Here is a 72,089-nt window from a genome sequence, read left to right as displayed (position 1 = left end):
TAAACTCGGTAAGACCAAGTATCGTTCTCCCAAAGGACTCACGGCCTAGTTTAGTTATGTGATTCGTTGATTATTTAAGACTTAAGAACGAAATAAGTGGAGTTTAATATGCAAAACAGAAAATAAACACGTATGCATAAATTTGATCAATGGCTAAAACAAAATACAAACACTTCAATGGAATATATGGATGAGTATGTTGTTGGGGTTATCAATTTCATCTTATCCACTCTCATATACTTTAGGAATTCAACATTCTTTTCATCATTGTTAATGCCACTCTCTAAATTACCTTGCAAGAAGGCCTATCCCTAATTACGAGTTCATACGATTCCTAGCATGCCTAATAATTAGTTCTTTTAGTGTAGGAGCTTAACGGCAACCAATATACTATTGGGAGAAATTCCCCGGATCTAGACTTCCCCGTACGTTCCCGTATCGACAAAATCACTAATCATGCATTGAATGAGTTAAACAAAGCAAGCATTGAGCAAAGAGGAAAAACCCTAACTAATGATGAAAGAAAGCATAGGTCTTAAATATAAGATGTAAAAACAAATTCCATATATGAGAGTTTCACAAGACTACATTGATTCCCCAACAACAATACAAGGTTTAGTTCACCATATTCATGGTGAAACTAGATGAATAATAATGAAAGAATGAAAGATAAAACCCTAGAAAGGTGAAGAGGTAGCCTGAGCATCCAAGATCCTCCTTCAAAGGGGTGGAAGAGAGAGTGTTTGCTTCGTTTCTGCCAAAGATACAAACCCTAGGACGTCCTAAAGCTTATATACTATTCTAAAATTACAGAAAATTTAGGCCCAAGCCCATAAGTGTGCCGCTCAGCAGTAAAGTACCGCTCAGCGGTAAGTGCGTGAGTTGGTTTCTTCCCCTCAGCAGCCATTTTGCCCCTCAGCGGATCCCCCGTGAGCTCCTAAGTGCCGCTCAGCGGTAAACTGCCGCTAAGCGGTAGTTGTGGCTTCTCCTTTTGCACTTTTTGATGTCTTTTCTGATTCCATCTCTCTCCTTCTTCACTTCTTTCACCAAATTCACCTTAAAACCTACACAAAAACACTGAAATCAAGCATAAACCTGTCCAGCTCTTTTATTTCGAAAAATATGAACAAAAGCATGATTTCAAGCTAGTTTCTAAGGGTTAAAGGTTGCTTTTAGTATCAATTTCAAGCATAAAAATAATAGTTTTTCAACTGTTATCAATGAACTACTGGAGATACAACTTAAATGAAAAGCAATGAAGTCGATTGCAATAGTGGATCCATCAATTGGTGTTTAGCAGGGGTTAAAAATTCCAGATTTGGAATTCTGTTATCTTTTCTATATGTTGTTAACCTTTTACTTTTCAATATATCTCTGTTCTATAATTGATTGAAATTACTTGAGATAATATTGAGATTGTTGATTGATATTGTATCTATGCTGCATTGATATGTTTGCACAATATCTGTCTTGATACAATACTGTCACATGCTTATACATCCTATGAAATGTTCTATGAAAACTGCATTGTGCATTTGGGTTTTGATTACAAAGCATGCATAATGGTAGGGGGAGCACTGCATAGGATCTTAGATAATTTCACATGCCTACACTTTAGGGGGAGATTATATCTTTATCATGTGATTATCTGTGACACAGGAAGCATCATTGTTTGATTAATATGATTTACTGATGCATTTCTGACTAACTATTTATCAGCATATCAGTATCATCAGGCATACCGTTTTTGCTAATGCACAAAGGAGGAGAATGCTAGAGAATTGCTAGAGAATGCTAGAGAATTGCTCTGATTTTTGTTTTCTCTGAATCAAAATGAGATATTTCAATGTTTGCTCTGATACATTTTGACATGATATGATTTGATTTGTACAACATGGTTGTTTATTAATCATGGTTGTGCATCATAAAAAAAGGGGTAGATTGTTGAGATTGTTGATAGGGGAGCACTAATCCACCCAACATAGTGACAAGAAAAGTAATAACTAAATATTTGTATATAAAAAATGAATAATTTATTAAGTACAGTTGCTAATATGGGAGCTTAAAACGAAAAGAAAAAAACATGATATATATCTACATGTCATAATTGTATCTAACTCGTCAAATAATAAGGCCAAACTCAGATGCATTGGCCTTTAAAAAAGTATCGACAAAGATACTAATTCCTTCTCAGATTTCAAAATTGTAGGCTCATTGCCCTTACTTCCTTTCAGTATCTGTCACACACCAGTAAAAGTGGCCGCATTTGTTTTGTCACGACAAGCAAAACCATTGAGTAAATATTATCAACATTGAAGCAGAAACTAGAAACAATGAAAAAAACGTGTGAAGAGCAATGCTTACAATTAGAAGCAAAAGCCAAGGAGGGAAAGATAGATAAAAAAGATGTAATTAAAGTGCTAGAGAACAAAAACATGGAAATTTCAATGTTGAGGAAAAAACTAGAAAAACTAGAAACGATGCCAAAAACATATGAAGTACAGTGTTTACAGTTGAAAGCAAAAGTTGAAGAAACATTCCTAAAATTCCTTTGTATTTCTCAACTTCATTAGCACAAAACATTTGAATAAAATATTTGTCCTTGAAGGATATGCACAAATAAAGAGAGACTACACAACTGACAAAAGTATTATTCATACATTGCATTTAAAATGTTAGACTCTTATCATAGCATTTAGCATAGTCCAGTTTCTGTTCTTAATTTGTGTATTATTCTTATTGTATTTTGAAACTTATTTATAGTGAAAAAGGTTAATCACTCTTTATAGTTATTAACGACTGAACATAGAATCTGCCAGGATAAAATTTCTTGTGTGATTTTCTTTATCCCTATAACTCTAGGTTATAAACTGTTTGATAAAAGTTGCGAAAGGAAATCATATTTTTAAAAGAACCAATTCACCCCTCCCTTTTGGTTATTGACCGTTTATTACGCTCTTTAAAACGTTTCGCTGCACAATACCAATCTCAACATTTTGCTCATAACACTTTTTGTGTTGTAAATTCTGAAGAGAATTAAAACACTTGTCTAGACGTGTTGTGTTGATGGATTGGCAAGTGTACCAAATCGCACAAGTAATATAAAATGGTAAGACCAAGTATCGTATCCCAGAAGCCTCTCGGCACTAAACAGTTGTGTGATAACTCGATTAATTAAGACTTCAATAAAAAGAGATCATTGGTTTCAAATGCAAAGATAGAAAATTAAATATGAATGCAATTGATCAATAGCAAAGAACACAACGATGAACGGAGGTTGTTTATAAAATGAGATGATTATGTTGTTAGGGTTTGATTTCACCAAGTTTACTCTCATATATATAAGAATTCTTCTTTTTACATTAATGTTAACGTCACTCACTAAATTACTTAGAACCTGATCCCTCGGTGCAATAAGCCTGCCTTAATTCCTAGTTCGTGCAATTCCTAGCGTTCCTAAAAAATTAAGTCTGAAGATCAAGAGCTTAAGATGACCAAGTAGTCATACCCTCATCCCTGAGAAATATTACCCTTGGGAGAATTCAACAAGAACCTGAATTGTAAGGAACCTCCTGACACTCATGCAATTCATAAATCATGCTACTAAATGAGTTAAATAGAGCAAGCATTGAAACAGATGAATTCCCTAACAATTAATGAAAAAAGCATATATGATTAATAATCAATTCAAATACATGAGAGTTCACAAGGTTACATCATTCCCCAACAACAAATAGAGTTTAGTTCCCCATAGACATGGAGAAACTAGATGAACAATGGAAAAACATGAGATAGTGAAACCCTAAAAGTAGAAGAGGAAGCTCTCGCCTCCAGATCCGCCTTCATAGAGTAGAAGAGTGTGTTGTTGTGTTCCTCTAGCTAGAGCTGCCAAACCTAGGACGCTAGGGTCCTTTAAATAGAACAGAAGTAGAACAGAAACAAAGTCCAAGCCTGAGTCGCCGGCGCTCAAGTGCCCCACTTAGGGCGCCCGGGCGGCGAGCGGTGGTCTTCCACGCTCAAGCCTTGTAGAGGTCGCCCAAAGCTTCTACATTCGGCGCTCAAGCGCCCCCAAAAGGGGCGCCCGGGCGGTGAGCGGCACTTCCTGCGCTTAAGCCTTCCAGAGTACGCCCAAGATTTCTTCATCCGGCGCTCAAGCGCCCCAAAAACGGGCGCACAGGCGGTGAGCGACACTTGTTGTACTTAAGCCTCAAAAAGGGCGCCCAAGCCTCGAGCTTCTTTCCTTTTGGTGCTTTTTCTGGACCTTTCTGAGCTTTATCTCCTTAGCACTCTATCCCTGCTTTCCATATTAACTCATTTTCTATCAAAACAAAGGGAATTAGTCATAAAATCATCAAATTCAACCTTGACTCTCTTATTCACACAACTTAACAGAAAAACATGATTCCAAGCAAGTTTCTAAGCAGAAAGAGTGCATTTAGTATTAAAATTACATCACAGATAACGGTATTTTCAACCGTTATCATGTTGTGATAGGAGTTGGAAAGTTTATGAGAGAAGAAGGAAACGAACGGCTAAGGGCGACGGGGAAGGGACCAATCGGTCACATGCAAGGGGAGCAGCAAGTACCGAGCGGTCAAATGCAGGGGGAGCAGCAGGGACCGAGCGGCTACAAGAAGTTAGACCATAAGGAGAATGCCGAACGATTGAGGGAGAGGGTGAAGTAGTCGTTCGGTTGAACAAGAGACGATCGGCTGAACAATGGAAAGCATAACTATATTAACAGTTTTGGGTGGAGAGAACCTATTATAAATAGAATAATCGTCAGTCTGTGGGGATTAGGTTATATTTTACTCGTATAGTCAAGGCATTGGCCTGAGGAGGGGGATTAGGCTCCCGTAGTTACCCATACTTACGTCCATACTTACATCCATACTTGTACATTGACTTTCGATACTGTTAATGTGCAAATAAATCAGTATGTTTCATTCATTCTTCTGTGTTTTGTGTTCTTGTTGTGATTCGCGAGAGAATGGAATTAGGTTTTCGATTACAGAAACCTAACAGTTGGTCCGACCTGCCGGATCCAATTCAGTGAGACAAGACCAATGGAGGGTAGATTTGATGGAAGATTGAATTTAGTGGAGAACCAGTTGGAAAACATGGAGATAGCAGTCGACAAAATAAAGGAGGAAAACACAGCGCTGCGCCAAGATACGACGGCGATTCGGCAAGACTTGCAAGAGGTCATGCGAATTCTTGGAGCAAGGGCGCGTGACCAGGAGGCATGGTCGGACGGTAGTCAAGCGTCAGTAAACAACAATCGAGGGACGAGGCACGACGAGATGGGAGGAAGAGAGGGGGAGCGCGGCGAAGGTAATGGCAGGTGGCGAAAACGGGTAGAGTTGCCCTTTTTTCGAAAAACTTGATCCGCTCAACTAGATCAATCGCGCATAGAAATTCTTTGAATTACAAGGCGTTTCGGAGGAAGAGAAGATTCTTTTGACTTACATTAGTATGGAAGGGAGTGCGGGGTAATGGTTTCAGTTTTGGAGGACAAAGGCGAGAAACCAATCGTAGGAAGGATTGAAGGACGCACTGGTAATGCGATTCGGGGGACGAAACAGGGGTACTGTTTTCGAGCGGCTGGCAGCGACCAAGCAAATTGGAACTGTGGACGAATTCGTTTAGGAATTTGAGGTACTGGTGGGCCAAACGAGTAGGTTACCGGAGAAGCAGTTGTTAGGGTATTTCCTTGCGGGGTTACAGGGGGAGATTCGAGATCAGGTTCGAATACTAGACCCTAGCGAATTGATGACGGCCATGCGCATTGCTAGAGATGTCGAAGAAGCTCGCTGGAGTAACAAGACGGGAGGTTGGACCGGAAGTAAGAACCCATCATCGTGGGGACGCGGCACAGTTAGAGGAGGGATGGGTGGCCGAATAGAACCTAATCATAGAGGAATGGGTAGGTCAGGAGGAACCGAGAGTGTCGGCTCGATAAAAAGAGAGGGAGCACCTGGGGGAGTGGCGGGCAAGACAGGGGCGACAGAAGGAAGTGATAATAGGGGAAAAGGGGTGAGAAACCTGCCTTACCAGGAGTATCTGAAGTGACGAGAGGAGGGTCAATGTTTTCTTTGTGGCGGGCCTTTCGGCCCTGGCCATAGATGCCCTGAACGAAGCCCAAGGGTGGCTATATTGGGGAAAGATGAGGTCGAAGAGGAGGGAGGAACGGAGGATGAGGTGGAACAGCGGCAGATGGAACTTTCGGCTTTCTCTACAGGACGATGAAGCTTTAGGGGAAGATAAAGGGGAGGTCGGCGCTACTTCTGATTGATAGTGGCACCAGCCACAACTTCATATCTTAGAGGTTGGTAGAGGAGTTGGCCTTAGAGGTGGAGGAAACCAAGTAGTATAAGGTGAGCTTCGGAGATGGGCAGAAGAAAAGGACCCAAGGGCTTTGTAGGAATGTAATACTGGAGATAAGAGAAGTGGAGATAGAGGAACAGTTTTACTTGTTCGAGTTAGGAGGGGTAGACGTGATATTGGGAGTAGATTAGTTGGCGAAATATGGAGAAGTGACTACTAACTAGGGAAGACTAACTATGGTCTTCAGGCAAGGAGGGAAGCAGGTAACAATCCAGGGGGATCCCACATTGGCCAAAGAAGTGGTAGCGCCAGAAGCCCTGTCCAAAATGACAGAAATAGAAGAGGTGACAGTAGTATGGAGCTTAGGACGTATGGAGGGAAAAGAAACCAGAGAATTAACTCAAGGATTGACAATAACACAAGGAGAAGAATTGGAGAGCATACTGGAACGATATAAAGTGGTGTTCCAAGAGCCTAGAGGACTACCCCCAGATAGGGAAATGGTGCATAAAATACCATTGAAAGAAGGAGAAGATCCCATTAATGTAAGACCCTATAGATGTCCACATATGATGAAAGGAGAAATTGAAAAACAGGTGGAGGAGATGCTTAAGACGGGAATAATAAGGCCTAGCACAAGCCCTTATTCAAGCCCGGTTATTCTAGTCAAGAAAAAGGATGGAAGTTGGAGATTCTGTATAGATTATAGGGCTCTTAATAGATCCACCATTCCTGACAAGTTTCCCATACCGGTCATAGAGGAGCTTCTGGATGAACTAAGAGGGGCAAAATACTTTTCAAAGGTGGATTTAAAGGCGGGTTACAACCAGATTAAAATGGGAGCAGAGGACATCCAAAAGACAGCCTTTTGGACGCATCAAGGACGCTATGAGTTCCTTGTGATGCCATTCAGCCTTACTAATGCCCCAGCCACATTCAGAGTGCTATGAATAGCTTGTTGAAGCCATATCTGAGGAGATTTGTACTAGTTTTCTTTGATGATATACTAGTCTACAGCAGGACTTGGGAAGAACATAGGGAGCATGTGGGGCAAGTTTTGAGCACCTTGAGGCAGCATGGATGGGTGGAAAATAGAAAGAAGAGTGAATTTGGCAAAGTGCAAATAAAGTATTTGGGACATAGCATTTCTGAGAAGGGAGTAGAAATGGATTCGGATAAGGTGAAAGCTGTGAGGGGGTGGCCTGAACCCAGAACCCTTAAAGCCTTGAGAGGATTTCTAGGCTTGATAGGGTACTATAGAAGATTTGTATGGAACTATGGGAAGATTGCATGTCCATTGACTAACATGTTGAAGAAGGGAAATTTCAGATGGACAGAAACAGCCAGGACAGTCATGGAGTAATTGAAGACAGCGGTGACTATTGTACCAATTTTGGCCTTGCCTGATTTTACTTAACAGTTGCATATTGAGTGTGATGCTTCCGGTGGTGGAGTGGGGGCTGTTCTCACCCAGAACAAAAGGCTCATTGCTTATTTTAGCAAGGCGTTATCAGAAAGAACACTAAGCAAGTCCATTTATGAGAAGGAGCTCATGGCCTTGGTGTTGGCTATCTAGCATTGGAGACCCTATCTCCTTGGACAGAAGTTTGTGGTACATACAGACCAGAGGAGTCTGAAATATCTACTAGAGCAGAAGATTACTACGTAGAACCAACAGAATTGGATAGCAAAACTTCTTGGATACGATTTCGAAATAATGTATAAGGCAGGGCGGCAAACCGGGTGGCAGACGCCTTATCCAGGAAGGAGGAAGAAGCAGAGGAGGAGAAGGAGTTGCGAATAGTGGCTCGGCCATATTGGCAGGATTTTCAGGAGGTCTTGGGGAAACTAGAGGAGGACGAACAATTGAGGAAGATAATGGAAAACTTGAAGGAGGATCCGGAGTCTAATTTCGCTTATACCATGGAAAGAGGCAGGCTCCACTATAAGGGTAGATTGGTTATCTCAGCAAAGTTAGCATGGATACCTAAAATATTAACTGAGTTCCATACGTCTGCTACTGGGGGTCATTCTGAAGTATATCGAACGTCCCGCCGGGTGGCCCAGTCGTTATACTGGGTAGGGATGAAGAAGGTGGTTACAGACTTCGTGGCCCACTGTCTAATCTGCCAACAACAGAAATATCTAGCCTCCTCGCCTCAAGGATTTTTGCAGCCCTTACCGATTCCCCAAGCAATTTGGGAAGAGATTAGTATGGATTTCATAGTAAAGCTTCCCAAATCGGAGGGCCATAATGTTGTGCTGGTTATGGTAGATCGATTGAGTAAGTACGAGCATTTTATTCCCCAGAAACACCCCTACAAAGCTCGCATAGTGGCCGAAATCTTCATGAAGGAAGTGGTGAGGTTGCATGGGGTGTGATAATGCTAATTCTTACCATTATCTAAGCATCATTTTAGTAGCAAAATCAACTCTTCTTTAGTTTATTACTTGCTTAAATCCTCTCTTTTATTTAGTTTTAGTATTTATCTATATTTTGGGCTACATTACGTAAATAATACTCTAATCCCTTGTTTTTTTATCTATTTCGATGTTAGGAAGATCCTGCATTACATTGAAGAGCCTCGGTGATCCAAGAAGTCATTGTTGAAAAAGTCATTTTCGCTTAAGCGAGAATAATTTAGCTTAAGCGAGAATGACTATCTTCTCCAACAAGTTCATTTTCGCTTAAGCGAGAATAATTTAGCTTAAGCGAGAATTCGGGCAGTATATATACTCACGAGGCAGAAAGAAAAAAGGGTCTTTGGTTCTTTGGAGGCGCGATTTCACGTCTAGAGCTCATGGAGGGCGCGAGGAGCTTGTGGGAACATCTCCTCCTCTTCCTTTGGGTCTCCTTCTCCTTCCATCTTCCATGTTTGTAAGCTTTAGGGTTCTCCATGGAAATGGAGAACCAGATTCATCTTGTTAGGGTTAGATGTAGCCTATGAACTCTTGTGTAATGAATGATTGTTTCGTATTTATAAATGCCTTTTCTATCTATTACTAGTATTCTTGTTTCCGATCTTAAAGCTTGCATGTAATGGGGACGTTCATTACTTGATTTTGGGGTTTCATTGAGCCAGGGATGGGATATGAAATCTTGAACTGAAACAAGAGTCCTTGTGGGTCATTGAGCCAGGGATGGGATATGATTCACATGTTGTCTTAGATCCTAGTTCTTAATGCGGGTTTGCTTGTTAGATTGTCCAAGGGATTGGAGTTTGATAAGGAAAACCTAGGCTCTTTCACCTAAGGGATTAGGGCTAGAGTGTTTTAGTGGATTGACTTTAGTAAATTGATAGAGAGAGATGAAATTGGTTAAACACAAGAGTGCATTGGTGAAAACTAACCTTAACAGTGTCATTTCATACCATTTCTAGTCTTTTCCATTTCCAAGTGCCTTCAATACCAAAGTCCAACCTTGTAATTACTTGTGAATTTATCTTTTTGCACATATTCTTAAATGATGAGTTGTTCTTGAGTCTAGATGAGTTGTTAATCGCACAATTTTCTAGTATTACGAGTCTCTTGGGAAAACGATACCTGGTCATACCACGGTTTATTACTTGAACGATTTGGTGCACTTGCCAAAGAGATTAACAAGTTTTTGGCGCCGTTGCCGGGGACTCGTGTCAATACTAGACTTTTGTGAGGTTTCTAACTTATGTAGACTTGATTTTGTATATAGAACTAACTCTTTTGTTGTAAATAGATTTTCACTTTTATTTGGGCTAATTTGTGGCTTTAGCCTAGTTGTTTCTAAGTGTATGCAGGGAGATGTTCACATAAGGAGGACTGCAGCCTCAAAAGCATCATGAAGACCCTGAGATTGAAGGAATTATAGGACACAAGGAGACAACTATGTTGAGCATCACAAGCTGCCCCAAATTCTTGTTCCCTTGAAGATGCTCCAAGTGCTAAGTAAAAGATAAACAAGAAAGGGAGAAGAAAAAGAGAAAGACTAGTCACCACCACCCTTTGATGAGAGGCAAGGAACTCAAGCCTAGCAAGCCAAAGTTGATCAAGAGGATTGAGTGTTTTAAGATTTCAAGGTAGTGGAAGGGCAAAAATGAAGATTCTTATGCTATGAGAATTGATTTGGTGACTAGAAAGTGATTCAAGAAGAGTTGGTGAAAGGAGCACACCAACAACAACATTTGCACTTCATTGAGTAAACCGTCAAGCTAATGACGTTAAACAAGCGCTTTTGGGAGGCAACCCAATTTTCTTACCCTTTTTACTTATGTTTGTGTCATTTTTGTGTCATTTGCATTATTGGTTTATGTTATGTATGTTGTGTTTGGTTGCATTTTCGTGATTTTTGAGTTGTAATGTTGTTTTTGTGGTTTGTATAAGTGTATTATGTTAGTTTTAGCTTGGTTTGTGTGTAAGTGCATTGAATGAAGGTGTAGAAAAAAAAAATCATAGGGTGAGTGGCCAATCTCGCAAGAATCTGCATTATTTTCGCTTAGGCTAAACTTTCTCGCTTGGGCGAGATATGCAGAAAACTGAAAAATAAGTTTTGCTGATATTTTCGCTTAAGCTAAAACTAAGTCGCTTGGGCGAGATTTAGACTGAAAGTTGGGGTGTCACTGGAATATTTTCGCTTAAGCTAAAACTGAGTCGCTTGGGCGAGATTTAGGCTGAAAGTTGGGGTGCTACTGGAACATTTTCGCTTAAGCTAAAACTTTCTAGCCTGGGCGAAAAATTCTTCTGTAAATTTAGCTTAAGCTAAAAGTTTTTAGCTTAAGCGAAAAACTGATATGACGCCCAACACCTTAAAAAAACTGGTTCTGCACCTAATTTTTGTTGTTGATTCTAAGTTTTTCTTTTCTTTGCACTCTTTCACACATTCCTTTTAGTGTGTTTTTGGATCTTTCTATCCAGTTGTTGACTATGAGATACTAATTTTACTTTGAGCTTTCTTGTTACAGGATAAGATCTTCCTTAGGAATTAAAGAGTTCAAAACCACCATTGGTCAACCTTTGAGGCATGCCTGAGCTGAGAAACATATGACTTGAAGATTTTGCTGCTCGTGCAGCATGGCCTGGGGGCCAGGCCCCTACTGATGGGGGAGGTGGAGCAGTTGCGGAGTATAAGCTACTGGAGGAGGAAGATGTTACATATGAAAAGTGAAGCTAGTGTTCTACACTGTTGGAGCTGCAAAGAGTCCATTTTAATCGGTTTTTCAGTTTTAATTTCCAGTTCTTATTTACTTTTAGTTTTTGTGTTTTTGATTTCTTTTTGACTTGCCTAGTGGATAGTTCTTTTGCAATTGGTTTGGTGATTCGAGTGAATCATATGTTATGCTTGAATTGAATACAAATCTTTTGTGCTTGCTCTTTATCTACGAAAATTTCTTTGAAAATTTAATTGAGATTATGTGGTTAAGTTTGTTGAATAGAGGTTGTGGTTGCTTGTATATGTTTAGATGGATGCTTGGTTTTAATTGTGATCAATATTCTTGGCATGATGTTTATCAAACTTTGGAACCCTGAGTAAACCTGTGAGATGTTGTGCCTAGAGTTTATTGTTGAGTGCTATCACTTTGAAATCACAGTTGATTTTGCCTGAGTTTCTCTATTTGAACTATTTGCTTGCTTGTTACAAATGATCAAGGCCATCTTGTTCTTCAACCTCTTCTACATTTTTTAGCCTAAAAGCCAATGCAAAACACTTGAACCTTGAAGAAAAACTTTCTCACCCCTGGAACCTTAAGCTTATTGAAAAATCCTTAACCTCCTTACCTTGAGTTGAGATGAACATATATGTTAGGATGAGGAGAATGGTTTAAGTTTGGGGGAGTTTTTGAAATAAGGGAGCATTGAGAAAATAGCAAAATGACTCAAAAAGAAAGAAAAAGAAGAAAGAAGAAGAAGAGAAAGAAAAATGAATTCATTGAAAAAGAATTGGGAAATAAGTTGAGAAGTGGTTTATCCAATTGTGAAGCAAAGAGAGAGATTAATGTTATATCATGAAGTAAATTGTTTTATCTCTTAGCTCAAGGTGCTTTGTTGTCCAGAAAAACTAATTTTCTTCTTAGCCCAGCCACATTACAAGCCTTAAAAAGTCCTTGTGATGCTAACTTGCTTGTGAATGTGTTTGATATTGTGAAACGAACGACAAATTTAATTTGTATAACACTGTGATAGTTGAGAGTTAGACACACATCCTTATACACCATTGTGCTTGAGTGAAACACTTTCCTTGGTGAAGGATGGTTCCATGCATTCAATGAAAACATCTTGCCATGTTTATTGATCTATCAATTACATCTATCTTGTGATTTTAAATTGTGAGCACCATGATTGAAGTTTAGCTTGCTAAGGCCATTTTATCTCTTGAATGTAATTTCCAAGTTGAGCAAGCATGATTGATTTTGTTTATTTGATTGAAACTATGCTTGAGTTGCTAGACTGTCGTGATTGAATTGTTTACTACGTGAAGTACTTTTACTTGAGGACAAGCAAAGTTGTAAGTTTGGGGGAGTTTGATAATGCTAATTCTTACCATTATCTAAGCATCATTTTAGTAGCAAAATCAACTCTTCTTTAGCTTATTACTTGCTTAAATCCTCTCTTTTATTTAGTTTTAGTATTTATCTATATTTTGGGCTACATTACGTAAATAATACTTGATGAATCATTATTTTCTTCACTTCACTTAGTTTATTGTACCAGAAATAATCAGGGAACTGTGCTTAAATGTCTAATATTTCCCCATTTTCTCTAATTGTGCTTATTTTGATCAGAAATTCTTATTTTAATTAATTTGAATTATTTGAGCCTATTTTTTTATTATTGATTGTAGGGAAATTTTTGATAAAATTTTGGGACTTAGAGAAATGCCACATCAACTTTATTTTAAGCTAAAATAAGAAAAGAGGTGTGAAATTCAGTTATGGGAGTGCACACGGATAAGACCTTGATTAGAAATGTTTAAGAAGAAGTGGTGCTGCAATCAGTTGTTGTAGAGCACGAGGATCACGATCTAGCAATGAAAGAGGAAGCCACGTATGTGGCTGAATTAAAAAAAAAGAAATTGGCTAAATCCAAGTGTTTGTGGGCTGTACTTGAATCATCCAGACAAGGAAATACAATATTAGGTGCTAGCTGCCACTATAACATTTATCACAAAAAAAAAAATGGATAAAAGGAGATACATGGGCTGCACACGTGAAAGTGAGAGCCACCATATAGTCTTGGAGAATTTTGTCTTTGGCTTATGAAATCTAAACCCGTGAAGCTGGATGGAGAAGGGGCCACCTCACAGCTTTCTTTATTTTGTGGCTGCAAATCACGTAAAGAAAGAAGAGGGAAATGGAGTTGATGGCTTGGCATGCAAAGCAAAGTGCTGAATTTTATTAAATTAAGGTTTGGGAGCAGCCACATGCATAGAGCACAGAGGGTGCAGCAGCTGGTCCATCTTAGAGAAGTGCAGCTCATAGAAGGTCACGATCCAGCAAGCACAGCAGAGGAAGCTACCTTCACAGTCCAGCCACATACAGTAGCCGTGAGCAAGGTGTTGACGTGTTGGAGCAGCTGAGCTTGAAGAAGAAGGAGCTGGTCCAGCAGCTTCATGGTATTCCAGCAACGTCCTCCGATCCAGAAGCAGCTGCACGGTATTTGATCCAGAAGAAAGCAAGCAGCTGAACTTTGCTTGCCCACGCTGATTTCAACGTGGAGCTAGTGGAAGAAACACACGGATGTTGAGAAGAGTTGGTGTGCACGGTGAAGTAAGGAGCATCCACGTCCAGTTAGGAAAGAATGAAAAGGAGCTGCCACCTTAGAGCACGGAACGACCATCAGCACCTTGATCAAGCAGCTTGGGAAGAACATCACCTTCCAGCTATCTCCACGCTGCAGCATCCAGGAAGCTCACGGTTGAAGGAAGGCACACACCACGGTTACAGCTTGGTGGCAGAGCACAGAAGCAGTCCAGAACCTTGAAGCATCTTCCAACCACCACTACACGCTCTTTTGAAGTTTTATTGAAGATTATTTTGGAAGACCAGCAGCAGAAAACTCACGTCCAGCACAACAGCAGATGTCCATAGGAATCAACTTTGCAAAGCAAGGTCTTGAATTTTTTAATCACCATTATTTGCTACAGCCACCTTCAAGAGAGCATTTTCATTATGTGGGGCTGGACGTGTGAATTATTCACGTCACTAAAAAGTGGAGGGCCCTTGGTTTAATTATGCATCATCCAAGAATCATGAACAGAGCAGTTACTTCCAAAATAAAAGGATATAACCGTGAGTCAGAAGGAGAGCTGGGGGGAGGTAGAGAGTTCAGAAGGGGATCAGATTTTAGGAATTAGGAGTAGTTTAGGACAGCCATGGAAGAGGCTCTCACCTCTTCCTCTTCTTCTTCCTCCTTCAATCAACTCTCTCTGTTTTCATTTCCAAACAGTGCACAAATGTAAAATTTTATTTCTGAAGTCTGTAGTTCAATTGTTTCACAGTTTGTTCATTTTCATTTTCATTTTATTTTAAGTGTTGAATTTCAATTTAAGTGTTGAATCCTTGATGAATTTGATTTTCAGTTAAATGTTTTTATCTGTTAAAATTACCGTTCATGATTTTCTGCACCGTTAAATTCTGTCAATTTATTTTTCTGTTCATTTTATTTTCAGACGTTGTTTTTACCATTGCGTAATTTTCCATTTTCCATTTTTACCATCTTTTACCGCTTGTTTTTACCGTCATTAAAATTTATTTCAGTGTTTTTTTAAATTCAGTTGTCTTATTTAAATTCCAGTCAATTTTAATTTTATTTTTATTTTTTTTCTCGCAAAACCAAATACAAACCCCCCCCACTACGTGTTTGATCTGAAACTGAACCATAAATTGGTCCTCGAGAGACGACCTAGGAGTCAAATCCTAGACTATACTGCATTAATTTCGTGTATCAAATTTGTATGACCGCGACAGTCGTATCAAATTTTGGCGCCGCTGCCGGGGACCAATGACGGTTTGGTTTTAGATTTTTGTTGTGTAAATTTTTGTTCTGTTAATATGTTTGTTTTGTGTGTTTTGTCTTGTATATTTTTGTAGGCGACAACGACACCTTCAGCAAATTTTGGCGGCGTTGTCACTTCAGTCCAGGTTCTTGTTTTAGATTTTTACTGTTTTTGTTTTATTACGTTGTTGTAATCTATGTTTTGTCTTTTATATTTTTATTGTGCTATGTTGTGTATTTAGTTGTTAGATAATAATAATAAAAATTGTTATGTCTTGTTTGTGCCTGCAGCATGTTAATTGTGTTGTATTTTATTTTATTTTATTTTATTTTGTTGTGATGTGATATTCTATTTTCTGTATGTGTGTCGTGTGTGTTTTATCTGTTAAATAAAAAAATTAAAAAAAAAAAAAATTTATGTTCTGTCTTTTGTGTGCGTGTAACATGTATAAATGTGTTGTGTTTAGTGGTTGTTTTTGAAAATTTCAATTGATGTAAATATTGGTTTTCCCCATGTTATGTTTCTATATGTTTGGCTTAATCTTTGTTGATGAGGAAGTCCAAGTCTGAGACATGTTTTGCACTACAATAGAGGAGATGACAGATTCTCAAGACTGGATGTATGATTTAGTCAAGTGTCTTCCCAAATTCCTTGGGTTGGCACATGAAGATCCATACAGGCACCTCAAGGAGTTTAGCTTGGTGTGTTTGTCTATGAGGCCTGCTGGTGTTTCAAAGGAAACAGTGTTGATAAAAATGTTTCCCATGTCCCTTCAAGATGAAGCAAGAGACTGGTTCATATACCAGTATCCTTTTAATAGTTGGCAGGAAACACAACAAAAATTCTTCGACAAGTTCTTTCCAGCAGCAAAGGTGACCAGTATTAGGATGAAGATCACTGCCATTGAGCAGTTTCAAGAAGAAAGCCTGGCAGATTATTGGGAGAGGTTTAACAGGCTCTGCACAACTTGTCCAAACCACCAAATTCCAGAGCATTTGCTCTTGACTTATTTTTATGAAGGGCTCCTGGACAATGAAAGGATACTTGTGGATGCAGCTATTGGTGGATGTTGGATGGATATAACCCCAACAGAAGCGAGGAAGTTGCTCTGCAAGCTGGCTGGTGAAAGTCCAATTGAGGTAGCAAAGGAAGAACCTGAGCAGCTTGTTCTGGATTCTGACACTGATAGCCCTGAGGATGCAGCTGATAACTTGGAGTTTGGTAAGAAACTTCTCAGTGAGCAAAAACAGGTTTATTCTGAACCTGAGATTCCAATTTTACCTGATTTGCCTACACATTCAAATGCATGTGATTTGACGCACATTGATTCTATAGGGTTTATGACTCATACTGATACAAATTCGATTGATCATTCTAAAATTTTTAATTCAGTGTCAGCCATTGAACCCATTGGTCAAAGTCACGTCAATATTGATTTTGAAAGAGAAATTGTGCAATCTGATGATTTTATAGAGTTAGGACTAAACTTTGATTTAACACAGTTTTCTGAAAATTTTGAATGTGATTGCGAATCTGGTTCTTGCTCCATTTGTGCTGAAATTGATTATGCATTACAGCCAAAATCTAAGTTTATTACCGATGCTATTAATTGTGAGTTTAAGGACAAGGATGCAGAGTTCAAAAAGAATGCAGGTGATGACATTAAGGAATGCATGATTAATGAAGAAGAGATATTCCTGCAACAGTTTGCTGTGAGAAGAAAGAAGAAAGATCTTGCTATGGATGATAAAGCTATACTGATGAAGCAGTTCCTCTTAACATTTTCTCTGCTGAATCATGTGATGGAAAGCATATCCCTGATTGTCCAAATTTGGCAACTGCCACCATAACCAGGGAAGTTTTCCTATTCCTTCTTCCCTTAATTTTCTTAGTTTATGAATTAGGGGAGAATTCTGATTTTCTTAGTTTACGACTTGTTATTTTTTTTTATTTAAAAAAAAAAAAACAAAATTAAAAAAAAAAATGTATGTTCTCTTTCACGTGTGTTATTTTCTTAATGTATGTATTGTAAATATGTGTTTTGTCTGTTGTTTTTACATTTGCGTTTTATGTGTTTTAATTTTTTGTGTTCGATATTAGGTCTTTTGTTTTGTTAAATTATGTGTTCTGTTTTTATTTATTTATTTAGTTTTTTTTTTGTTATAATAAAAAAAAAAAATCGGAGAGTAATTGCAGTAAAAGGCAGAGAGGTGTAGTTTGAGCAAATTTACTCTGAGTGCATTTATTGAAAATAACCAAATACGCCGATAACATTCTGTCTTACACTACTAATATTAAAAATAAAATGCATAAAAACATAATAAAAAGATGTTCGGGGTTCGATCATTTCTGATCGTTAAATATTACAGACCATATAAAAACATAAAAAATAAAAACAACAAAAATATAAGTGTTCATATTACAGCCCTTATTCTGGCCACACTCGGCCAGCAAAAACATATATAAAAAAAAACATAAAAAAAAAACATAAAACACTAAAACTGGAAGAATTCTCGAGCTGGTTGTGGTGGTCTAAGGGAGAGCTCCGTTGAGGGAGCTCTGGTTCGGAATGTGAGAAGCATGGGTGGAGGGATTTGTCTCTCATCTCTATCATCGTCAATGATGATCGGAACGGGAAACAGATTCAGCAGCCTCGGTGCCCTCATAATCACCCAGTCATAATCTTTCGGCCAAAAAAAAAATAAAAAAAAAAATTGTGTGTTAATAATAGAAGAGGAAAGGAAAAAAATCAATAAAAGTGAGATTTAATCAGAGTCTTACCGTACATATATAGCGGCAGTTGTGAAAACTGTGTGCCAGTGGGGTCTATCTCCGCTTGCCAGCGCCTGACCCGATTGCCGTGGTTGTTGAACCAGCAGTGCACGTTGTATTCGCTGGCATCTCCAAAGATCCTTAGTCGAGACGTGATCTCGACAACTTGCGCTCTGCTTGGGTGTGTGACCCCAAAGTTGTAGATTCTGGTCATCATCTGGGTCTGATTTTCGGTTGGACGCCACCGCTGACTGGTGTATCTCTCTGATTCCATCTCACTCGTCATCTTTCCTCTACTAGTATTCTAAAACATAAAAATAAAATAATAATAATAACAAAAAAATATAAAAAGAAAAAAAAAAAAAGCAAGAAGCATAAAAAATTAGATTAGTTCTGTGTTTTCTTTATTTGTTCTTGTTTCCTTTTAGATTTATTTTGTCCAGTCTGTATTTGATGTTTCTGTGTCTTGTCTTTGATCTGTTTCACGGTCCTTGCAAAGGGGTCCTAAACGGATCTACGTCCTGTTGTCCGGTTGTTCTTGTCCATATTGTTCTTGTATATTATGTTTATGTGTTTATTTAGTTTTCAGTGGGGTACGTGGCGTTGTTCTACCCGATTGTCTCTGCCATACCTTCAAACGAAGGGAGATTAACGTCTGGTTTCCAGCCGATATACCCCTTAAATTTTAAGACAATTGTGTTTTTTGTGTTTTAAGTGTTTTTTTTGTTTAGGAAAAAATTGAAAAGGAGAAGAAGGAAAGCAGGAAATGGAAAATAAAAGGCAGAAAGAAAAGAAGAACGAAGTGCATAAAGGAAAGGAATAACGGAAAGCTTAAAGGGGAGAGCAAGAAAGAGGAAAGCAGAAAAGAAGAAAAGTGTAAAGCAAGCAGGAAATGGAAAATAGTCGGCAGGAAAAGTAAAGAAATTACATGAAAGAAGAAAGAAAGGCAGATCCAGGAGCAGAGGACTTACCTGGAGTAGGAGGCTGGCAGAGAAGCTCCTCGGGGTTCTCACACTCTTCAGATGGCACCAGGGCAGAGGCTCCGCAGAGGTTCCAGATGCTCAGGTTGAGAGTGAGGAGAGCGGAGAGAGAAGAGAGAAGTGAGAAGTAGAGAGAGAGAGCAGGGCAGTCAGAAATGCCGCTCGGGAGCCGAAGTTGGCCTATTAATAGCCAAAATTCTGCCACTGTAGCAACAGTTCCGGTCTTTGCCACCGAGACTGTTGTCACAGTACCGGTATCCTTTTTCAAAAAAAAAATAATAATAATAAAAAAAAATTATTAGCATCTACTGATGGGTGCTAGGTGTTTTAGACATCTGCTGATGGATGTCCCTGATAACATCTACTGATGGATGTTACTGAAAAATTTCTTCCCATTTTTCCTAACTTTTTATTGCACTGATCTATATTATTTGACTGCTCTGAAATTGATAATCTGATGATTGTAACACACTGAGGACATTGTGTGATTTAAGTGTGGTCTACTGGGGAGAAATTCTGTTTTTTCTGTTAGTTTCTATTAGTATGTATTTTGTGTGTTAAATTTTTTGTTTTTGAGTGTTAAAATTTATTCTGTAAAGTTATTTTTATCGAGTTTTGTGTGCAATAAATTTTACATTTTTCTCTTGATTTCTGGATGATGTCTAAAGTTGTAGATTTTTTCCTTCACTTCATTAATACTTATGGTTTGACATCCTTGCTTTTCTTTGCCTGGAAAGATGATTATACGTTTAAGAGGTTGATTTGATTGTGACGAATACCCTGTGTGAGATTTGAGCCACTTAATTTTCTTTCTTGTGTGTGATATGTATCTTGAATGCTTGCACATATGCCTTGGCTTGATTCTTTTTTATATACTTGATTGATATGCATGTTCAGACGTGATAAAGGCATTTTTGTTCTTGAGCCTCTTTAGTCAAATAAGCCTACCTTGTTATTATCCTTTGATAACCCCTTTGAGCCTATACTATATATATTTCTTTGTGTTGAAGCTCATACACTGATCCTAAGCGAAAAAATAAATGATTACCTTAACCTTAGGAAAGTCTGGAGCTATAGAAGTATTTAGTGAATAAGTGTGGTCTCCTTGGGAATTTTGATGAATTGGCTAGTTGGTTCCTCATTATGTTTTGAAATGATAATTTATATCCTGTTGTGTGATAAAAAAAAAATAAATAAAAAAAGAAGACAGGATAAAAAAATAAAAAATTGATGAGAAAAAGAGAAAAATTGAAAAATAATCGTGTGAATAATGGAGTCGAGAAGAGGATTGAATTAGAGGTTTGGGTGAGATTTCACTGTGTTTACACTTGTTCCCCAGTGCTCCTCTATTTCTTCTGAGCTGTAGCTACTTATCCATATTTATCCTCCCCTGTCCTTGGCCTCATTACAACCCTGAAAGACCTTTAGATCTGAACATGCATATGTTTTAAGTGTTGATATTAGAAGCTTGCCAAGTCTACTTGTGTTTGTTTTCTTGAGTACATTGAGTTGAAATTATTTACCTTAAACACTTGAGAGAAACACTATTAGTGCATCTGTGAGGTTATGTTATTTTTGAATCACCTCTTGAACTGATTAATCATTTTGCTATGTATTGAATTGCTTGGATGATTTCTGTAAGTATCTGTTTTTCTTGATTTTGTGTTGGATATTTTCTACTTCTTTTATCTGTACAGAATTCTTGAGAACTGTGTAAATTTTGTTTATTTTTCTTGTGAGTCTTTATTTTCTGTGTGCTCAGTTTGTGTCGTACATCTGAAGTCCTTTGAACTATTCCCTGATTTGCGTCTTAATTTTGCCCAGGAGTGCAAAAGACTAAGTGTGGTCTATTTTGATGAATCATTATTTTCTTCACTTCACTTAGTTTATTGTACCAGAAATAATCAGGGAACTGTGCTTAAATGTCTAATATTTCCCCATTTTCTCTAATTGTGCTTATTTTGATCAGAAATTCTTATTTTAATTAATTTGAATTATTTGAGCCTATTTTTTTATTATTGATTGTAGGGAAATTTTTGATAAAATTTTGGGACTTAGAGAAATGCCACATCAACTTTATTTTAAGCTAAAATAAGAAAAGAGGTGTGAAATTCAGTTATGGGAGTGCACACGGATAAGACCTTGATTAGAAATGTTTAAGAAGAAGTGGTGCTGCAATCAGTTGTTGTAGAGCACGAGGATCACGATCTAGCAATGAAAGAGGAAGCCACGTATGTGGCTGAATTAAAAAAAAAGAAATTTGCTAAATCCAAGTGTTTGTGGGCTGTACTTGAATCATCCAGACAAGGAAATACAATATTAGGTGCTAGCTGCCACTATAACATTTATCACAAAAAAAAAATGGATAAAAGGAGATACATGGGTTGCACACGTGAAAGTGAGAGCCACCATATAGTCTTGGAGAATTTTGTCTTTGGCTTATGAAATCTAAACCCGTGAAGCTGGATGGAGAAGGGGCCACCTCACAGCTTTCTTTATTTTGTGGCTGCAAATCACGTAAAGAAAGAAGAGGGAAATGGAGTTGATGGCTTGGCATGCAAAGCAAAGTGCTGAATTTTATTAAATTAAGGTTTGGGAGCAGCCACATGCATAGAGCACAGAGGGTGCAGCAGCTGGTCCATCTTAGAGAAGTGCAGCTCATAGAAGGTCACGATCCAGCAAGCACAGCAGAGGAAGCTACCTTCACAGTCCAGCCACATATAGTAGCCGTGAGCAAGGTGTTGACGTGTTGGAGCAGCTGAGCTTGAAGAAGAAGGAGCTGGTCCAGCAGCTTCATGGTATTCCAGCAACGTCCTCCGATCCAGAAGCAGCTGCACGGTATTTGATCCAGAAGAAAGCAAGCAGCTGAACTTTGCTTGCCCACGCTGATTTCAACGTGGAGCTAGTGGAAGAAACACACGGATGTTGAGAAGAGTTGGTGTGCACGGTGAAGTAAGGAGCATCCACGTCCAGTTAGGAAAGAATGAAAAGGAGCTGCCACCTTAGAGCACGGAACGACCATCAGCACCTTGATCAAGCAGCTTGGGAAGAACATCACCTTCCAGCTATCTCCACGCTGCAGCATCCAGGAAGCTCACGGTTGAAGGAAGGCACACACCACGGTTACAGCTTGGTGGCAGAGCACAGAAGCAGTCCAGAACCTTGAAGCATCTTCCAACCACCACTACACGCTCTTTTGAAGTTTTATTGAAGATTATTTTGGAAGACCAGCAGCAGAAAACTCACGTCCAGCACAACAGCAGATGTCCATAGGAATCAACTTTGCAAAGCAAGGTCTTGAATTTTTTAATCACCATTATTTGCTACAGCCACCTTCAAGAGAGCATTTTCATTATGTGGGGCTGGACGTGTGAATTATTCACGTCACTAAAAAGTGGAGGGCCCTTGGTTTAATTATGCACCATCCAAGAATCATGAACAGAGCAGTTACTTCCAAAATAAAAGGATATAACCGTGAGTCAGAAGGAGAGCTGGGGGGAGGTAGAGAGTTCAGAAGGGGATCAGATTTTAGGAATTAGGAGTAGTTTAGGACAGCCATGGAAGAGGCTCTCGCCTCTTCCTCTTCTTCTTCCTCCTTCAATCAACTCTCTCTGTTTTCATTTCCAAACAGTGCACAAATGTAAAATTTTATTTCTGAAGTCTGTAGTTCAATTGTTTCACAGTTTGTTCATTTTCATTTTCATTTTATTTTAAGTGTTGAATTTCAATTTAAGTGTTGAATCCTTGATGAATTTGATTTTCAGTTAAATGTTTTTATCTGTTAAAATTACCGTTCATGATTTTCTGCACCGTTAAATTCTGTCAATTTATTTTTCTGTTCATTTTATTTTCAGACGTTGTTTTTACCATTGCGTAATTTTCCATTTTCCATTTTTACCATCTTTTACCGCTTGTTTTTACCGTCATTAAAATTTATTTCAGTGTTTTTTTAAATTCAGTTGTCTTATTTAAATTCCAGTCAATTTTAATTTTATTTTTATTTTTTTTCTCGCAAAACCAAATACAAACCCCCCCACTACGTGTTTGATCTGAAACTGAACCATAAATTGGTCCTCGAGAGACGACCTAGGAGTCAAATCCTAGACTATACTGCATTAATTTCGTGTATCAAATTTGTATGACCGCGACAGTCGTATCAATACTCTAATCCCTTGTTTTTTTATCTATTTCGATGTTAGGAAGATCCTGCATTACATTGAAGAGCCTCGGTGATCCAAGAAGTCATTGTTGAAAAAGTCATTTTCGCTTAAGCGAGAATAATTTAGCTTAAGCGAGAATGACTATCTTCTCCAACAAGTTCATTTTCGCTTAAGCGAGAATAATTTAGCTTAAGCGAGAATTCGGGCAGTATATATACTCACGAGGCAGAAAGAAAAAAGGGTCTTTGGTTCTTTGGAGGCGCGATTTCACGTCTAGAGCTCATGGAGGGCGCGAGGAGCTTGTGGGAACATCTCCTCCTCTTCCTTTGGGTCTCCTTCTCCTTCCATCTTTCATGTTTGTAAGCTTTAGGGTTCTCCATGGAAATGGAGAACCAGATTCATCTTGTTAGGGTTAGATGTAGCCTATGAACTCTTGTGTAATGAATGATTGTTTCGTATTTATAAATGCCTTTTCTATCTATTACTAGTATTCTTGTTTCCGATCTTAAAGCTTGCATGTAATGGGGACGTTCATTACTTGATTTTGGGGTTTCATTGAGCCAGGGATGGGATATGAAATCTTGAACTGAAACAAGAGTCCTTGTGGGTCATTGAGCCAGGGATGGGATATGATTCACATGTTGTCTTAGATCCTAGTTCTTAATGCGGGTTTGCTTGTTAGATTGTCCAAGGGATTGGAGTTTGATAAGGAAAACCTAGGCTCTTTCACCTAAGGGATTAGGGCTAGAGTGTTTTAGTGGATTGACTTTAGTAAATTGATAGAGAGAGATGAAATTGGTTAAACACAAGAGTGCATTGGTGAAAACTAACCTTAACAGTGTCATTTCATACCATTTCTAGTCTTTTCCATTTCCAAGTGCCTTCAATACCAAAGTCCAACCTTGTAATTACTTGTGAATTTATCTTTTTGCACATATTCTTAAATGATGAGTTGTTCTTGAGTCTAGATGAGTTGTTAATCGCACAATTTTCTAGTATTACGAGTCTCTTGGGAAAATGATACCTGGTCTTACCACGGTTTATTACTTGAACGATTTGGTGCACTTGCCAAAGAGATTAACAGGGTGCCGATGACGATTGTAAGTGATAGAGACTCTCTATTTTTGAGCCTGTTTTGGAAGGAGTTGTTCAAAATACAAGGCGCCCAACTCCAGATGAGTACAACATATCATTCAGAGTCGGATGGTCAAACGGAGGTCTTAAACAGGGTTCTAGAAGGATAATTGAGATGTTTCTATTCTGAGCAGCCAAGGAGTTGGTGTTCCATTCTCCCCTGGGCGGAATACTAGTACAATACTAGTTATTAGAGGGTAGCTAGGTGTACACCATTTGAGATTGTGTATAGAAGAGCCCCCCCAACATTGACAAGGTTTATTCCAGGAGAAACATTAGTGGAGATCGAAGCGTAGGAATTACAAACTAAGGATGAGGCGTTGCAGCAGCTCCGGTTTCATTTGATGAGACCGCAAGATTTGATGGCCAAACATGCTAATCGCAAGAGGAAACTAGCAGAGATCAAGGTTGATGACTGGGTCTACTTGAAGATCAGGCCCCATAGGCAATCTTCTATGGCGGTAAGGCTACATCCAAAGCTTTCGGCCAGGTATTTCGGGCCATTTAAGGTGGTGCAACAAGTGGGACAGGTGGCTTACAGGCTGCTATTACCACACACAGCAAGGATACACCCTGTATTCCACGTGTCGCAATTAAAGATGGTGGTAGGTACAAAGAGGGTGGAAAAGGAGTTACGAGAGGGCTTGTAGGCAGAGGGTCCCTCATTTTGGCCACTACGTGTATTGGGCCGAAGACAGAAGCAATAGGGCGAGGATCTGGTTGAACAAATATTGATTGAGTGGAAGCAAGGTGGAGTTGATGGGGCCACTTAGGAGGACTCGGTGGCAATACATCAATTTCCAGAGTTTAACCTTGGGGAAAAGGTTAATTTTCAGGCAGAGGGTAATGATAGGAGCTAGAAAGTTTATCAGAGAAGAAAGAAACGAACGGCTAAGGGCGACGGGGAAGGGACCGATCATTCACATGCAGGGGGAGCAGCAGGGACCGAGCGGCCACAGGGAGTTAGAGCATAAGGAGAATATCGAACGGTTGAGGGAGAGGGTGAAGTAGTTGTTCGATTGAACAAGAGACGGTCGGTTGAACAATGGAAAGCATAATTGTATTAAGGGTTTTGGGTGGAGAGAACCTATTATAAATAGAATAATCGTCAGTCTGTGGGGATTAGGTTATATTTTACTCGTATAGTCAGGGCATTGGCCTGAGGAGGGGGATTAGGCTCCCGTAGTTACCCATACTTACGTCCATACTTACATCCATACTTGTACATTGACTTTCGATACTGTTAATGTGCAAATAAATCAATATGTTTCATTCATTCTTCTGTGTTTTGTGTTCTTGTTGTGATTCGCGAGAGAAGGGAATTAGGTTTTCGATTACAGAAACCTAACATGTTGTCTAAGGTTTAGACCATAAATGGTTGGAATACTTGAGACCATTAGTAGTTAGAATAATTGAGACCAGAAGTAGTTAGAATACTTGTAAACCAGAAGTGATTAAACTCAAATTAGTCGTGTTGACAATGTGAACCAAGAGTGGTGAGAATACTTGTTGTAAAGAGAGGTAAAACTCATGTAATCTCGTTAAAGATTACTGAAACCCCTTAAGAGTTCTTAAGGAGAACTAGACGTAGTTGAGGTTGAGTGAACCAGTATAAAATCTATGTTTTATTGCTTTACTTCTTCAAACATTTTCATAAAGCTCATTTGAAACATCATCGTATAAACATACATTTAATTATAAACCTTTTGAAAATCCGTCAAACACCATTTGCAAAAGGTTTTAAAGACATTATTCACCCCTACCACCCCCTATAGTGTTTCCCATTGTCTTTTGGTGAATAGTGTTTAAGAAATCCTTTCACAAAAGCAGTGCCTAAAGATTTGTGAAGCATATATATAAATTGTAAGATGATTAGACGTTGATTTTAATGAGATGTGTAAATGGAAAATGTTTTAAACAATAATGTAATTAACAACAAATTTTGTACTGGTTCATTCAACCTAAGCTATGTCCAATTCTCCATTAAAAACTCTTAAGCGGTTCCACTAACTTTGACAATATTACACGAGTTTTCCCTTCCTAAGTTTACAAGAAGTATTTTCACCACTTATGGTTCCCTAGTCAACACGACTAGTCTGAGTTTAACCACTCCTAGTTTACAAGTATTTTTACCACTTCTAGTCTCAAGTATTATAACAACTTCTGGTCTCAAGTATTCTAAACATGTTTGGTCTAAATCCTAGACAACACGTCTAGACAAGTGTTTTAGTTCTCTTCATAATTTACAACACAAAAAGTGTTATGAACAAAACATACCGATAATAACTCTTAAGGAGAGGATATATTTTGAACGTTCGTAAGAGTTAAACTGTATTGCATGTTCAAAACTTTTTATCATTTGTCATGTCATTCATAAATGCATTGTTTGGTAAAACATCATTAGATGGTATAAATATTATATGCTTCTTTAAAGGCTATTTGTGAAAGTAACGTTTAGCTGTCATGCTTTAGACGGTGCATTCTTAAGACGCTTTGCTTGAGATAACACTTTTATTGAACAAAACTTTCTTTCAACTTTAGTGTTATAAAAGAGACAAACTTTCTCGTTCATAAAACGCTAGCTTGTTATTAATATAGTCTATTTAAAGAGAAACGCTTCATTATCTTAGACGGTGTTCCTAACTTAGTTCATCAAACAGTTCACTCTAGAAAACGTTATTCATAAGCTTTACAAAATACTTCTTTCTTAGACCTTATTTCTTTAAAACAATTTTTCATGCATAATAACATTTCATTTAATGCTTTTTGTTAAACTTCCAAACTCGAGTTGCTTAAACCGTCTATTCTCTAAACAATCTTGTCTTAACAATCTCCCTCTTTTTATTTTTAACAAATATACATGCTAAACGAAATATTCTTAAAAAGATTTCCAAAACATCGTATCAAAGAATGAGTATATTTTGTAAAAGTTATTTGAACAAATATGAAGTTTTCAAGAATAACTATTTTTCTTTTTACTATTTTTAAAGCATTTGTATGTTAATATTTACATAAGAGCTTTAAGGAGTAAATATTATGCACTTATATTAAAGTGTGATGTAAAGTAGAGTAGAGAAGTATCAAAGCGAAACATGATTATTAGATATTTCTCAAAGCAAATGAACATGTCATCAAATTAAATTATTTGTGGTGTTAGAGCATCACACGATTAACATTTCATTCAAGATCAATAGTATGCATCAGAGTAAATAACACATTTTTGCATAATGTATGCATCAAAGAAAAACATAACTCTTTTATCCAAAACAGATTTATTAGATCATAAACACATAAATAGCTTTGTACAAGAGCGTGAGCGATAACTTATTAGAGCGTAGATAATCACTTATATGTATCAGAGCAAAAATAAGCCTAGATAATCACAAATATTCATATTTATATCATAGCATAAACAAAAAAAAAAGTGGATATTGTTGTTACTAATGAGGAGCATTGGTGTCTTGAAGATATTACAATTTTGATGATGCCACAAGAAGGAGAACTTGAAGAACTCATGTTGTATTTATTTAAAAGCATTTATGTAGAATCAATTGTAATAGGAATAACTTTATGTAAAAACTTAGAAATTTTCCTGTCTTTAGAAACTTTGCGCAGATAATCAATTATTTGGTGGAATAATTGACTATCACGAGCTCATTTCAAAAAGCTTTGCTCGCCCAAATAATCGATTATTGCTCAGAATAATCGATTATTCCAGTCTGAGTCAGTACTGCTCAAGTTGCGCAAATAATCAATTATTCCTCCGGATAATTGATTATCACATTTTGAAAACCCCATAACGGACATGAATAATCGATGATCACTTGGGATAATCGATTATCACTGGCAGTTGGGAGTTGTCTTTTCAGTTTCAGACCTCTGGGCTATATATATTCTTTACCAAACCTCTTAGAAAAACATCTAAGCCACTTGAGAATACAGATAGGTTCTGAGGAAGTTTTCAAGCGTTAGAGTTTCTCAAATCAAGTCTTGTGAATAGGACAAGCTTGTGCTTAGTGTGTCTAAGGTCGAAGCGGTTCTCTTCAAGTTGATTAAGTAGGTTTTTCCGTTCGTTTGTCGAAGGAAGGTGTTTTTTGTTCTTATCTTTTTATTCATCTTATTGTAATTGTAACAAGATATTTTTAGTGAAAAAGTTAATCACTATTTATAGTGATTAACGACTGGATGTAGAATCTTTTGATTCGAACCAGGATAAAATTCCTTGTGTTGATTTTCTTTAACTCTATCTCTTTAGAATTCAAATTGTTTGATAAAAGTCTTTAAAGAAATTCAATACTTTAAAAAGAACCATTTCATCTTGGCTCTTGACTGTAACACACTTTTCGCTCTTAAAAACATTTCGTTGTGCGAGACGCTGATACCCATAATTGGTATCAGAGCTTGCTTTGATAGTTCTTCAAATTTTTTGAAAATGGCCGATCATAACCAAGTATATGCTGAGGGTGCTTCCATCAACAGACCACTACTTTTTACTGGTGATAACTATGTATTCTCTAAAGTCAGAATGAAAATTTTCATGGGTGTGTTGACAGAGGCCTCTGGGAAGCCGTTCAAAATGGTCCTTATATTCTTAAAAGTATTGTTGATGGTGTAGAAGTAGAAAAACCTTATTTTAATTGGACTGTTGAGGAAAATAGGAGAGCCCAATTTGATATTAAGGCTCATAACATTATATCTTTTTTTGTGGTGCTTGATGAGTTCTTTAGAATTTTTGCGTGTAAGATAGCGTAAGAGATGTGGGAAGTGCTCAAAGTCACACATTAAGTTATTGATGATGTGAAACGCGCAAGGAAGAACACACTTATCGAGGAGTATTGAATGTTCAGGATGCAGCCTAGAGAAATAATTTATGATGTTTAGAAGGGCTTCACTCACATTGTTAACCATCTAACAAGGTTGGGTAAGACGTTTGATATTGATGAGCTAAATGTCAAAATTTTGAAATCATTGGACAGGTCTTGGCAACCAAAGGTGACAACCATCTTAGAATCCCAAAACCTCTCACAAATGTTAATGGCAATTCTCTTTGGAAAGCTCTGTGAGCACGAGCTTGAGCTGAATAGATTGACTGCATAAGAAGATTAGGGAAGGAAGAAGACCTTGGCCTTTAAATCTGAAACTTGCAAAGGGAAAAACTCAAAGAGGCATAATGATGATTCTGATGATGAGGAAAATATGAGCCTCATGATAAAGAAGTTTTCCAAATTCATGAGAGCAAAAGGTAAGGCCAAGTTTAGAAATGAAAAGAAGGACAATGGGGGTTCTCCATCAAGTATCAAGTGCTACGGATGTGGAGAAAGAGGACATGTTAAATCAGATTGTCCCAAGAACAAGAAAATTGAAGAAAGAAAAGAAAATAAATTCCCCAAGAACAAGAAGGCTTACATAGCCTAGGAAGAGAGTGATTATAGTTCTTCAAATTCAAGTGACTCAGATGAGGAAGCAAATCTTTGCTTAATGGCCGACTTTGATGATGCTGAAAGTCAAGTAAGTGATTCTAGTTTTGAATCTAGTGAATTAGATTTACAAAAAGCTTTCTTTGAGTTAATGAATGAGTCTGAAAAATTAGATGTTGCACATAAAAAGATAAAAAAGGAATTTCATTAATTGAACTTGAAATATGAAAAAGCTTTAAGAAATCATATTAGTAATCTTGAAATGAAAGAGTATGATTCTGATGTGATTATAAATCCTATTGAATGCTTGTCTTGTAAGAGTCATATGTTTGACATTGATATAATTGAAAACTTACTTGCTAAAGCAACCAAATCCACCTCACATGCTCAAGATGGCTTTGAAAAGAGCAATTTTAAAAACAAGAACATGCATCAACATAAGAAACCTCAAAGTAAAAGAACTCGTAGAGTTTGGGTTGACAAAGGTACTTTTGTAAAAAATAAACTACATAATGTTTGTTGCTTTTATTGCATGAAGCATGGTACCACATCTAACAAATGCAACATTAAACATTTTGGAGTGCCAAATGGAAAGTATGCATGGGTTAAAATTGTAAAATGATGATTGTTTGTTTGTACTAAACCCTAGGACCCATAATGAGATTGGGGACCTAATATTCTTGGTCAACTTGTTTTGTAGGAACCTTCTAAGTCAAAGAAGTCATTGTGGTACCTTGACAGTGGTTGTTCAAGACACATGACTGGTGATAAGAAGAGGTTCATATCCTTTGAGAAAAAGAAGCAAGGATTTGTTACTTATGGGGATAACAACAAAGGAAGAATAATTGGAACCAGAGACATTGGACGAGGAAATACTTTAACCATCAAAGATTTGTTGTATGTTGAAGTACTCAAGCAGAACCTCATAAGCATAAGTCAACTATGCGACAAAGGTAGAGCTGTCAAAACGGGTAACCCGGCCCGACCCGACCCGACCCACCACGGGTTGACCACTTAGTGAGTCAACCCAACCCGACTCATTTATTAGTGAGCCAAAAAAATTCGAACCCGACCCGACCCACCACGGGTTGGTAGGTTAAACGGGTTGGCTCATTGGCTCACTTAATTAACCTTTTTTTAACCTTCTTCTTCTCAGATTCTTATAATATGTTACTTTGATCGATCAAATTGAAACAATAATAATTGAACCAATTGATATAAAAGAAAATGAAACAAAAGAAATATATTGTTATATATATTCTAAGCTATCAAGCGTAAAATTTTGCCAATTTAATTTAGTGAGACATACAAGAAACTACATATAGACGTTAACAAAAATATATAGCACAAGATAAAATTGTCATGCTTGTAGATAGGTCTAAAAACAAGATAAAACAAATGATATATTCCCGAATTATCCAATCTATAATATTATCCATCTATTAAATTGGAGTCCTGAATGGATAAATCCATAGCTCTTGAAACATCTTCTTCTTTATCTCCATCTATAATATTATCCAATCTATAATCTTAGGGTTTTATTTGCGAAGGGGAACTTTTGGAAAGACAGCAACGCGAAAGTAAAGGTTGTGCATTTTTAATAATTAATTTAATTAATTTGATTTCAATAAAAAAATAGGATTTGAATAATTAATTTAATTAATTTAATTTAATTAAAAAATAGGTGGGTTGGTGAGCCAAACCCGACCCACCACGAGTTCAACCCGTGTGAGCCGAGTTCTTAGTGAGTCGGGTCAAAATTGGCTCGCATAAAAAATTTTGCATTTTTTTCCAACCCAACCCGGCTCAAACCCGTGGTGAGCCGGGTTGGCTCACGGGTTTCAACCCATTTTGACGGCACTAGACAAAGGTCTCAAGGTAACATTTGAAAGTGATAAATGTACTGTTTATTTTAAGAACTCTTCTGATATTGTTTTACAAGGTGTTAGACATAATAACATATATTTGATTGACACGAAAGTGCATCTAGTCATAGCATATCATGTTTAGTTGCAAAAGAGGAAAATCCCTGGCTGTGGCATAAAAAGGCTGCACCCATTCATATGCAACATTTAAATAAACTGATTTCCAAAGATTTTGTGATTGGTTTGCCAAAATTAAAATTTGAGAAAGACAAACTATGTGCTGCTTGTCAAAAAGGAAAACAAACCAAATCTTCCTTTTCATCTAAAATCATGATTTCTACATCAAAACCTTTATAACTTTAGCATATGGATTTGTTTGGTCCTTCTAGAATTAAGAGTTTTGGTGGAAACTACTATGCACTTGTGATTGTAAATGATTACACTAGATTTACTTGGACATTCTTTTTGACTTTGAAAAGTGAAGCTTTTAAAGCATTCAAAACCTTTGCTAAACGAGTACAAAATGAAAAGGATTTGAAAATCAAAACCTTAAGAAGTGATCATGGTGAAGAATTTCAAAATGAGTCTTTTGAAAAGTTTTCTGATGAACATGGCATAACTCATAATTTTTCTGCTCCTAGAACTCCCCAACAAAATGGAGTTGATGAAAGGAAGAATAGATCCTTAGAAGAGTTAGCTAGAACTTTATTGAATGAATCTAATGTGCCAAATTATTTTTGGGCTGATGCAGTTAGTACTGCTTGTTATCTATTGAACAAGATGCTCATTAGGTCTATTTTAAAGCTAAATTCTTATGAACTATTTAAAGGAAGAAAACCAAATGTATCACATTTGAAAATTTTTTCTTGTAAATGCTTTGTTCTAAATAATGGTAAAGATAACTTTGAAAAATTTGATGCAAAATCTGATGAAGCAATTTTCTTAGGTTATTCACTAACTAGCAAAGCTTATAGAGTATTCAATAGAAGGACTTTGATCATTGAAGAGTCCATGCATGTTGTTTTTGATGAAATAATGAACCTTGAGGTGAACACTCTTGAGTCAAACAAGCCCATTGCAGGTGATGAGGATTATTTAAGGGAAACTCTTGAAGAGATGTACTTAAATGAAAATAATCCTATGGAAACTCCAATTGTACATCAAGAAGTTCAACAAAGAAGTTTTCAACAACCAAGAGGCCTCTCTTTGGACAACATCATTGGAGACATCTCAAAAGGGGTAACTACTAGACATAATTTAAATAATTTTTTTCTAACTGTTGCTTTTGTGTCTCAAATAAAACTAAAAACATAAAAGAATCTCTTCAAGATGACAAGTGGTGCATTACTATGCAAGAAGAGCTAAACCAATTTGAAAAAAATGATGTTTGGGAACTCATTTCTAGAGAAGATCATTATCAAGTGATTGACACAAAGTGGGTGTTTAGAAACAAATTGGATGAAGATGGAAACATCACCAAGAACAAAGCAAGGCTAGTTGAAAAAGGCTATTGTGAAGAGGAAGGTATAGACTATGATGAGACTTATGCCCCGGTAGCCAGGTTAGAAGCAATCAGATTATTATTGCTTATGCATCTTTGATGAAGTTTAAATTATATCAAATGGATGTGAAAAGTACGTTTTTAAACGGTTTTATAAAGGAAGAAATGTATGTTAGTCAACCCCCTAGGTTTGAGGACTTTAAATTTCCTGATCATGTTTATAAATTGAAGGCTTAAATGCTTACTTCGTCCCCATGTTAAGACGTGAATTTTTGTTTAGTACCCAGTTTTAAAATTGAATCTATTGAGTCCCAAAGTTGTAAAAATTGTATAAATAAAGTCCCCTCCGTTAAGTTGGTAGGAACGACGTTAATTTCAGCTTACATGACTGCACTTTTACCTTCTTGATTGAAAATGACTTCTCTAGAGGAAAGGTTGATTCAACCTTGTTTATTAAGAAAGTTGGAAGTCATATTTTGCTTGTTCAAGTGTATGTAGATGATATCATCTTTGGGTCAACTGATGATTCCTTATGTGAAGGATTTGCTAACGTAATGCCAAGTGAGTTTGAAATGTCTATGATGGGGGAATTAAACTTTTTCTTAAGACTACAGATAAAACAAATGGAAGGGGAAACCTTTATCTCCCAAACCAAATATTGTAGGGAAGTTCTTAGAAAATTTGGGATGGACACTTCTAAAGAAGCTAACACCCCTATGGCAACCTCCTGCTATCTAGACAAAGATGAATCTGGGGTAGAAGTAAATCAAACAATGTTTAGAGGTATGATAGGATCATTGTTATACCTCACATCTAGTATACCATATATTATGCAGAGTATGTGTGTTTGTGCTAGGTACCAAGCCAATCCTAAGGAATCCCATTTAACTGTTGTTAAGAGAATTATGAAATATCTTAAAGGGACTACTTCTTTTGGGTTATGGTATCCTTCTCATGCAACACCCAGTTTAATAGGATATTCTGATGCTGATTACGGGGGTTGTAAAATACATAGGAAAAGTACTAGTGAAACGTGTCATTTTCTGGGTTGTTCTTTGGTGTCTTGGCACTCAAAGAAACAAGCATGTGTAGCCTTGTCTACCACAAAAGCATAGTATATTGCTGCTGGAAACTGTTGTGCCAAAATCTTATGGATGAAATAGCAATTGAAAGACTTTGATATCTTCCTTGATCACATTCCTCTAAAATGTGACAACACTAGTGTTATAAACCTGACTAAAAACCCTATAATGCATTCCAGAACTAAACATATAGAAATTAGACACCATTTCTTCTTAGTCCGGCCTCAATACAAGCCTTGAAAAGACCTTGTGATGATAACTTGCTTGTAAATGTATTTGATATGTTGTTAAATGAAAGGCAAAGTTGATTCATGTGACATTGTGATGGTAGAGTGTAAGAGTGGCACCTCACTATACACCTTTGAGTTTGAGTGAAACAATTTTGAGTGCTTGAGGGAAACACTTTTGAGTGCTTGAGTGAAACACTATCTTTAGTGAGGAATTGTTTCATGACTGTATGATAGCATTCTTGCTTGGTTGTTAATTATTCATGAGGTTTGCATATGTTGTGTATGTCTTGATTATGTGAGCACCATAGTTGAAGCTTGATTGGCTAAAGCATCATTATATCTTGACTAATTTTTCTATGATGAGCATTCATGAGTGATTTACTTGTCTAAAAAGAAAATGCTTTTTGATATGTTTGACCATTGTAGTATGATTATTTTGTTTAAGCGAAGTTACATTTGGCTTGAGGACAAGCAAAGTTTCAAGTTTGGGGTTGTGATAACGGTTGAAAATATCGTTATTTGTGATATAATTTTGATATTAAATGCACTCTTTTTGACTTAGAAACTTGCATGAACTCATATTTTTGGTTTAGTTTTGCAAATAAGTGAGTAGAGGTTATACTTTATGATTTTGTCACTAAATTCCCTTTATTTTGTAGCTAATAATGTGCCTGGAAGAATCTCCAACAATATATAGAGCTGTATGGAGCTGAATCGGCCATAAAAGCAGGCAAAACAGCAAAAAAAGTGAGTTTTGGAATGCTACCGCCAGGGCTAAGCGCCCTTGAGCAGGGCTGAGCGCCAGCTTTGTATCCAGGGCGCCTGAGCGTCCCAGAAGGGCGCCTGAGCGCCAGCTTTCTCCCGTACACCGCCTTGGCGCCCCACTTAGGGCGCTGAGCGCCAGTGAAGTACGCTTGAACCCGTTTTCTGTTATTTTTATGTTCTATTTAAGGACTTGAACGGCCTAGGGATTGTATCTCTTGATGGCTTGAGCACAGAAACACACTTTTTACCCCTTTGGGGGCAGATTTGGGGATGTGACAGCTATCCTCTTCTCTTTCTTGGGGGCAGATTTGGGGATGTGACAACTCTCCTTTTCTCTTTCTAGGGTTTTTCTATCTCTTCCATTCTTTCATTCCATTGTTCATCTAGTTTCTTCATGATGATGGAGAACTAATCTCATTTGTTATTGGGGAAGATGTAACCTTTAAACTCTCTTGTATTTGAATTGATTCTTGTTATTGATATATGCTTCTTTCATTAATTGTTAGGTTTTTCTCCTTTGCTCATTGCTTGCTTTGTTTAACTTATTCTTGTGTTGATTTTCTTTAACTTTATCTCTTTAGCATTCAAACTGTTTGATAAAAGTCTTTAAAGAAAATCAAGATTTTAAAAACAATCATTTCATCCTTGTTGTTGACCGTAACACGTTTTTCCGCTCTTAAAAACATTTCGTTGCGCGAGACGCTGATACCTACAACTGTGTTGTTAATGATTTAGCCGTCGTCTAGAAAAATGACTAAATTGAACAAAAAAAATTACTAAAAATAGTCGAGGACCATTTTGAACAAAACTGACAAAAAATGAAACCAAAAGAGATATTAAGCTTTTATTATTTCTTATGATATGGTTTAAATCTTAGAAACTTACTTTTTATTTATTTAAATGTTTTTTCATAATATTAATTAAAATATACAATATGCACCAAAGTTATGTGATAACATTGTATTTTATTAAGTTGTGTATTTATAATATTGAAATATTGGTATAGTGTTGCATTGCATGTATTATTGTTTGATTTTGAATATTGTTTCCTTACCGTTATGTACGTTAATATTTTATGATAATGGATATGTATTTTTTTTTTGGAAATTTTAATATTTTGTGTAAATACAATTTTAACAAATTAAAAGTAGTCACATCACTTTTAATAGTTAAAATTATATATATTTTAAGATCACATTAAAAAATATTAATTAGGATTTGTGATAAGATATATCCACATGAATTTTATTAAATTTTTATAATTAATTATGATAACAAAAATTAGATTATATTATTTCAATATATCTATACGAATCAAGAAAATGAATATTGATAATTGTATCTTATAGTTACATAGCAAGTCTAATTGCGTAGAATTTTAGCATGTAAACAAGTTTTATTTTATAAGATTCATGAATTAAGATATGTTTTCATTACCAAAACATAACACTTATTCTAGTATAAAATTACGATGATATACATGTATATTGAATTTTGTAGTTTTTCAATTTGTAAATTTTTCTAATAATAAGTGTGGTACTCCTAAGTTAAAAGATGATAACTACATGGGAGGAAAAAATTATTTTTCATTTATGTTAGATGTACATTCATTTTGCTATCAAGAATTAATAACGGTTCTAGTATTATAAAGAACAACACTCAAAATGCAATTAATCTTTTTTGAAAAATGGGACAGATCAAATCAATTTTTATAAATGTTTATAAAGACCATATTTATGGTGGAATTGAGGGTTTTATTTATTAACATAATAATGTCAAGGATTTATTAAAGGTTACACATCAAGATTTATTCTAAAAAATTTCAAAGTTAACTAGAGAAGGAAGGTAATTCATTTGTTTATGTTTTGTTATGAATTTAATATGGTTGATTTTGATAATAACACATGAAGGATTGATTCGAGTTCCACAATTTATGTGTTCGATATCTTACATGATATGAAAAACCTAAGGAGGCTTATATAAAGTGAGCAATGCATTTATTCATGAATAAATATGAGTTCGAAGAGGTGATTAGGACATCTGATCTAGTTTTAGATAATGATTTTATTTTTGCATTTTAAAATGATTTTTATGTTCCTATAATTTCTCTAGGAGTTTGATTTTCATTTCAAGAATAGATCCTTTGGATTTTTCTTATTATTTTTCATATTTTAGTTTTACATTGTTAAATAAATCTTCCTTCTTCTTTTCTTCTTTTCTTCTTTTTTGTTAATTATATGATGGTCTTTATTCTACTTTTCAATAAAAGATAATTGATATTACTATGAAATTTTGACATTCCAGTTAATACCTCAAAATTTACTATTTATTTATATGTAAAGATCACATAATTATTAAAAAGAGAGAGAAAAAAACAAAAACAATAACATTCAAACCATACCAAGACTCATGGTAAATCAATAAAATCTAAATTTTGTTAGTCCAAACTAGATTCTAAAAATTTTCTTACTAGTGTAATAGGACAATGAGTCCATGCGATACAAAGCGTTAAGACTAAAGCTAAGTAGTTTTTGTTGAGTTTACAATATAAAACATCTGTTAATCAAATGATCTTTAAATAATTTTGATTATATCAAACACTAAATGATAATTAAGTTATTAGAATAAATAAGAATGTAATTTGTAAAAAAAAAATGTTCTAAAAAGGGATGAAAAATCATGTTGATACAATCATGAATATTGTGAAAGCGTTATAGTTACACAAAAAGGATAACTTGATATTCATAATGATCATATCTTATTCTCAATGCAGATTTTTAAATGTCTTTTATCTTTATTCAAAATTGATGATATTTTGATCTTAGATCTATTTTAAAAAACAAAGATTCTTCTTAATTGGCCTATCAAGGCATATAAATATATATATATATATATATATATATATATATATATATATATATATATATATTCTAGTAAGAGATATATATTATTTATGATAAATTTAGTTAACTGATAATCTACATGACCTAAAACTTCTATCTTTCTTTCTAATTAACAAAGTAAGATCTTCTAAAGTGGTACACTAGCTAGGATGAATGAATTAGTTTTCTAGTACTTCCAATTGTTTCTTTATTTTTATTAGTTCAGAGGATAACACCATATATGGTGCTGTAAAATTAGTTTGGTCTCAAACATCATGAAAGTTCAATTTCTCTTTTGGATAGCAAACCTGGTACATCATTGGAAAACAAATATATGTTGAACTAATTATAATTTTCAAACCGACTATCTCTTTTAATTCAATATAAGATAATAATAAATATTCTCGAATTTCATTCTCTAAATGCTCACTTACTCAATTGGTAAGTGAATTTGAATCATTCTCAAACTTCAAAAATATTACTAATATTTTTTAGTCAAATTCAAAAGGATTTGATTGAAAGATAACCTATATCTATGATCACATCTGATTGTGATAAAGGGAGAGAGAAATTAAATTTACAAAAAATAAATTATCTTCAATGAACATAAAACTACCACAAATTTATTTATGGAATTTCATTTATAATCTTGAACGTAATAATTAAAAGTAAATGAATGAGTTGTGTGTGAGTCGGTTTTACCTTTAATGAAATATTTATTAATGATAAATGTTATTTATTTTTTAAATATCAATTATGCCTATTTAAAATAAAAATTCGAACTACGGTAGATATTTTATTTCAATTTTTTAAGATTCATTATCAGTTTATTTTTCAATTATTTGATAAACAATTTAATCGTTATTAATAATGCTTAATGTACACCACTTCAAAATTTTAACTGTTTTATACTTTCTAATGAATTTTTTAAATGTTTATAATTTATTTTCCATCACTATCTATTTGATTAAGTTTTTAACAATAATTTATATTGAAGATTATATTATTTCAATCATTATTAATAATAACAATATATATAAAATTAAATTACACACGTAAATTGAAATTTACTTCTTATAAATATCTTTTTTTCATTTATACTTTACCTCATCAATTATTTTTTGATTTTATTAATATTAATCGAGTCTAAGAACAAATTAGGATATAACATATCCTAGATGTTCTCTACAAGGTGTCATTTATTAGTGTCATTTATTAGAATCAAGTGTTACCTACCAAGTGTTATCTAGAAAGTGTTATTTACTAGAGTTAAGTGTCACCTACTAGTGTTGTTAATTTGATGCCGCCTATTAAAGTCAGGTGTCACCTATTAGAGCCAGGTGTATCTATCAAGCACTGCCTACTAGAGATGCCTACTAGAGCTAGGTGCTCTCTACTTGAATTAGTGGTGAACCACCTACTATGCAGCCTAACCGAATACATGTTTACCTACCAAATCTAATGGTGTGTCGTTTATTTTGAAACTTAGCAAAATATGCTTAAACATTACCTCAATAAAGATAAATAGATCATTGAACCATCAAACCCAAACTCAGGCTCATCTAGGTAAGGACTATGGGTATTAGATTAACTATAGATATTACCGTAATTAAGATAATTTGTTTTTATGTTCATATTAATTACAATTTGACCTTTGACTGATGTTTATACTAACTTGAACGTTAAATTGTCTTTTTGTGTCAGAACATCCATTTGTTGTAAAAAAAATGAATACCATAAAGAGATGAATAATTTTGAAATTGAAAATTAAAGGAGTTCATGAAATTAAAATATTTACCGAATATCTCTTTGACTCTATGAAAACATTATTTAACTTTTTTTAATATTTTTATTATTTAAAAACTGAGAAACAAAATCATATCCCAACTTTTAATATTTATTTTAATTTTCATTCATTATTGACAATTCGTCTTTTTATTTACTCCTTATAAAGAAAAAAAATTATAAAACATATGAGAATTGGTATAGTTGGATAAATAAAATAGGAATAAATTTCTTTTTATAACTTTTTAAAAGAAAATTACTTCAGAAAAAAAGTCTGAGTTACAGAGCTTTGAAAATCAAATATTTAGTGAGAAAGAAAAACAATTAGCTTTCAAAACTTCAGAACTGGTTTTTAACTTCCAACTTTTAACTAGCTTTTTAACTATATATGTATTTCATTGTTGTCAAACATAGCGTTGTTTTATATTGAATTTTTCAACTACACATTTATGTTTGTCAATTTTACCCCTCAATACTTTTCCACTGCAGATACAACCCTCACAATCTCGTCTATTTTTTATTCGCCCTGTCTCACTAATACACTGCTTTCGTTTCTTTTGGTTGTAATAACAATTTGGTTTGCGTTTTTGCTGTGCGCGTGAAAAAGTGCTCGTGGTCAAGCATGACTTTTCAGCTCCTGCGACGAACCTTCGGAGGGCGCTTCCTGCCAAACCCTAGGGCCTTCTCCTCCGCTGCTTCCTCCCCGATCCGCGCCACTCTCTTCCCCGGCGACGGCATCGGCCCCGAGATCGCTGATTCCGTCAAAAAGGTTCCCTTCTCACAAATTCTTCCGCCTTTGTGGATACGTGGAATCGCTTTCAATTCCGATGCCTTCGTTTTTCTATTGTGTCTGTGTTTCTGATTTATACTCGCTCGCTCTGTTTCTACGTGAAATTATGTATACAATAGCTAATTACGCACCTACAAAATGATAATCTAGAATTTCCTGAGCGAACTTTACTTCAATAATATTATGTTTAAAATCTAAATAATTGTTCTAGGGAATTCGTTTTCTCTTTAAATAAATTCTAATTTTAATTTTTGTAAACACAAAGGAAACCTTTCGTTTGAACGTTTGTGAAATGTCTGTTGTTGACGTGCAAGAGGGGAGAATTTTGAAATTAAAACTCACTTTTTCATTGTGAAAATATATTCAAATTCAGGCCTGTTGTTCATTGCATTATTCCTGCGATTGTATAATTATATATGGTGTCATCTTTTTTTAGAATGCAATGCGTCTCGAGCTACATCTGCAGTTGCCTTCTTTTATGTGTGGTTTCTCAATGTTTAGATTGTGGAAAGGGGCAACTAACTAGATGAAGTTACGAGATGCTGCTGTGGCTAATGTTTATGGTGTCAGTATCGCTATGGCTTGTGTAATGTGTGCGAGGGATGATAGAAATAATACGACTAACTTCTTCACGAAGCTAAATGATCCTTTACTGATACGCTCAAGTTTCATCTTTCTGCCGAGTTTTGTTTTATATAATTTTCAGTAATTTAAGCTGGACTTGAAATATCTCTTGATTTCTATATATACTATGAAGCAAAGACAATGACAGAAACTCAAGTATAGATTGCAGGGCATGAACACACAGACGCACACATATTTTAAGCTTTAAAGAACAAGACTCTTAGTTCTTAAGAGTGTGGCTTTTAAGATTTACAATTTCTTGGTGAAGGTTGTGTGTGCCAAGACTTGCTATTTTGCAAGCCATTCTTGGAAGACATTGAGCATCATAAGTGTGAAGAAATTCTTTCTATACCTTGATTTCCTAGTATTAAAGTTATATTGGTTGTTTTACTTTTCTCACTTTGCCCTGGCTCTGCAATTGAAAGTGATATCTGATTAAAATTCTCTATACTTTATTCTTTTTCATCTTGCTTGCAATATTTGCTTCTTGCTGTGTAGATTTCTATACTTGTAGAAATGACTTGCTTGGTTGAATTCATCTAATACACTGTCAATTATTATTGCTATTGTAATACTAGATATTTGAAGCAGCTGATGTCCCAATAGAATGGGAAGAGCACTATGTGGGAACTGAAATTGACCCTAGAACGCAAAGCTTTCTCACATGGGAAAGTTTGGAATCTGTTAGGAGAAACGGGGTTGGCTTGAAAGGGCCAATGGCGACCCCTATTGGAAAAGGACATCGCTCATTAAACCTTACACTCAGAAAAGAGCTCAATTTGTATGCCAATGTTCGGCCTTGTTACAGTCTTCCTGGCTACAAAACTCGATACGATAATGTCAATCTGATTACAATCCGTGAAAATACTGAAGGCGAGTACAGTGGACTTGAACATCAGGTAAACTTCACTACCATTGGTATTAAGTGCTATCATCTGAATTCTGATCAATATAAATTTGTTTAGTATTTTTTGGTTTCAGGTTGTGAGAGGTGTAGTGGAAAGTCTCAAAATCATTACACGCCAAGCAAGTTTAAGGGTAGCTGAGTATGCTTTTCACTATGCCAAGTCTCATGGAAGAGAGAGGGTTTCTGCGATACACAAAGCCAATATTATGCAAAAGACTGATGGTCTTTTCCTCAAGGTCCACCATAATACATGCCTATATAAAATGTTTAGTCTCAAATTATATTCACGAATTCTATTGATTACAGCTTTTCTTTTAAATTATTTCAGTGTTGCCGTGAGGTTGCAGAGAAATATCCTGAGATAACTTATGAGGAAGTTGTCATTGACAATTGCTGCATGATGGTAATATAACTACCTAGATGTAATCTAAAACTGCATTTAGAAATACTGTGTTAGGAAATTATTGACACTTTCTTTTGTGACCATCTACAGCTTGTGAAGAATCCTGCACTTTTTGATGTACTAGTGATGCCTAATCTTTATGGTGATATTATCAGTGACCTGTGTGCTGGCTTGATTGGGGGATTGGGCTTAACGCCAAGGTACTTTTAGTGTTTTATCCAAAGAAATGTGAAACTCAGAATTATATCATCTGACAACGTTTAATGTCTTTTTGCAGCTGCAACATTGGTGAGGGAGGTATTGCACTTGCAGAGGCAGTACATGGTTCAGCACCTGATATTGCTGGAAAGGTGAGCCGTGAACGTATTCATTCCACCTTATATTTTCTGTACTACCTTTTTGTGCCCTGTTGTCATGGAATGTGAAATTATTTTATGAATTTGTTTTATATTTGTGATGAATAGTTTTGTTGCAAGGCATTGCATAAACTAATTGGGAAAGCTTTTGGCACCATCCTAATTCAGGTTGAAAATTGGCTTAAGCTGACAGCCACCCAATAAACATTTGCGTGAATGCAAAATGTTAGCCTGAGCCTAACACAGGCTTCAGTTTTGGGATCGGTTTGAGTGAAAGCCTGTATAGAGATTTTCATTATTTGAAAGCCAACAACCAGACCGAGAAATTACACTTTTATATTTTTCAAAATGATATAGTTTTTAGATTATTATATTTTATATGAAGTTAAAATGATGTATTAATTTGCAACAAAATGTGCATGTCATATCTAATACATAATAATGAAATATGAATCATCTTGGTTGTCCACTTGGACTTTTTAAAATTTCCATGTCTTTAGCAAAATGCTTGCATACTCTTTTAGAAGCTTAGTCTAATAATGAAATATGAGTCATCTTGGTTCTCCACTTGGACTTTTTAAAATTTCCAAGTCTTTACTATTAAGTAAACACATTTCCCGAGAGAAGAATGACAGTAAAAAACTGAATGTTCTGCTTCACTGCGTTTTAGTCCAAATTTTTGAACAATGGAGCTAAACTTTCCAAACCAAGCACGTGGGGATTGCTTGAGGCCATATAGAGATGGATGCAATTTGCATACCATACCAGACTCCCCCTGAGCAACAAACCCAGGAGGTTGCTCCATATAAACTTCTTCCTCAAGATCACCATATAGGAAGGCATTCTTGATATCCAATTGATGAAGTGGCCAATGACGAATGGCTGCCATGGCAAAGAAGAGGCGAATAGTAGTCATCTTGGCTACAGGAGAGAAAGTGTCACAATAATCAAGACCATAAACCTGAGTGTAACCTTTTGCAACAAGCCGAGCTTTGAGCCGATCAATTTCACCATTAGGGCCGACTTTAACTGCATACACCCATCGACAACCAACCGCCTTTTTGCCTGGGGGAAGAGGCACCAGCTCCCAAGTATTACTGTGGTCAAGAGCTTGCATTTCTGCAATCATAGCTTGTCGCCATCCAGGATGATCAAGTGCTTCTTTCACATTCTTGAGTATAACAACAGAGGACATTGAGGATAAAAGAGAAAAATAGGAGGGCGACAATCGATGATAGCTTAGAAAATTATAAATGGGATGAGGGTTTCGAGTGGAATGAGTACCTTTTCTGAGGGCAATAGGCCATGCTGAATCATTTTCACCAGGAGGCGTGGGAGGAGGTGACGAGGGAGAAGAATATGAAGTAGGAGATTCACCATTGTCTTGGGGAGGTGGACTATCCATTAGAAACGGGTGTAGAAGGATTGTGATCAAGACTTGGAATGACAGAGACAGTGGAGCTATTTGACTCAGCCATTGGAATAGGAAGGACCTGCTGGAGGATAGAAACATCCTGAACAGATGGAGAGAAGTAAGGAGTCTGTTCAAAGAATGTGACATTGGCCGACATGTAATACTTCTGAGTTTCAGGAGAGTAACACCGATATCCTTTTTGAAGTCGAGAATAGTCTAAGAAGACACATTTGAGAGCGCGAGCAAAGAGTTTGTCTAGACCTGGAGACATGTCATGAACAAAACATACACAGCCAAACACTCGAGGAGATGTATGAAAGAGAGGAACATTAGGAAACAAAATGGAGAAAGGGACTTTATTATCAAGAGAGGAGGAGGGCATCCTATTAATAAGATAACATGCAGTTAAGATGGCATCCCCCAGTGATGGACAGGAATATGGGCACTAAGCAAAAGGGTACAAGCAGTTTCAACCAAGTGTCTATTTTTGCGTTTTGTTGTACCATTTTGCTGCAGTGTATGAGGACAAGTAGATTGATGTAAGATACCATGGGAACTCAAGATGGCAGAAAAGGAGGATGAGAAATACTCTTTTGCATTATCACCTCTTAATATTTTGATTACTTGACCAAATTGATTCTTGATTTCATTCAAAAAAGATGTAAAGATAGCTAACAATTCAGAACGATTTTTCATAAGATAAACCCAAGTACATCTTGAATATTCATCAATAAAGGTAACAAAATATCTAAAAGCAAATGAGGAGATACGACTAGGTCCCCATATATCAGAATGGATGATGGAAAAACTAGAATTACATATTGATTGAGACCTTTTAGGAAAGGAAGATCTAACATGTTTTCCTAATTGACATGACTCACATTCTAAGGTTTGGAGACCACTAAATTCAGGACACATCTTTTTTAATTTGGACAAATGAGGATGGCCAAGTCGATCATGTAGCACTTTAGGATTAGGAGCAGCAACACAGGACACCCTTGGACGAGATCCAAAATGGTATAATCCACCAGCTTCATATCCTTCTCCAATCTGTCTCCCCGAACCACACTCCTGTATAACAAAAGATTTATGATCAAAGGTTATTGAACAAAAAGGACTGAGTTGAGATTGAGGGAGGGAGACAAAGAAACATGGCCGACTCCTTTGGAGGAAGTTTTAGATCCATTTGCAACGATTATGAAATGAGGTTTTTCTCGAAAGGAAATAGATGAGAACAAAGAGGTATTACCAGAAATTGATGTACTGGGAGATTGAGATGGTTGTGCCAAGCTGTTAGACTTTAACCTTAAATACTCTTGATATTCATCCTCAGAAAACATAGAAGTGGAAGTTTCCGTCTTCGAAGTGGAAGTTTCAGTCTTCGAAATATTGGCGGTTTTGGAAGGGAAACCATGTAAGGAGTAGCAATTCTCTTGAGTATGACCCATCCTTTTACAATATGTGCATTGAGGACGTCCCCGACCTCCTCGTCCTCCTCCTCTAGTGCCACGTCCTCCTCTTCCTCGTGTGGCAATCATGACAGATGGTTCCACTAGTTCATGTGCTTCTTGAGTTTGAGGTACCGAGACACGCAGAAGGCGAGTGGTCAATGTTTCCACAGAGGGAACCTCATGACTAGTTAGAAGTTGATCTCTGAGATGATCAAAATCGGGATGTAGGGCACGAAGGATCAACACCATGTAAAATTTGTCTAGTTTCCTTTCGATATCCTCTAATGGGTCCACTTCCAAAAACATCCTGAGTTCTTCGACAGCAGATTGGGCTTCAGCCATGAAGGACACCATATCATGGTCTGCCATTTTAAGAGATGCAAGCTTGTTCGTAGTGTCATAGAGACGTTGAATATCGTTGGCATAAATGCTTTGGGCTTTCTTCCAAAAGAAGTGACAAGTTTTGAAAGCCCTCAAAGATACAAGAAGTTTGGGTTCCACTGATTCCCATAACAGGGCACACAACTGGAAATCTGCTTGTTTCCACTGATCAACTTTTTCAGTAGGCACATGGCTTCCATCTCGCTCAAGGAGGTCATAATGCCCTTGGCCAAGGAACCACATTTCAACGGCAGCAGACCATGATAGATAATTTTTTCCATTTAGCTTCTCGGAGGTAATTGATGGACTTCCGGAGAAAGAAATAGTACTGCCAGACGCCATTTCTGAAGAAGACAAATAGTACCAGCGAGGAACAAGAAAACCCTAAGGGTTTAGACGAACGGAACTGTGACAGCGATGGACAACGTGGCCGGCGACGGTGGCGGGCGACGACAGACTGTGGCGTCGGACAGATATTACGAGACAGAAATCAGAGAATTAAACTGTAAAATAATTCTAGAGGGCTTTATTGATCCCTCTCACAATCTTCTATTTATAAGAATAAATTGATACAAAAGTAGATGATAAATAGCGTAACCCTAGACACAATATAATCATGATAAATAGGATAACTCTTAACACAATATAATGATGATAAAATAGGATAAATATCCTAACAGCTTGCATACTCTTTTAGAAGCTTAGTCTTGTTTGATAAATAATCTAAGTGAAGGTTAGCCAAAAGTAGGTGGGGCACTGGTCTATAATGTAGGCTCCTTAGAAGCTTTCTGGTTTCTTCTCATCTCTTAATCTAGTCGTTAATGGATTAATATTAATATATGTAATCTTTTTTACATAATTATTGTCTCTACTTTCAATTAGTAGTTTTTCTTTGGCATTTACGGTCAATCATCTATGAACAGCTTTAGTTATTTATAATACGGGGATGCTGAAACCTAACTCGTAAGATTACTGCTTTTAGCAAGAGTATTGAGAATCTAAAAGTGTTCCTAAAACATGAAACTGATTAGAAATTGAAGATGAAACAAAACCTTAGGGGTATTAGTCATCACTTTTTAGACTTATGGTATTGGACATTCTTGTCTGACTGTTATTCAATTTTGGTGGTGTATTTTGCTTAATGATATTCAAGGATTTTCTCATTAGTAGGTCATATGTAGCATTATTTTCTCTGGTGTCGAATACTTATTACTGCATCAAAACTAGTCCTTTAAAAAGAAGCAAACTACCAATTTGAGTTTCCCCTTCAGAAAATTCTGTACATAATATTGATGTTCTCTCTTCCTTTTTGAAAATGATCTCTTATATTAAAGCTATATTTGTTTAGGATTTGGCACAACCATCAGGTTTTCCTCCGTCTTAGAATCTATTTTTGGTAAACTTCTTAAGCATTTTTAGAAAAATACAATTAGAAAAAAAAATGAAATAAGTTTCTTAATAGGGTAAAAATAGTTAATGTACAAATTAAAAAATGATTTTGGAGAAGCTAAATAAGAGAAACTCATTTATTTTTTTAGTATTTTATTTTTTATTTTCCTAGTAATGCTTATAAAGTAGTTGGTTTAATCAAATCCTTAGTGGTTGCTAGTTCGTCTGAACAAACCCTGAGTGGTTGCTGTCGAGGAGTAAGGTTGCATGTATCTAATCCTGCACAATGGGTTGCAACAACCTACGTCAGCTCTTTTTATGAGATGTACTTTATTGCTTACCTATTTTCCTCTGTATATGTAGAATTTGGCAAACCCGACTGCTTTACTGCTGAGTGGTGTTACAATGTTGCGCCATTTGAACCTCAACGACAAAGCGGAACAGATTCAAAACGCCATCCTCAAAACAATTGCAGAAGGGAAGTACCGAACTGCTGATCTTGGTGGCAGTTCAAAGACAACTGAATTTACAAAAGCAATCATTGATCATCTTTAAATTTTGGTTTGGAGTCAGCAAGAAATTCTTGCTTATGATTTTGGTTTTCAGTCAACTTTCTTTTCATTTACCCTTATTTATCCGAAAAAAATGGAATTACCTGATCTTAAAGGAAAACCCAACTAAGTGTGTGACATTTTACCAGACAAGGAATGGGCAAGCATTGAAATATTGGCTTCCCACTGCAGTCTTGTGGCATTGAGAGGGACCCCTTCACAATGCACATTGATTGATAACCCTCGGTAGTCCTTTTTAGTATTCTTTGTCAATAATATAGCACTAAATAAAATCACCAGATGATGTTTCATTTGTTCATCCCTACAATCGTTGTGCTGGATATTGTTTTCTTTAATTTGTTTTTCTTAATTTTTATTCAAAATCGTGGCTTGTTTGTGTCCCCATTCTCTTAAAAGACACGCAATTATTGGGAACTCCAGTTAGATGTTGTCATGGTTGGGATTTTTACTCAGTCAACAGATACTATTCGGATTTAAAATGCTTTAGTTCATGAATATCCTAAACTAACGATTTCCGTTCCTGCAACCTAATTTTCCCGAATAGGATTATTACACTTGATTAATGAATATGGTTGATAATATTTGAATTTGACGACCAAATTGTTGTCTAGCATTTATAAATAACTCATGATTTTTATCAACTCGAGCTTCTATTATGGTTATAAAGTGTCAAAATTATGTGTTTGTAACTTATTTATTTGTGTTACGTAACTGTTTTATTTTTTGTTGAAGACATAGTTAATGGGTAGACATCGAACAAAGATTTCAGCCCAGGATGAAAATAAAATAAAACATTTACCTCCCAGGAAAATAAAATAAAACATTTACCTTGCATTTAGACAAACATTATTATAACTTTAGATATTTAAATATATTGAATTTCAATTTATCTTATTTTAAATTGTTTTACTTTTTTAAGCTTGTGTTTGGATTGGAGGATGTATTGGAGTGGAAATGAGTTGATTTGAGAAAAAGAGAGAGGTGAGATGTGAATGATTTCATTCATGTATATTTTATTATTTATATTATTCTTATTATCCTTTTTATTATTATTATTATTAATATTGTTACTATTAAAATATGAATTCATATATATTACTATTATTAAATGGAATGCTTAATATTATTAATGTTATTATTATTATATCATGTATATCAAATTATAAAAGACTATAATACTTTCATGTTCAAGACTTTCTCCGCTTTTCTTTGCAAACGAGGAAGAGCCTTAAAAAAAATGGTATCCACTTTTATCTCGTTTGTTTTTGTCTTCTATCTCAAATCGGTCCATCATTTCTTTGCGTTGGAAACAAAGAGATTTATTTAAAGTATTTTAATTACAATCAAATTAAAAAATTATGTAAATATAAAATAATTGTTACAGATTAGAAAGATATTAATATGGATTGTCTTTTGTGATCAATCTTAATTGATGTTATTTTTTTTATTGTGAAAGTTGTTCAAGATTTTTTTATTTTATATTTGTAAAATGTTTTCTTAAGTTACTATTTTCAAGTTATAAAATGTTAGATCGGGTCAAACCCAAATAAGATAACACTGAGTTAAGATAATTCAAGATTGGGTCAAGTCTTCACTGATCAGAGTCAAGTCAAGTCAACTCGAGCATAAGTTAAGTCAATTTAGGACTTGAGCCAAGTAGATTCGAGCTCTAATCGAGTTAAGTTGATCGCATCTAGGTCAAGTAGAGTTGACTTGACGCCAAGTCTAGCCAAGTTGGCTTGAGCCCAAGTCAAGTTGAGTCAATTTGGGCCAAGATCGAATAAATTCAATTTGGGTCCAATTTAAGTCAAGTTGGGCCGAATCCACATTCAGTCACGATGATGTGGGTCAGCATTCATCCGAGTCTAGGTTGACCCACATTTAATTGAGTTGGGCTAGGCCTAGGTTGGTCCAAGTTTGATCAAGACCAAGTTCCACCTAGCTTGATTAAGACCAAGAAAATATGGATTAATCTAAGTTTTTTGGCGTACGTCGACTGGAGTCGGTCCAAGCTCAATCAAGTGGACTAGAGATAGCCTGTTAAATCTAACTAAGACGAGTAGAGCCCAAGTTGAGTTAAGTCGAAGCAAGCCCACATCTAGTTCGGTCAACGTTCATCTAAGTGTAGGCCAAGCCATGTTTAGTCGAGTTGGCTAGGTCCAACTTAATCGTAAACTAATCAAGACCAAGTCAATTCTGTCCCGATGAAAGCCAAGTCTAGCTATGTGGGTCAAGTTTGCTCTACTTAGGCCTAGGTCCAACTAAGTCGGCCCACACCTGGTCAAGACAAGTTGAGTGAGTTGATAAATAGTTAGTATTTAAACTTTTACTTTGTATTTTAAGAAAATTTAATAATTTTAAAGATATTTAAATATATTAAATTTGAATTGATCTCATTTTAAATTGTTTTATATTTTTTAATGTTTTATTTGGATAAAGTAATTCAAATTCAATGAAATTTATTTTTCTTGTTTAGATAAAGTATTTCAATCATCATCAAATTCAAAACATTATTTTAATATCAAATAATTGTCAAAAATGAGAAAAAAATATCAATATTGATTGTATTTTGTAATCAATCTTGATTGATGTTAATTATATTTTGTAGAAGTTCTTCAACATTTTGTGTCTTGCTGAATAATTGTTGCTGACCTATTTTTCCTTTTCACACATTGAGGACAATGTGTCTCTCAAGTCTGGGTGGAGAGTTAGCTTGATAGTCACATTTTTTCTGTTTCTAGTACATGTTTTGCTTTATTTTTTGTTGCTTTACTTAAAAAGTTGACAATATATATATATATATATATATATATATATATATATATATATATATATATATATATATATATATATATTTTTGATTGTGTTAGATGTAAGTCTGTTTTAGTTTTAGCTTTGTTTTAGTTTGTGAGGACTTATATGCTTGTAGATTGTTCTCTTTTAGGTAGTTTAGATATTTTTATTTTCTATTTCTAGTATTAATTTTGTATAAAGTTGTTTTAGTATGTGTAGAGTCTGTCTTTCTGTTTTAAGTCTCTTAAGTAGTATTTTGTTTTGGTTTTTCTTCACCTATTTTAAGTATGTAGGTAGTTTTGTTCACTTCTTACTTGCATTTGTAGATATACATGATGAATGTTGTTTCTTTTTGTTTGAGATTGCTAAGTGTGTCATTAGATCTAAATTTGAGTAAATGATTTCTAGCGTTTTTTTTTTAGTTTTGATTCAATTGAGTTAAGTAGTTTTTGCATGAGAGAGAAGTAGCATTTAAGTTTTGACAAATATGAACCCTTGAGAAATTTTGAGCCTTAACTCTTCATTTTTGTGTGATTGCATGCATGTAGAACTACATTTCAGAATTTGCATCGGTTATTTTTGTTTTGCTTGACCTTCTTGGATGCACTCTAAATATGATATAGGCCCCTTTCGTTCCACCCACTTAGCCAAAAATGACTCACCCTGATATTTTGCCATTGCACTTAATTTTTTAGCTTGAATCGAGCTTTCTTGTTAATTATCCCAGTTACAAGCCACGAGATCTGAAAAACCATGAATTACCTAACTTGTGAATATGAGAAGGTCAAGCAAGATGCATAATGAATTTCAAGTGTGGGGGTGTAGCTGTTGATTCCAAAAAAAGAGAAAAACAAAATTAGTTGAGTGCTAAAACAATGTCTGAAATGATTGAAAAAGAAAAAAAATGAGGAAAGAAAAAGTAGTCTGAATAAAAAAGAAAAGAAGAACGAAAAAAAGGATATGAAACAAAGTTGAATTTAAAGAAGATTTGATGACAAAGAAACTACACTTAATTTCATGCTGCCACCTTGTTTTTCTCATGCTCAACAAGTTCATAGCTTTGATTTCCTTTTCTGTAACCTATCCCAAAACCTGACCACATTATAAGTTTAAATGAAGTCCTATTGATTTGGAGTGTCCCTTGGATTGAGTGATGCTAGTTTAAAGCTTTTCAAATTCATGAACTATGGTTTTACATGTTTTACTGAGTGATACATATAAGCCTATATTTTTTATTTTATTTTCTTTTTTGTGTTTAGAAAACATACCTGAACTAAAGGGGATTGATTTCCTGATGCTTTCTAATGTTGATGTATGAAGCCCTGGTAGCTTTTAGGTTTAACTTATACTTATTTCATGGTAGTGCAACTTAGGGAATGAAATTATGGAAATATCACTCTACTTGATGTGTTTGAAACTAAGAATTGTCGAGTAGCTGTATATAAAATTTTTTATTCAGTTTGTACTGATTATTCGTATAATTTTAGTCGTCTAAGGCGGAGAAAATGTAGAGTTGCATTTGAAGGACAAAATTCATTCAAAGTGTTTGACTTGTTGATTGATGCACTATTGTGTGAAAATTGTATTGTGGACTTGTTTGTGGAATTTATTGATCGAAGTGGAACTTGCACATTTATCCAGGAAGGCAGACCCTTAGGTTTAACTAGTTAAGTTTGAATATTTTTTAGGAGTGATTACATTGCTAGTTGGCATAAAATCAATAGTGTGTTAGCTTATATGTTCATTTTTAAACAATCCTTGTTTGAGCTCCTTTAATATTTGATGAATTTGTTTATTACAAATATTGTAAGAACACTAGCTGTATCGACATATCGGAGGGAGAGTTCTTCACAAGGAGAACAAAAAAGAAGACCTATGACATCAACTTGTAAAAGGAGTCACCTTGAAGAAGTAGGGGCATTACATGATGTTGATGTTCATGAGGAGCACGCCTTTGTTATTGAGCAACCACATCATGTTATTGAGCAACCACATCATGTTATTGAGTAGCATGAAGATGTTGTTCAAGAACAGAATGAAGTAGGTAGATTTCCAGGAGGTCCACATGATACATCACTCTTGATGAGCTATGCAGATCATGTTACATATGCATTGTGGCAAAGCCAGGTTAGTATAATACTTTAGTTTTAATGGCTAATGAGGTGTTTGAATGAACTTTATATGTAATTGTTTTCTGTAGGATCAGGAGAGGTCAAGTTGGTCTCCCATGGGAAAAAGTTAAATAAATTTGGAACATGTCATGAGAAAATTCAAGATTTTGTGTTGAATTTTGGTTTGATGTCTCTATGTGATATTTCCTATGATTACGTCGACAAGGGTTTGATATTAGCATTCATTGAAAGATGGCATAGGGAGACAAATAGTTTCAATGCCTTGGTGGGTGAGATGACCATCACAATAGATGACATGTTCGTGCTACTACACCTACCTTATAGTGGGACAATTATATCCAAATGAAGCATTGAACTCTGAAGAATTTCGGTTTGCACTATTACAAAAACAGCGTATAACGTCACAAGTTCAACGTCCAACCACGGAATAACCAACGTTAAAAATGAGCAGTGGCATTTTTGTAAATAAATGCAATTATTAAACGTCATTTAGAATTGTAATTCGACGTAAAAGGATATAAAACGTCAAATGGTTTCTAAATTCGAAGTCAAAAGGTTAGTGAATTCAATAAAAATTTGAGCGGGAGATTGAAAATTCATTCACTTTATCTTAGCGCGCGATAAACTATTTTCTTCTCAAACTTTTCTCGAACGAAGTTTGGCGAACATATAATCTTTCTTTCATTTTATACAAATGCATGTTAATTAATTACTTTATGTATGATTTTTGTTTGTTTTAACCGATTATTTTCGTGCTCTTGTCCTTTATAGGCGCATTCTACTTTCTCTCTCACTGTGACAAAACTTTATTCCGACAAACCCACCTTTTGAAGGTTAGTTTTCATTTTTGTTTTCGTTTTGAAGAACTTATTTGTTGAACTTGTTTGTTGTTTTTTTTGTTGAACTTGTTTGTTGTTGTTGTTTAGTTGAACTTGTTTGTTAGTGTTGTTTGATTAAACTTGTTTGTTGTTGGTTATTATTGTTTGTTGTTGATACTACACTACACGTTCATAGTTCATGCTTTATAAAATACCAAAAACTGAAATTTGTTGTTTTTTTTCTTTTCAAGTCTCGTAGAGTTGTAAAAAAGGATCACAATTAACGTCGAATATTGAAAAAATTTGACGTTAAGTTAAGGTCGTATATTAACAAAATTCGATGTTAATTTAACGTCGAATTTTTTAAATTCGACATAAATTTAACGTCTCCTGATCTGACGTCGTTCGCAAATTCGCTGTTAAAAGCCCAAAATATTTGATGTTGTACGCGATTTTTGTACTAGTGTTGCTATCATGGACCTTTTGTGTGTGAACTGCGCGGGGACTATAACTAAGATGAGACAAGCACGTGGTCCCCAAGTTAGGCACATCTAGTTGAGAGATATTTATAATGAATGTTGTGAGCAACAGTAGTGGGAGTAGGTCACACAAGCATACTTGTTGCACCTAGCTGGATGCACTATTTTCACGGGTAAGAGCACCACCTTGATCCATTTATGCTACTTGATGCTCTTACGAGACTTGCAGGCATGTGACAGATATGCATGGAGAGTTGCTGCATCGGTCCACTTGTATGAGTAGCTTGAAGATGCTAGATTTACTGAGATAAAGCAATTAGTTGGATATCTGACTCTTTTACATGTACACATATTTCTTACACTTTGATTTCCTTTATTTTTTTCATTATTGACCAACCTTTAATTAATTTTTTTTGTAGAGTTGGATTTATAAGCACTTCCATGGGATGGGAAGCATGCATCTATTGTCGACTTATGATGAAGAAAGACCTTGTGTCGTACGTTGGGTGAGAGGGAGGTAGGTTTAGTGCCGTCAAAATGGGTTGAAACCCGTGAGCCAACCCGGCTCACCACGGGTTTGAGCCGGGTTGGGTTGGAGAAAAATGCAAAATTTTTTATGTGAGCCAATTTTGACCCGGCTCACTAAGAACCCGGCTCACACGGGTTAAACCCGTGGTGGGTCGGGTTGACTCACCAACCCATCTATTTTTTTAATTAAATTAAATTAATTATTCAAATCTTATTTTTTTTTATTGAAATCAAATTAATTATTCAAAATGCACAACCTGATAAAGAAGGAGATGTTTCAACAGAGCATAATACTGTGGATTTATCCATTCAGAACTCCAATTTAATAGATGAATAATATTATAGATTGGATAATTCAGGAATATATTATTTGTTTTATCTTGTTTTTAGACCTATCTACAAGCATGACAGTTTTATCTTGTGCTATATATTTTTGTTAATGACTATATGTAATTTCTTGGTCAAACGGTTGTGTATGTCTCATTAAATTAAATTGGCAAAATTTTATGTTTGATAGCTTAGAATATATATATAACAATATATTTCTTTTTGTTTCATTTTCTTTTATATCAATTGGTCCAATTATTATTGTTTCAATTTGATGGATCAAAGTAACATGTTATAAAAATCTGAGAAGAAGAGGATGAAAAAAAAGTTAATTAAGTGAGCCAATGAGCCAACCCGTTTAACCCACCAACCCGTGGTGGGTCGGGTTGGGTTCGAATTTTTTTGGCTCGCTAATAAATGAGCCGAGTTGGGTTGGCTCACTAAGTGGCCAACCCGTGATGGGTCGAGTCGGGTCGGGCCGGGTTACCCGTTTTGACAGCTCTAGGTAGGTTTCCAACCTTCTTGAGGTTAAAGTACATTTGGATGGTCTAGCATAGAATATGGTGATCTGGTACCGATATTAGTCACATAAGGTTAGTCGTCCATTTCTAGCCATCACTATGTTTTCTGGCTGGATCAGAGTCAGTATGATTATTCACTAACATCTGCTTGAATGCTTGTTAAGGTAGTTTGGGTTTAAGCAGCCGATCTCGTGGTCGCTAAACGTTGTTCCAAAGGCTAACATAACAATCATTGATGATTCTTGGTTGCGTTTTGCGGATCATATGTTGGTGAATGTGACACCGGCCTCATCTTCATTTGCTTATGTTTAGGGATACCTGTAGTGGTGGAGAAGGGTATCCCATTCCTATTGTTGACGATGACTGATCGAGTCTTGCACCTTAACTTTGACAATATCTCCCATGTGACATTCTAGTTCGTCGTAGATCAACTTTAGAATATGGTTTGATGGTAAGTAATCATACGTTATTTATGTGTTAAAGGCTATTTAAGAATGTTAATTAATTTTTTTTGTCACCCTAAATGCATGCATCTATCAGGCACATTGTGAAAATCTTACAAACAATAATTGCCTGTCGTATTGTCAATGAGAGCACTGTAGCTTGGGATCGTACTAATGAGGTCTTACAGATAGCTCGTTCGGCGGTTGAAGAACATTCATCCAAGAATAGACGAGGTTGACATGTACTTGGCAGACATTCATCATCATCTAGGTAGCAACCTCTTGTACTATGTATTTCATTGTTTTAGACTTTTTATGTAATACTTCGAATGTGAAAACATTTTTTTTATATAATTAAACAACTTTGTTCATTTTTACATAGTTACTATATTAATGGAGAAGATGTAAGCTTCTATATGCATGAGAGTGGAATGCTTTGCAATGAATTAATAACAACTGCTAATGCTCATTTATACATCTGTTCACATTACACAAATAGCAAGGCTTAAGCAAGTCAAATAACTAGTATTAACGCCCATAAACTCTACAAATGTTTACATCTACTTATATAAAAAGATGGCCACATCTGTACCTCAGGGTAACAATGAGTTGATGATATGATATCCACTATGTATAAAGGACAACCTTCTTGTAGGTGAACCTATAAAGTTAAATTTGTAAATGGAATTTAATTTATAATGGAACAAAAGAACAATAATTTCACATGCATGAAATGAGATCCATGAATGTGTCCTATACATTTTAATCGATGATGTCTTATATAAGAAGGAAGTGTACTACGTAGTGTGAAGATCGTATAATTTCGACAATATGACAAATAGATTAAGATGAGATTATATTAAATAGCAATAGCATAGCCAATGTCTGGCATAGTCATCCACTTGTCATATTAGTTGGTAAGTAACAAAACAAATTGTGTTGACAAAATAAGAAGATAGACATCTTCCTTCAATACAGAGTTTTGATGATGATTACTTATGGAGAAGTGTTGAATACTTGAAGAATGCTTGGATTCAAGAGATACATTGAAGACTTAAGAATTTAGTTGTTGAAGTCTTATAATTTATGTATTATATTTAAAGTAGTAGATCAAGAGTTTATAGATAGAACCCAAGCAGCAGAATACTCAAGGAAAGTTTTACTTTTCATAAAAACCCTTGTGATAATTGCTTATCATTATTGATAATTGATTATCCAATTAAAAATAAGTTTTTTAAAAGTATCTTTATCATAATTGATTATCACCTTTTGGTAATTGAATTATCATAGCGAGGAAATGCTTTTTGAAAATATTTTTGGAATAATTGATTACCACTTGTACAGTATGATTGTTTGGTCAGCGAACTGAGCAGTCAACATACCTTTTGATCCAATGCGAAATAATCGATGGGCCGGTCGGTCGGGCCATAAACAAGATTAGCAATAAGAATAATTATGTTAACCCTAAGTTAGGTCATTATTGTTTGGGTTGTAATTAGGCTGACACTGATCAGAAGTCCATCCCAAAATCTATAAATACAGGTTTGATATCCAAGTAGTTGGTTACCTTTTTACCACACATTTATTACCAAAGTATTTGAACAAACACTGACTTTAGCATCAGAGAGCTTTCTGTAGGTAGCACCCGACTTGACCGAATGGTGGAGAGAGGATTGGAGACTAAACTTTGACCTAAGCTTTAAACATGGAGATTACCCCATGGAAGAAGTTCTAACCTCGACCCCTTATACCGAAACACCACTTTTGATAATCGATTATGAGCGGTAGTTACGATCAGACTCTTCAATTTCTGTATTTCAAAATTAAGAGTCTATATATTTTATCTAAACCTTGTTTCCAGAATAACTTTTCACTCAAAGGTTTAGAGTCATGCTAAAGAAACTCCCTGTGTTTATGAAAAGGGACTTTGAGAAACCTAGTATGGATAGAGCAATAACTTTCACTGAGTGTAAGTGTAAGTGATTAAGTAAAACTACTATTACTAGGAAAGTTGTTCATTCTTTGTGTCAAAGGATGTGTTGTTCATCTTTTATGTTTTCAAGAGATGTGTTCAATCTTTATTCTATATGATTGTAAGTTGTGGTTATTTGTTAGTGATTAATTAATCTCTCTTTAGAGAGACTAATAATTGGACGTATGGTCTTTTGATTTGAACCAATATAAAATTACTTGTGCAACTTTTTCTTTCCCTACACTCTTTAACTATATGTTATTACCTTCAAGGAATCACTTTTTTCATTGTGAAGTTAAATTTTTAAAAGAGAAAGTTGTAGGAATGGATAGGCCTTATTTCCCAACCAAGAGGGGGGTGAATTGGTTTTGTTTAAAAATATGTTCTTTTTGAAACCTTTGAAAATCTTTTGCGCTTTCTTGAAACACAAACAAATGCAGATTGTAAAACAATAAAAGAGGTAAGGGATAAAAAGACAAATACCAAGATTTTTATACTGGTTCGACCTTAATGCCTACATCTAGTCCCTTTCAATCAACCTGAGATTGAAAGTCACTTCACTATAAAGATTGAGTTATACAACAAGACTTACAAAGACCCTCTCTCAATGTAATCTTCTCTCCAACTCAAAATCTAATATAGAAGAATATAACACAAAAAGAACAATCTTCTTTTTGTAGAAACCCTTTGAAACACCTCTCAAAGAAACCAGAACCTCACGTTCTCTTCCTGACCACTAGCTACAAGGAAACCACAATCCTCAGATTGCAAAATCAACAATATTGATCTTGGTTCGAACACCTCAGAGTGCGGATGATGATCAACCAATGAAACACATAGTAATTCCTTCAAGAATCCTTTGAATCTGCCAAACTAACGCTTCTTGATTCTTGGAGAATGAGCACACCTGCAATTTCTTTTAACAACTCACTTTGTCGGATATTAAAGTTCAAATGTACAAAAGTTATCAATGTAGAGTGTTATGCGTAATATATATAGTTTTCTTAAGTCTGACACATATTAATCGATTACAATACTAATGTAATCGGTTAAGCAATTAACATTGTTATACTATAATTACATTAAAACAAATTTAATAGATTACGCATTTAATGTAATCAATTGCACAATTATCATAAGTCAAAACAATTCAAAATATGATCGTTATGTTAGTTAAGACTTATCATGAAAACAATTTTCAGTGTGCACGCGATTTAACCGATTAAGAAAACCGTGTAATCGGTTAGGTATAATACTTAAGAAATTTTGAAAACATTTTCATTTGAAAACTCATCATTGCACTCAACAATCAGGTGTAAGCAAAGACACGAGTTTTAATCGATTATACATATAATGTAATCGGTTAAGACTTGAAGTTTGCCACAGTTAAAGCATTTGCTGATATCTGATGAATCTAACTGATTACATAGGCAATGTAATCGATTACTTCATACAAATATGCATTGTGCAAACAGTTTTATCATACAAACCCATGAATGTGCATACCACAAATATAAACTCATGTATAACCACAGTAAGTCTGCAAACCAAACAGTTCAAGTACAAATAGACATGTAAATGCAGCTTTGCATATTAAAATGTTTCAGTTGTTGTGCAAGAAACTCACTGAAACATTTCTGTTGTCGTCATCATAAAAAACACGCAAGGGTTTGTGTTTAGCTTTCACATTGCTCTCTCTATCAACAAAAGTTTTTAAAAGCATAGTTTTATTAACAAATCAATTCACCTCTCTTGGTTTTTGTCCTAACACGAATATTCCATTATGCGATTCTAACAAATTGTTATGAAAGAAAAAGTTAAGACATAATAAATAAAATGTCAACGACATCAACACAAATTATTGATTGTGTGTCAACTAGCAAAGACTTCCTTAGTTCTTACAGTCGATTATAACTTCCCACTATTCTTGCATATTCATCTCGCCACTAACTAAGTTCTTTAAATAGGTTATGTCGGATAAGGGGCTATGACTCTTTACCCAAACCCAAAGAAGCAACAATGCATATATAACCACAATGATCATTAGCAATAACATTAACAACATTGAGAATGTAAGGGTGACAAATAGGAGGTACCATACATATCATAGCAAGACAAACAATTTCAAGTAACCTCTTTGAAACGTTGTTGCACCATATCAAAATCACGTTGAATGTTTAACTCTAGCTATGATTCATTTGATACAATATTTAAAAGGCTCAATCTAGTCCACTATGACATGAATTTCAGCTAAAGAAATCATCCCAAGGTTATATCATATTAACAAGCATAGGGTAAACCATATGTTTGTCTCAAAATGCATCCACAACATTCACTCTTCAATCCTATTTGTTTTACTCAATCGAACTCCTCAACAATGAGTCTTAAGCATATCTCAATACATGTTCAATCAGTCTTTTGTATGTGGTTCCTTTAAAAGCTTCATTCATAGGATTAAGACCTTTTTCATAGGATGCCTTTATCTTATTATGTTACAACATGAAGAATACTCCAACACGAACAAAGTTCTCCCATACTGGTCCCCAATACTTTCTTCAGGCTCATGTGAGGAGACTAAACTTTGATACAAATGACATGAACAATATCATAAAACATAAATAAAAAATAACTAAATAAAATAAGATTAAAACATACTTATTTGATGTTGTGTTTTCTAAATGCATAACTCAGTTTGTCCACACCTTTACGAAGTATGTCTTATACAGAATAATCCAAGACTGATTCACATGTTCAAAGAATAAACATCATGAACTATAAGCATACTGAAGGTGATTAACATAGTCAGTAAACATTGACTTATGTTCACAATCCATGACATTTTCTCATGCTTCCATCTCAAAATTCCATGCCTCAACAGAATCCACTAACATTTTGGACTTGGCTTTTCACATATTTTAGAATGTGGAAGCGACATAGGAAATGAGAACATTCAGGGAATACAGTGCCGATGACATTAATCAAAGTTAGGTCTATGTTGCTAACAATGACTTGTGAAATGTCCTTATATGTCTAAAATAATCCTCTAAGCCTTTCTAAAGCCTAAGTGAAATTATTTTCCTATTCACTTGATAAGAATGCAAAGGTCGTTGAGAAGATTAACCTGATAAATGTCACCCCAACTATCTTAAGCAATGTTAAGCGATATTTGTTGGTTCTGTATGTCATATCCATCAAGAAAACAACATTAAATGCACTCAACAATTTCACTACATTAGGATAGGTCCAAAAGAGGTGACTTACAACCTCAAATTCGTTGACACTTCTACTTTAATGGATATATTTATTACAATCCAACATCCTCATCAGTTGTTGTAATTTAGTTCTCGACCCTCTTAATGATTGTTTGTAAGTATGCCTTGCATTATATATTTGTTTGAGTGTTGTGACATTAAAATCATTATCTTTCAGAGTTAGTATAAGTTCCACTTGACTCTTAGTCATATCAATAAGTAGTGATTGTTCAATGGGATTTAACCTCCTGACATTTTCAAAAGGGTGACCAACTAAACTCTGTGCCAAATCATGGTTATGATATCCGCATATAACCTTCAATACCCACCCTACTCCATTAGAATTTGGCTTTTCCCTCAACTTAAAAGGACACTAACATTTTTTTATGCTATATATACTCAACTGAACATCAGGTTTGTATTTCTTGTACTTTCCACCCCTCTTACATTCTATCAAGACAAACGTCTTTCTCTCAGGTTCACGAGTAGCTTTATCAGATCTTAAGTTACAAACAAACCCAATATGAAAAACAATCCCTTGAACCTATTCAATTGAGTCATCACGTGTGGAAAATATCTAATCAATTGTAAAATTACTTTTATAATCTCCCTCACACATTTCATTGACGAAAGAAGAATCTTACACGAAACTCGAATTTACTTATGAGTTCATCAAACCAAAAGGAAAATATTCCATTTTACAATATAACCACCTATAACATAATATTTTCACCATAGAATACCTCACTTCATTGATAATAATACTAATAATAATACCCAATAAATTATTAAAATGAATTCTAACAAATTAAATTTTTTTAAAGAAGTCGTCGAATTTCAAAATCCAGTGAAGGTGGTAACTAGATTTCAAAATCTATTGAGGGTAGTAATCGTATTTCGAAATCTCGTGAAAGTAGTAATCGAATTTCAAAATCCAGTTAAGCTTTTAATTGAATTTCGAAATCTGATTACTACCTTCACCGAATTTTGAAATCTGACAAGTACCTTGACCGAAATTTGAAATCCAGTGTCTTCCTAAACCATATTTTCAAATCTAATTACTACTTTACCATATTTTGAAATTCGATGACTTCCTAAACTAAATTTCAAAATCCAGTTAACTTTAAAATTTGGTGATTTTTCTAACTGGATTTTGAAATCCGATAAATTTCTTAATCAAATTTTGAAATACAATTACCTTTAAAATAGACTTTCGAAATCTGATTTGTTTTCTAACCGTTTGAAATCCAGCATAAATAACAAAACAAACTTAAACGCTTATATCTCGATGTCAATTAAAGAAAGATGAACAACAAATCTAAACACGAGCAAAGAAACCACAGACATAACTCACCACCAAGGGACTACGAAGAAAACTGAAAGAGACCATGAGAAAAAAATAAGAATGAAGTACAAATAAACAAGTTAACTTGAGGTATAAGAGGATAGTAAATGTACACATAAAATTAAATAACATTTGATAAACAATAATTATTGCTTACCTAATTTTTAGAAAGATAAAATTGTCGACAGGAAAAATGATGTAGGTACCGGAAGAAACACTCCAATTTTTTTAATCAAAAAAGTAGAAGAGAGAGACCCAAGTCCAATATGAGAAATCCATGATGGTATAATTGATTTTATTATTAGTAGATTTTGTGAATGATATATATATTATTACTTTTTTCTTCACCTTCAACTTCCAAAGGAATTCCATGTTTGTGGTAGGTGCTAGTCATAGCTGAAGCAGGTGGTATGTGATGTCTTATTAACTGCCATTGTATTTTAAATAATTTTCATTTTGAATTTTGTTTAAAAGAAAAATGCAAATGCTTTTCGGGTAGCAACAGCAATTGAAATTTAAAAATAAAATAGTGACCGACGAGTTGAAAATTAGGGTATTGTGTGTGGTGCGCCATACACTTCCACTCTGGGCCCAACCTGGTTGGTAGAATTAGAACAAGAATTGGTGAGGGTTGCAGATCTAAACATCAAAACAAAATAACAATAATAAAAGTTCTATATTAAAATAATATTTTTAGTCATTAAAAATTAATACATTGCATGAAAATTGATGTTCTTACATTTTACTTTTAAATTAGGAAATCATAATCATGTACAGCCTGATATTAAAGTATAGTATCTACTGGTATAATATCTGATTTGAATATTTTATTATACTTATACAGAACATAAAAATCGAACTCAATAAATTTTCTATATTAATTTTGTCAAACAGTCCCAATACTTTAATTCCCTCGATACTGACAGGGTAGTAAAACACACATTATCGTGCGAATCCCACCAATCCCACAAAGCCCGGTTAGCCCAAAAAAAAAAAAACCAAAAAACACAAAACAAAACAAAAAATGTGCGAAAGCGCCTATAAAAGAAAGCAACATGTTCACATTCGTGTAGATCTGCATCTCATTCGTTCACTCCCACTTTAACCACTCTTTGCATTTTTCATATCTTGGTTTTCTCCTCTCTCGCGTCTATGGAGTTTGACGGCGTTCTCCTCGGAATGTGTAACCCTCTCCTCGACATTTCTGCCGTCGTCGACGACGATTTCTTGCAACGGTTTGTTCCTCACATTTCCCTATCTTTAAATCACTATTACTATTAATGAATAAGAATATTTGTAGTTATTCATTATTAATTATGATGTGTTGCGGAATATTGCTACTCTGAGCTTAGAACTCAGAAGAACACTGTTGGAGAGGTTTATTGTGTGATTGATGTGTCAATCTGAAAGAAAATGAGATACGACGGATCAGATCTAACGCTGGTTGTTCTGTTTTTCTATAACAGATATGGTATCAAGTTGAACGATGCGATTCTCGCCGAGGATAAGCACAAGCCTATGTAAGATTTTTCTCTTTTTCTTTGATGTCTGTCTGCAGCTTCTTGTCCCGCGTAACCACTGGAATTTGTTATTCGTTTTGTGTATATCAACTGAGCTCTTGTTTGTTTCAATTTTGTTGGTTGAATGAGTGAAATGTTTGTCAAAAAAATATTTAAAAGCTCTTGCAATTGTTAAATCCGTTTTTCGGTTAAAAAAACCATGCTTACAAAAATTAGAGTTAAGAGATTATGTGGAGTAAGAAAGTTGTTTTACTTGTAAATTCACGCTTGGTTTGAAGTGGACTGAGTTTGAGATTATTGCAATCAAGTTTATGGATTCATGCACTTCAGTTCTTTGCTTTTTAACTTTTCCTACTTTATCAGGTGTCGGTATGACTTCAATTATGGAAAATAATTTTTTTTTCATAAATCTTTTCAGGAAGTTGTAAAATAAACAAGTACTTGTTACAATTGCTTTTCTCTTAACCATTGAAAAAGTGTTTCTTGAAAAACAGAAAAACAAAAGATGTTGTACTACAACATCTTAATGCTGATTCTCTTTATAAAGAGAGGCTTAATATGGAAATTAATTCTATGTAATATATTGAAAACATATAAGCATTAAATGCATTTTCATTTAACAGTTAAGGGAATTTATAGGAAGATTTAAAACTTTACTACCTTTCCCAACCAAGTGTGTTTGGTTAAACATTTCATCTAGATTATTAGTAGATGAAAATTTTATTAAATTATTTCATTTGTGTTTGCCAGTTTTTTTTTTCCTAATACCTTTTAGCTTATTTCAATAAGCTACTCATATTAGTGTTTCAAAATAGTGTATCCAGATGCAATTGTATTTTTACCATTTTACATCTTAAAATAAAAATAGAAAACCCTAATATTCAAACCCGCTATTTGACTTTGATTTTTGGATTATGATTTTACCGTTACACTTTTTTGGATTGCTGATGCAATCTTATACTTGTTTACTTTTGTTTTATACTACTATCAATGTTCATTGTGTGAAAACATGAGAGACAAAGGAATTTGTGTCGTTTGATTGGCGATTCTGTTAACCTACTCTTATTCTGGTACTGAGTGTGGCATTTTCCTAATTTCATATACATTTTATTAATATGATGTGGTTCTAGTCCTTGGGATGTATAAAACCGGTATACCCACTTCTTATCCGTTGTGCTCTCTGCTGATGCTTTTTGCTAGAATGTTCTGAGAAATCACAAGTTTTACTTTTCTCTTTTACTAAATACTCAATGTACATATTTTTATAAATTTTTTAAATTAAGAATTTGATGTAATAACTAGTTATATATTCAGCCTCCAGATCTTGTAAGACTTTTAGCTTTCTCTCCGGACTACATTTTTTTTTCTGAGCTAGTATTTTATTGAAGGATATTTTCTTTCTAGGATAAGATTTATATATATATATATATATATATATATATATATATATATATATATATATATATATATATTTTATTTTCATATCATCTGACAATCGTCACAGGTATGAGGAATTGGCTAGCAAAACTAATGTGGAGTACATTGCTGGAGGTAATATACTTGATCCAAATTATTGGGTTTCTAGTCACATATTCTAGCTTTACTAAAAGAGCAGGAAAGAAAATAGATGGAGGTGCACATTTCATATTGACTATTTTTATAATTTTCTCATTGGCAGGTGCTACTCAGAATTCAATCCGGGTTGCTCAGGTATGTACTTTCTTGTATGTAGTGAGCTGAGTCTGCTGTAGTTGTGTAACTAATCATTTGCTTTCACCTCATAACAGTGGATGCTTCAAGCACCTGGTGCCACAGGGTACATAGGTTGCATAGGAAAGGACAAATTTGGGGAGGAGATGAAGAAGAGATGTTCACTTGATGGTGTAAAGGTAAGTTTATCTTTTGATTTGTCTTACCGGTTAGAATTCCATTTCTGAAATTAACTTTTTATTCATTCAACAATCAGGTTCACTATTATGAAATCGACACTGCACCCACGGGAACTTGTGCTGTTTGTGTGGTTGGTGGTGAAAGGTCAGACGATCAAGCTTTCCTTGACTCTTTATTCTATTTATTATAGGAATCAATAATTATATTTTATGTTTTTTCTTAAATAGTGTACTTAGGTTAACATATATTTGATCCCGAAACAAGTATTTGAAGCCTTCTATTTGATTGCATCTAAATACAGGTCGCTCGTTGCAAACTTATCAGCTGCAAATTGCTATAAGTCGGAGCATTTGGTCAAACCAGAAAATTGGGCCTTAGGTACCTTGTTGGTAGAGTGTCATTTTCTATCTCATACCTGAATAATCCAAATGACTGACATTTGTTATCGTGTATTTTTGTGAATAGTTGAAAAGGCAAAGTACTACTATATTTCTGGTTTTTTCCTCACCGTGTCTCCCGATTCCATTCAATTAGTTGCTGAACACGCAGCTGCAAATGGCAAGGTTAGATATGATTCGAACTTGGCATTCTCATCTTACTAGCAGTTTCTTGGAATAACTATTCCATTCCTGTATGTAGATCTTCATGATGAACCTTTCCGCTCCCTTTATCTGCGAGTTCTTCAAGGATGCACTGTTGAAAGTGCTACCGTAAGGAACATTCACTCTTTAATTTTAATATAGAAAAAATTTCATATCGATTTTATTAACGATGTACGTTCTTGGATTCAGATACATGGACTATGTTTTTGGAAATGAGACTGAAGCAAGAACATTTTCTAAAGTTCAAGGCTGGGAGGTAATCATTACTCAGCAGATCGGAAGGCTTGCAGTTTTTGTTTGAAGTTATAATTTGTTACGTATTTTGACTCTTTTCCTATTGACTAGACTGATAACGTCGAGGAAATAGCTTTAAGGATTTCCAAGTTGCCAAAGGCATCGGGAACACATAAAAGGATTACCGTTATCACACAAGGTGCAGATCCTGTCTGTGTTGCCGAGGATGGGAAAGTGAAATTGTACCCTGTGATACTATTACCTAAAGAGAAATTAGTTGACACAAATGGAGCAGGTACACAGTTCTATTATTTTTTGTTTTTAGACTTTAAGCAAAGTTATAGTTGAGTTTATGGGTAATTATTGTAAAATGCGTTCAAGTTATAGTTTCCTCGCTTTCTGCATTGTTTTTGTATTTCTTTCTTATTCTTCATTGTAAAGTGTTGTTTCTAAATAATTATTACAAATTATCTATTGTTTTACGATTCCAGAAATATAGCTATATTATGTTTTTTAGAAAGATTCAAGAAATACTAATCTCTCCTGCGAAGATACTGTGGTGGGAATATGGATATTGCAACAAACATGGAAAGAGCCAAAATGTTTATTCTAAATGTTTGAGGAAACTTGTTAAATTGATAATATACTTCTGTTGTTTTGTTTTTGTAGGAGATGCGTTTGTAGGGGGATTTGTTTCACAATTGGTTAAGGAGAAGCCCATTGAAGAATGCGTGAGGGCTGGGTGTTATGCAGCCAATGTTATCATCCAAAGGCCTGGCTGCACGTACCCAGCGAAGCCTGATTTTCATTGAGTGATTCCTCCTTTTCTGCCGCTACTATTATTTTTTTTATCATTGAGAAGGATTTTAATAGCCGCACTCTAACTGGTGTGGGTTTTTGAACCCCTGATAGGGAAAATAGCGTGAAAATGTTGCAGGAAGAGATGAAACGAGAATAAGTTTATGTATTTTAAGTTCGATCAAAGCATCAATGCTCATATTGCTGTTTATGATCGTTATTTTTCTTTTTTTTGGTTGCGTTTTATAATGTATTTGTATCCCTATCAGGCTGAGTCTTAATTATGCTGGTTGCATTATCCCTTTCTATTTTTTTTCCCTTTATTTATCTTTTATCACTTGTTTTTTGTTTAATAATATATTGGTTTGCATTTCGTAGTTGTGTTTTATTCTTCAGGAACGCCGTCTTTGATTCAAGTATTTGGATTGAGTAACAGTGGAGTGACACGTTATTTACTTAATATGCATTGTAAAGGTAAAATAGTTATAAAAAATTGTATCTTTTAAAAAGTAAAAAATAAAAAGATAAGATAATGTTGGTTAAATGTAAAAAAAATTGGGTTTCTATCATTTAGTTTGGAAAGAGCATGCTGGATCGAGTTTAATTTATGAATAAGTAAATAAAAAACTATTCAATTAAACGTTGACTTAGTGCATTATGTTAATATTGTTTTTAAAACTTTTGTGTTTTTTAAAGGAAATGCATTCTTAATAGGTGAGGATAAGTACTAATAATGTTTGAATTTAATTGAGGATAAGTAATTCAAAAGGTTTACCCAGAGTTATGAAAAGTTGTTTGAATTTTTTTTTTTAATTTTCAAAAATGCATTGATAATTTAATTTTTTAAAATTAATCAGTAATTGAATTTTAATTTATTGATAAATTTGTTGATAAAATAAGTGTACATTTTTTTATCAAATGTGACTAAATGTCTCAAATGAATTAGGGATGAGTAAGAAAAAAAATTGACCTTCCAAATCATGCGATTTTAAAAAATATGTTTTAAATTGTTCTTCCGAAATATTATATAGCTAAATACTTTGAACGAAAAGCAAGTTTTTGATACTAAAAATACAAAAACCATAATAAGACGTGTTTTAAATAACTTGTATTTTGTTAATTATGTAAGTATAAAATAGAAAATAAAGAGAAGATAAAAGAAATAAAAGAGAGTGAGAGAGATGTATGACTGTTGTCTTTAAGAGGAGAGACTGAGCACCTATTTATAGGTATAGGAGGGGTATATGATGAGTGAAAATATCCTCAGATTTACGGAGGATAACAAGCCCAATGTTCACAACTACCACTATGGTTTAAGAAACAAGATGTGCAATGTTCAAAAGTGAAGAATTGGTTCTAACATTTTCACGTGGAAAGACTCATCCAAAGAAGCTAGGCTTGATGATTTTGTTGTTTCGTAAAAGGGGGAATACATTTTTGCAGTTGTTTTATACTTCATTGAAACCATGCAATGCAAAAATTCTTTTGCAGTATTTTATTATCACAATAATCACTCACATAAAAAAAATCATGGATCTCATAAAATGTAATGCATCAGAATTAGTATAACAATCAAAGACACTTGACGTGTGTTAATGGTTTGTCAATCACAATACACCTTCACAATCCTTGTTATCATTGTGTTGCTATTACTAAGCCATATGCGTGCCTAGTATTTATGAATGGTCTAGAAATTATGCCAAGATCTCATACAAGTGCCCTTACTCGACACTAATATAGGTGATTTCATCGAGTATATGATGTAAATCATACACCACCCATAAGGGATATGAAAGTCATTAGAAAATGTGTTTAAACTAAAAATTTTACATCACATAGAATTTCAACTACAAAGTTTAATATCTCAATAATAGAGTCTCTAACACTTTCACACATACCATAGGAACAAACATAGTGGATTAAAAGTCAATTTAGTGTTATCAAAACTAACAAGTGACTTGATTTTACTCATATAAACCATACTCATTGGATCTCCAATCATAAAGGTTGAGTTACCATCACTTGTTTGTTTAGAAGTGAATTAAGTGTCATTTCCCTCAATGTTTCTAAACCATATTTCTTCCTAGGAGTTTTTGTTAGAAAGTATGCTAGATTTTGTTTTGACTTCATATAATCAATGGAAATAGTTCTACTCTTTAGCAACTACTTTACCAAATAATGTTTCAAATGTATAGTCTATTTTTTTTCATTGTAATTCTTGTTTCTAGCTATAGTTATTGCCAATTGGAAATCACAATGTATTAATACATATGGGATTAGTTTCACTCCTAGTGAAATGTTTGCTAAGAAGGTTTTTAACCACTTAGTCTCACTACAAGTCATTTCGAGAGGAACAATGTATTGACAAGGATGTGGTTGGTTTCATTCCTACTAAAATGTTTGCTAAGAAGTTTTTCAGGAACATAACTTCACTACCAGTCATTTCAAGAGAAATATAGTTATATTTCATTGTTGATCTTGCAATAATTGTCTATCTGACTTATCTCTATGTAATTACATCACTCCCAAGTGTGAATCCATAACCACTAATGGATTTGTCTCATATGAATCATAGATCTAGTTAGCATCATTTTATCTTTCTAGTACAGTGAGAAATATGTTGAAAATGCACAACAAAATGTTTAAGTGTAGGAAAAAACCAAGAGGGGGGTGATTGGTTCAAGTTAAAAATTGCTTCCCTTTAAACAATTTTTTGCTTTTAAAAATTTCTTTGATAGAACTAAAAACTTGTGTTGATTAAAAGCAAATAAATAAAGTAGAGAGGGAAGAGAAGAATTACACAAGTAAATTTTATACTAGTTCGAATAAAAAGATTCTACGTCTAGTTGTTAATCTCTCTAAAAGAGAGATTAAATTTTTCACTAAAATGACTAACAGTTTAAAACAGAGAAACAAATATGAGATTAGAAAACACCTCTCTTAACAGATAAGAGATGACCAACACCTTCTTTTGACACACAAAAGAATAAACAACTTGATTCAACTTGGTAGAAGAGCACCAACAACTTAGACACACTGAGTAACAACTTTTCCTTCTTCAAGCATAGAAACCACAAACTTTCTTAAACACTTAGAGTTTTTCAAACTATACTCTTGCTTTGTAATAGTTTAAGTAAAATGTCTAAAGTTATTAAAATGAAAATTACAATAAAAAACTTTAACATAAATTCATCCAGACATGTAAATTTTTCTTCAAATCTTTGAGTGCATCATCACCAAAATCTTTCAAAGCTTTGATCCATCTTATTGGTAACAATCTACCCCTTTTTATATGATGATAAAAAATTCTTATTAAAGGCTTTTTGTTCGAAACGCGTAGCGAAATGTTTAGAATGTAAGACAAACCAAGAAGGGGGGGGGGGGGGGGGGGGTTGAATTGGTTCAAGTTAAAAATTACTTCCTTTTTAACAGGTTTTTGCTTTTAATTTTTTTTAATGAAACTGAAAAACTACTTTGAATAGAAGCAAATAAATAAAGGAGAGAAGGGAAGAGAAAAATTTCATAGGTAATTTTTATATTGGTTCCGATCAAAAGACTATGCGTCCAATTGTTAATCTCTCCAAAAGAGGGATTAACCTTTCCACTAAAATAAGTAACAATTTAAAATAGAGAAATAAAGATTGGGATTATAAACCACCTCTCTTAACATATAAGAGATGAAAGGCACCTCCTTTTGACGCATAAAAAGATGAACAACTTGACTCTGCTTTATAGGTATACTCTACCACTTAGACATACTAAGAAAGAGCACTTACTCCTATAACCACCAAGTAACACAAGCTCCCTTTTCAAAAATAGAGAGTTTCCCTTAGGCACACAACTCTAATACTCTTAAGTGAAAAATTGTTTTTAAGTTATGTTTAAGTTAATTATTTATACACTTATGCATTTGAAAATTAGGTCAAAAAACTAAGAGTCAAGTTCACAATTGCTACTGATAATCAATTATGATAACTGATAATCGATTATTCCCGAAAAATTTTCAAATAATAATTTCTTATTATGATAATCGATTAACCTTAGTGATAGTCGATTATCACAAAGACTTTTACGAAAAATAAATCTTTTTCTGAATGTTGTGCTACTTGGTTCTTGTTACTAATAAGGAGCATTGGTATCTTGAAGACAATGATTTTGATGATGTTACAAAGTGAAGAATAAGAAGACTTCTGTTGTATGAGTTTAAAAGCATTTATGTATAAGAGAAGACACCAGGATCGAGTAGTTAAGACCGAACGGTAGAAGGCATGACCAAGACCGAAT

General features: G+C 34.8%; 2 protein-coding genes across 2 annotated transcripts; both read left to right on the top strand.

Moving 5' to 3' along the window:
* Positions 1–40,380: 40,380 nt before the first annotated feature.
* Positions 40,381–48,459, top strand: LOC108326454 (isocitrate dehydrogenase [NAD] catalytic subunit 5, mitochondrial). Its single transcript, XM_017559972.2, has 7 exons — positions 40,381–40,634; positions 41,858–42,178; positions 42,261–42,422; positions 42,515–42,589; positions 42,680–42,789; positions 42,867–42,939; positions 47,944–48,459. Exons 1-7 carry the CDS (start codon positions 40,488–40,490, stop codon positions 48,133–48,135), a joined length of 1,080 nt encoding a protein of 359 aa, XP_017415461.1. The 5' UTR covers positions 40,381–40,487; the 3' UTR covers positions 48,136–48,459.
* A 15,356-nt stretch (positions 48,460–63,815) lies between these two features.
* On the top strand, positions 63,816–68,178 carry LOC108326602 (adenosine kinase 2). Its single transcript, XM_017560194.2, has 12 exons — positions 63,816–63,996; positions 64,228–64,281; positions 65,786–65,832; positions 65,960–65,991; positions 66,069–66,170; positions 66,248–66,315; positions 66,473–66,549; positions 66,637–66,734; positions 66,811–66,881; positions 66,963–67,029; positions 67,119–67,302; positions 67,677–68,178. Exons 1-12 carry the CDS (start codon positions 63,914–63,916, stop codon positions 67,817–67,819), a joined length of 1,026 nt encoding a protein of 341 aa, XP_017415683.1. The 5' UTR covers positions 63,816–63,913; the 3' UTR covers positions 67,820–68,178.
* The last annotated feature ends 3,911 nt before the right edge of the window (positions 68,179–72,089 follow it).

The sequence above is a fragment of the Vigna angularis genome, chromosome 3, assembly GCF_016808095.1.
Source record: "Vigna angularis cultivar LongXiaoDou No.4 chromosome 3, ASM1680809v1, whole genome shotgun sequence".
Classification (NCBI taxonomy): Eukaryota; Viridiplantae; Streptophyta; class Magnoliopsida; order Fabales; family Fabaceae; genus Vigna; species Vigna angularis.
This window is presented reverse-complemented; position numbering and strand designations above follow the sequence as displayed.

Coding starts and splice junctions, on each gene's coding strand:
- LOC108326454 (XM_017559972.2), top strand. CDS start 40,488: ATGACTTTTCAGCTCCTGCGACGAACCTTCGGAGGGCGCTTCCTGCCA. Junction 42,790..42,866: donor GGATTGGGCTTAACGCCAAG/GTACTTTTAGTG, acceptor GTCTTTTTGCAG/CTGCAACATTGGTGAGGGAG. Junction 42,940..47,943: donor CACCTGATATTGCTGGAAAG/GTGAGCCGTGAA, acceptor CTGTATATGTAG/AATTTGGCAAACCCGACTGC.
- LOC108326602 (XM_017560194.2), top strand. CDS start 63,914: ATGGAGTTTGACGGCGTTCTCCTCGGAATGTGTAACCCTCTCCTCGAC. Junction 63,997..64,227: donor GACGACGATTTCTTGCAACG/GTTTGTTCCTCA, acceptor TTTCTATAACAG/ATATGGTATCAAGTTGAACG. Junction 64,282..65,785: donor GAGGATAAGCACAAGCCTAT/GTAAGATTTTTC, acceptor CAATCGTCACAG/GTATGAGGAATTGGCTAGCA.